Raw genomic sequence first — 65,013 nt, 5'->3', positions numbered from 1 at the left:
GTTCTTCAGCACAGTAAGAGACATCTATTGCCTGAAACCCAATGCCCCATGCCACTGAGAGCCAAGAAGAGAACTTCTCAGGGGCAGAGGCATTGTCAACACCCACTGGAAGGAAGGAACACATTGAAGACCTCCTCAGCTGTGACTTTTTCCTTGATGTGAGCACTCTGGAGTCCTTCCTGCAGTAGTCTATTGCGGCCAGCTTTGCTGCCGCTCCTAATTGGCAAGAAGTTGTGAAAATAATAACTCAAAAGTAATGTCCTTGGGAGGAGATGAAATCCAAATACTTGGAGGTAAAGTGCTTCAGTCACAAATCCACAATCTCAATGTCCACATCTAACGAGGGGGGGAATTAAGGGATACAAGAACGGTGGGATCAACAGAACACGCAGAATAAAAATAATTAAAATTTGCTTCTCATATAACTACATCAAGGCGTTAAGTCATTCACAGTTGAAATGAATTGTTTTCCCTTTTCTGGAATTAGTCATTTATTCATCTGAATCACACTTAGCAACCTGCAATTATAGGCATGTAATGCAAGGATAGCTACTGGGACCATTGCTGGATAGAATTCTGACATCTCACAATTTAACAGGTATTACAATAATAAACCATAGAAACCACTTATAAATTCTTATTAATGCCCATGTAATGCAACATTGTTTAACAATTTCATGGTACTGATAGTACATATTAAACCTATGTTGAACAAGAGTCCAATGAAAAGGAGGAATTAAAGGAAACTGGCATCAGTATAAACTAGTGCTAGAGAAATTAATGGGACTGCAAGCTGATAAATCCCCAGGGCCTGATAATTGGCATCCCAGAGAATTAAAAGGGGTAGGCATGGAAATAGTGGATGTACTGGCTGCATCTTGCAAAATTCTACAGATATTGAAACAGTTCCTGCAGATTGGAGGGTGGAAGATGTAACTGCACTATTTAAAAAAGGGAAGGAAAACAAAAACAGGAAATAGCCTAACATCAATGCTATGATAAATGCTGGAGTCTACTATAAAGAATCTGATAACTGAACAATTAGAAAATATTAACAGGATTAGACAAAATAAGCAGGAATTAGAGGCAAGAGATTTAAAAGGGACATCAAGGTCAGTTTTTTCACACGAAGGATGGTGCGTATTTGGAATGAGCTGACAGAAATAGTGGTTGAGGCGGGCACACTAGCAACATTTAAAAGACATCTTGATAAGTACATGGATAGGAGAGGTTTGGAGGGCTATAGGCCAAACTAGCTCGCTGGACAACACAGTCAGCATAGATGAGTTGGGCTGAAGGGCCTGTTTCCATGCTGTATGACCCTATGAATTCAGGGAAATCATGTTTGACAAATCTAATAGTTTTTTTTGAGGATGTAACTCGTTAAATAGATAAAGGAAAACCAGTGGTATGATGCATTTCAATTTCATAAGGCCTTTGATAAAGTCCCGCATGAGACTATAGTGAAAAATTAAAGCACCTGGGACTGGGAACAATACAATGACATGGAATGAAAATTGGTTGACAGATAGGTAACAGAGAGTAGGAATAAATGGGTCTTTTTCAGAAATGGCAGGCAGTGACTAGTAGGTACTTCAGGAATCAGTGCTTGGGGCTCAGGTATTCACAATATAGATCAATGATCTAGATGAAGTAACCAAATATAATATCTCCAAGTTTACTGTTGACTTGAAACTGGGTGGGTTTATGAGAAGGATGTAATAAGACTTCAAAGACATTCAGACAAGTTGAGTGAAAGGGCAAATGCATGGCAGATACCATGTAATGTGGAGAAATATGAAGTTACTCACTTTGGTAAGAAAAACAGACAGGTAGAGGATAAGGAAACTAGTGATAGACTGGGAAATGTTGATGGATAGGGGATTTGAGTGTCCTTGCACACCAGTCAATGAGAACAAATGTGAACATGCAGCAAGCAGTTAAGGAGGAAAAATAGTATTTCAAAGATTCCACATGACAGATGACACAAAACTTAGAAATATAGAAATGGACAGATAGGCTGGGACTGTTCTCCCTGGAGAGTAGGAGGCTGAGGGGTGACCTTAAGGAGATATATAAAATCATGATGGGCATAGATAAAGTGGCTGGTCACAGTCTTTTTCCCAGGGTAGGGAGTCTAAAGCTAGAGGACAAGATTTAAGGTGACAGGGGATTTATAAGAGACATGAGGGGAAACTTTTTTCATACAGATTGTGGTGGGTCTATGGCTGCCAGAGGAAGCTATAGAGGCAGGTACAATTACAATATTTAGAAGACATTTAGAGACATACATGGATAGAAAAGGTTTAGAGAAATATGGGCCAAATGCAGGCAAATGGGACCAGCTCAGTTAGACATCTTGCTCGGTGCAGCAGAGTTGGGCTGAAGGGCTATTTCGGTGTTGTATAAATCTATGACACATTAATTCACCATTCCGCTTGTACTCTGATATTTCCATCTATGTCTCCTGCCCTGTTAAAACAAGGCCCAATGCAAATGTACAGGAAAGATGTGGAGATTTTAGAAAGCTTTCAGATGAGGTTTACCAGAACGCTGCCTGAATTAGAGGGTATTAGCTACAAGGAGAGGATGAACAAACTAGGATTGTTTTCTCTGGAGCGTCAGAGGCTGAGGGGAGACCTGATAGAGGTTTATAAAATTATGAGAGGCATAGATAGGGTAGACAGCCAGAATCTTTCTCCCCCAGTGTTGAAATGTCAAATACTTGAGGGCATAGGTTTAAGCTGAGAGGGGGCAAGTTTAAAGGGGAAGTGCGTGGCAAGTTTTAAAAACACAGAATGTTAAGTGCCTGGAACGTGCTACCAGGGGGGAGATGGAAGCAGATACAATAGTGGTGTTCAAGATGCTTTTAGAAGGGCACATGACTATGCAGGGAGTGGAGAGATATGGATCATGTGCAGGCAGAAAGGATTAGTTTAATTTAGTTTACTTTCTTAGGAGGTTAAGAAGGTTCAGCTTGTCACCAAACACTCCAACAAACTTCTACAGATGTACTGTTAAAAGTATCCTGACTGGTTGCATCATGGTCTGGTACGGCAATTCAAATGCACAGAAATGCAAGGAGCTGCAGAAAGTAGTGGACTTTGCCCAACATGTCATGGGCACATCCCTCCCCACCATCTGTAGTATTTAAAGGAGACGCTGCCTCAAGAAGGCAACATCCATCAAAGATCCTCACCATCTGGGCCATGCCATCTTTTCACAGCTATCATCAGGCAGGAGGTACAGAAGTCTGAAGTCCCACACCACCAGGTTCAAGTACAGCTACTTTCCTTCAACTATTTGGTTTTTGAAACAACCAGCTAATCACCACTACAGTTTAGCAAAACTATGATTACTCTGATCACTTTGCACTAAAATGGACTTGGTTTTTTGTTCTAATTGTGGGTTTTTCATAAAAATTGTGTATAATTTCTGTTTAATTTATGTTTTTCTTGTGAATGCTGCTTATATGATGCTATGTGCCTTTGATGCTGCTGCAAGTAAGTTTTTCATTGCACCTGTGCATATGACAATAAACTCAACTTTTGACTATGACTAATTTGGCATCATGCTCACCACAGATACCATGGGCCAAAGAGACTGTTTCTGTGCTGTACTGGCCATCTTGCCTCTCTGTTCTCAGTCCTGATGCAGGGTTTCGAACCGAAATGTTGACAATTCCTTTTCCTGCACAGGTGCTGCTTGACCCCCTGAAGTCCTCCAGCAAATTGTGTGTTGCTCCAGATTCCAGCATCTGCATTATTTTACATCTCTTGTGCTGTATTGTTCAATGCTCTATGTAAACCTGAGGAATAACACCTCATCTTCACTGAGTAAATTGTAGCCTTCTGTATTCAATATTGAATTCTCCAACTTAAGGTAACTCATTCTTTTGTTCTCTCTGCATCAACTAGCTATTTCTGCCTGTCATTTTGGCTCAGTTTTTCTAACTTGATTCATATGGTCTGGCTTTCTGGGCATGTCCCACAGCCTTACTAATATTAACATATCACACAGATGAAGAAGCATACTGTGCTTGTAACTGTCCTTAACTCATTTGACCATAAGACCTTGGAGCAGAATTAGACCATTCAGCCCTTTCGATTATGCTCCACCATTCGATTATGACAGATTTAATTTTCCCTCTCAACCCCATTCTCCTGCCTTCTCCCCCTAACCTTTGACACCTTTACTAATCAAGAACCTCTCAGCCTCTGTTTTAACTATACACAATGACTTGGCTTCCACAGCTGTCTGTGGCAAGGAATTCCAAAGATTCACCACCGAAACAGGTGATCTCCCTGGCCCTACACTCAGCTCTGGAGCATTTGGACAGTAAAGACACATACGTTAGACTATTGTTTATTGACCATAGCTTTGGCTTCAATACAATAATCCCAAGCAAGCTTGTCATCAAACTCCAAGACCAAGGACTCGACACTTCCCTCTGTAACTGGATCCTTGACTTTCTAACAAACAGACTGCAATCAGTGAGGATAGGCAGCAATACCTCCAGCATGATTATTCTCAACACTGGTGCTCCACAAGGCTGCGTCCTCAGCCCTCTACTCTACTCCCTATACACTCATGACTGTGTGGCCAGATTCTGCTCTAACGCCATCTACAAGCTTGCAGATGATACCACTGTTGTAGGCCATATCTCAAACAGCGATGAGTCGTACAGGAAGGAGATAGAGAACTTAGTGGAATGATGTCATGACAATAACCTTTCCCTCAATGTCAACAAAACAAAAGACCTGGTCATTGACTTCAGGAAAGGGGGCAGTGTACATGCACCTGTCTACATCAATGGTGCTGAGGTCGAGAGAGTTGAGAGCTTCAAGTTACTGGGAGTGAACATCACCAACAGCCTGTCCTGGTCAAATCACGTAGAAGCCACAGCCAAGAAAGCTCACCAGTGCCTCTACTTCCTCAGGAGGCTAAAGAATTTGGTTTGTTCCCTTTGACTCTCACCAACTTTTACCGATGCACCATAGAAAGCATCCTATCTGGATGTATCACGGCTTGGTATGGCAACTGCTCTGCCCAGGACCGCAAGAAACTGCAGAGTTGTGGACACAGCCCAGCGCATCACGGACACCAGCCTCCCCTCCTTGGACTCTGTCTTTACCTCTCGTTGTTTTGAAGCAGCCAGCATAATCAAAGACCCCACCCACCCGGGACATTCTCTCTTCTCTCCTCTTCTATTGGGTAGAAGATACAGGAGCATGAGGCACCAGACTTAAGGACAGCTTCTACTCCACTGTGATAAGACTATTGAATGGTTCCCTTATACAATGAGATGGACTATGTCCTCACGATCTACCTTGTTGTGACCTTGCACCTTATTGCACTGCACTTTCTCTGTAGCTGTGACACTTTACTCTGTACTGTTATTGTTTTTACCTGTACTACGTCAATGCACTCTGTACTAACTCAATGTAACTGCAGTGTAATGAATTGACCTGTACGGTTGGTTTGTAAGACAAGCTTTTCACTGTACCTCAGTACAAGTGACAATAATAAACCAATACCAATACCTTCTGGCTAAAGAAATTCCTCCTCATCTCTGTTCTAAATGGACATCCTTCTATTCTGAGTCTGTGCCCTCTGGTCCTCGACTCTCCCACTACTGGAAACATCCTCTCCACATCCACTCTAACCAGGCCTTTCAATATTCAGTAGGTTTCAATGAGATCCCCCCTCATCCTTTAAACTCCAGTGAGTACAGGCCCAGAGCCATCAAATGCTCCTCATACGTTAACCCTTTCATTCCTGGGATCATTCCTGTAAACCTCCTCTGGACCCTCTCCAATGCCAGCACATCCTTCCTTAGATATGGGGCCCAAAACTGCTCACAATACTCCAAATGTGGTCTGACCAATGTCTTATAAAGCCCCAACATTACATTCTTGCTTTGATATTCTACTTCTCTCAAAATAAATGCTAACATTGCATTTGCCTTCCTTACTACCAACTCAACCTGCAAGTTAACCTTTAGGGAATCCTGCACTAGGACTCACAAGTCCCTTTGCACCTCCGATTTCTGAATTCGCTCCCCATTTAGGAAATAGTCTACGCCTTTATTCCTTCTACCAAAGTACATGACCGTACACTTCCCTATGCCATATTCCATCTGCCACTTCTTTGCCCATTTTCCCAACCTGTAGAAGTCCTTCTGCAGACGCCTTGCTTCCTCAACACTACCTGCCCCTCCACCTATCTTTGTATCATCCGCAAACTGGGCCACAAAGCCCTCAATTCTGTCATCCAGATCATTAACATACTGTATAACGTGAAAAGTAGCAGACCCAATGTGGAACACTACTAGTCATCGGCAGCCAGCCAGAAAAGGCTCCCTTTATTCCCACTCTTTGCCTTCTGCCAGTCAGCCAATCTTCTATCCATGCTGTACCTTTCCTGTAACACCATGGGCTCCTATCTTGTTTAGCAGCCTCATGTGCAGCACCTTGTCAAAAGCCTTCTGAAAATCCAAGTAAACAACATCCACTGACTCTCCTTTGTCTATCCTGCCTGTTACTTCCTCAAAGAATTCCAACAGATTTGTTAGGCAAGACCTCCCATTAAGGAAACCATGCTGACTTTGGCCTATTTTATCATGAGCTTCGAAATACCCCAAAACTTCACCCTTAATAATAGACTCCAACATCTTACCAACCACTGAAGTCAGGCTAACTGGCCTATAATTTCCTGTCTTTTGCCTTCCTCCCTTCTTAAAGAGTAGAGAAACATTTGTGATTTTCCAGTCCTCCGGAACCATTCCTGACTCCAGTGATTCTTGGAAGATCACTACTAATGCCTCCACACCTCTTCAGCTCCCTCTTTCAGAACCATGGGATATAGTCCATCAGGTCCAGGTGACTTAGCTACCTTCAGACCTTTCAGTTTCCCAAACACCTTCTCCTTAGTAATAGCAACTACACTCACTTCTGTCCTGACTCTCTCAAGTTTCTGGCATGTTGCCGGTGTCTTCCACAGTGAAGACTGATGCAAAATACTTATTTAGTTCATCTGCCATTTCTTTGTTCCCCATTACAATCTCTCCACTGTCATTTTCCAGTAATCTGATGTCCACTCTTGCCTCTCTTTTACTCTTTATACAACTTTAAAAAAGTTTTTTCAGATATATGATTGGCTAAGTTTGTGGCAACTCAACCAATAAAAGGAAGGTAGGGTAAAGTTATATAAACCTCTTATATTATTGGCTAGCTTACCTTCATATTTCATCTTTTCTCCCCTTATTGCTTATTTAGTTGCCTTCTGTTGGTTTTTAAAAGCTTCCCACTAATTTTTCTAATATTGTATGCCTTCTTTTGCTTTTATACTGTCTTTGACTTCCCTTGTCAGCCACGGTTGCCTCGTCCTCCCTTTAGAATGCTTCTTCTTCGGGATGAACTGACCCTACATCTTCCAAAATACTCCCAGAAACTCCTGCCATTGCTGCTCTACCACCATCTCTGCTAGTGTCCCCTTCCAATCAACTTTGGCCAGCTCCTCTCTCATGCCTCTGTAGTTACCTTTATGCAACTGTAATACCAATACATCAGATTTCAGCTTCTCCCTCTCAAACTGCAGGGTGAATTCTATCATACTATGATCACTGCCTCCTAAGGGTTCCTTTACCTTAAGCTCCTTTATCAAATCTGGTTCATTGCACAACATCAAATCCAGAATTGCCTTTTCCCTAATGGACTCGATCACAAGCTGCTCTAAAAAGCCATCTCGTAGGCATTCTACAAATTCCCTTTCTTGGAATCCAGTACCAACCTAATTTTCCCCAATCTATCTGCATATTGAAATTTCCCATGACCACCATAACATTGCCCTTTTTATATGCCTTCTCTATCTCCTGTGTAATTTGTACCCCACATCCTGGCTACACTTCAGAGGCCTGTATATAATTCCCATCAGGGTCTTTTTACCTTTGCAGTTTCTTAACTCTACCCATAAGGATTCTACATCTGATCATGTTACTTCTTTCCAAGGATTTGATTTCATTTTTTTACCAATACAGCCACCCCACCTCCTTTGCCCACCTGCCTGTCTTTTTGATAGGCTGTGTATCCTTGGATGTTTAGCTCCTAGCTGTGACCTTCTTTCAACCACCACTGTGATGCCCACAACGTCATATCTGCCAATTTCTAACTGGCTATGAGCTCATCTACCTTATTTCATATACTGCATGCATTCAAATATAACTCCTTTATTCCTGTATTTACCACCCTTCTTCTCAAATTTGTCTCCATGTTGCCTGAATAATTCTTATCCCTTTCTAAATTTTGTCTTATTCTTTATTCTGGAGACTTCAGCAACCTTTCCTGCACTTTCCTTCCCTTTTACTTTATCCATACTCTTCCAATCTGTTGAACCCACCCCCCTACTATTTAGTTTTAAGCCCTATCTACAGCCCTAGTTATGCAATTCACCAGGACCCTGTTCCTAGTGTAGTTCATGTGGAGCCTATCCCATCAGAACAACTCCCTCCTTCCCCAATACTGGTGCCAATGCCCCACAAATTCAAACCCACTTCTCCCACACCAATCTTTGAGCCATACATTTAACTCTTTGATCTTATTGTCCCTGTGCCAATTTGCACATGGCTCAGGTAGCAATCCAGACATTACTACCTTTTTGGTTCTGCATTTTAATTTAATCCTAGCTACTCAAATTCCAGAACCTCTTTCCTTGTTCCACCCATGTCATTGGTACCCACATGGACCACAGCAACTGGATCTTTCCCCTCCCATTCCAAATTCCTCTGCAGATGAGATGAGATGAGATGTCCCAAACCTGGGCACTAGGCAGGCAACACAACCTTTGAGTCTCTCAATCCTTGCAATAGATAATTGTGTCTATTCCCCTGACTATACTATCCCCAATCACAACTACATTTCTCTTCTCTGCCCCCTCTTGAATGGTTCCCTGAACCACGGTGCCACTGTTTGGTTGCTCATCCTTCCTGCAGCCCCCACTCTCATCCACACAGGAAGCAAAAATCTCAGACCTGTTGGACAAGCTCAAGGGCTGAGGCTCCTCCAGCACTACCTCTTGGATCCCCCTACCTGCCTCTCTCTCAGAGACACCCTCTTGCCCCTGACCACAGACCAAATTTGAAGTAGTTAATTTAATGCACATGACTGCCTCCTGAAACACAGTGCCTATATAACTTTCCCCCTCCCTGATGCATTGTAGTGTTTGAAGCTCAGATCCCAGGCCATCAACTTTGAGCCCGAGTTCCTCAAGCAACCAACACTTACTGCAGATGTGGTCATCAGGAACCACAAAGGGGTCCACCAGCTCCCACATCCTGCAGCTACAACACATCACCTGATCCTGTATCCCAACTTTATTTAATTAGTTATAATTTGATGTCTTTTTATTTAACTACTATAAAAAGCCTTACCTGCTACTCACCTGTGCCTCTTCACCAAAACCTCAGAATTCCTACACTGGCCCACTCTCACCATGGCCACTCCACTTTACTATCCCTTCCTTTTATAGGCTGAGTCGCCACAAACTTAGCCAATCACACAACTTTAAAAAAACTGCTAGCTCCTCCCCTCTGCTGCTCTGGTTGCTGCAACTGGAGCACCCTATCAGAGATATTCCCTTTATTCTACCCATCCATCCACCACCTTCTCTGCCACTGAAAACTAACTTGTTTTACTTTCTTTTTCAGTTCTGACGAAGGGTCCAGGACCTGAAATGTTAACTGCATCTCTTTCCACAGGTGCTGCCTGACTGTTTCTAGCACTTTGTTTTTTCATATTAAGAGCACCAGAGTGGGGCTTTTGCTATAAAAACCCAACTCCCTGGAACTGACTAGCAAAGCCTGATAAATCTCAGCCTTTTCTCTTTTACTACTGGGAATTGGGGTAGTCACTGACCTGTCCAGCTCCTGACTGATATAGTGTAATATAATTGGACCTGGTGTCGGGTAACGAGCCTGGCCAGGTGACTGATCTTTCGGTGGGAGAACAGTTCGGGAACAGTAACCACAACTCCTTAAGTTTTAAGATAGCAATAGATAAGGATAAGTATGGATCATGCAGGAGAGTATTAAATTGGAGCAGGGTAAATTACAAGAGTATTAGGCAGGAATAAGAGAGTTAATTGGGAACAGCTGTTTTTGGGCAAGTCCACATCAGACATGTGGAGGGTGTTTAAATACCAACTGTACAAAGTACAGGACAAGTATGTTCCAGTAAGAAGGAAGGACAAGGATCGCAAGTTAAGGGAACCTTGGATGATGGGAGAGGTGGTGAATTTAGTCACGAAGAAAAAGGAAGTGTATGCAGGGTTTAGGAAGCTAAACTCAAACAGAGCCCTTGAGGATTATAAAGAAGCAATAAAAGAAGGGAATTAGTAGAGCCAGAAAGGGACATGAAAAGTCTTTGGCAAGTAGGATTAAAGAGAATCCCAAGGCATTCTACACATATGTCAAGAGCAAGAGGATAATTAGGTAGGGAGTAGGACCACTTAAGGATAAAGGAAGGAACATGTGCTTGGAGGCAAAAGATGTGGGTGAGGTCCTTAATGAGTACTTTGCATCAGGGATATACCCCAGTTTATTGAGAGAGTCAAGGGTTTGCTGGGGCCTTGACCAATATCTTTGTGTCCTCTCTAGCCACAGTCGAGGTCCCGGAAGACTGGCTAGAGACTAGCTAATGTTGTCCCATTATTCAAGAAGGGAAATAGGGATAATCCTGGAAACAATAGACCGGTGAGTCTGATATCAGTGGTAGGGAAGTTACTGGAGAGGATTCTTAGGGATAGGATTTATGAACATTTGGAAAACATGGCCTAATTAGGGACAGTCCGCATGGCTTTGTGTGGGCAAATCATGTCTTACTAACTTGATTGAGTTTTTCGAGGAGGTGACGAAGGTGATTGATGAAGGTAGAGCTGTGGATGTTGCCTACACAGATTTTAGTAAGGCGTTTGACAAGGTCCCTCATGGAAGGCTCATTCAGAAGATTAAGATGCATGGGATCCATGGTGAATTAGCTGTTTGGATTCAGAATTGGCTTGTCAATAGAAGACAGAGGGTAGTAGTCAATGGGACTTATTCTGGCTGGAGGTCTGTGACTAGCAGTGTTCCGCAGGGATCCGTACTGGTACCTCTCCTGTTTCTGATATATGTAAATGACCTGGATGAAAACGTAGATGGGTGGGTTAGTAAGTTTGCAGACGATACGAAGATTGGTGATGTTGTTGATAGTGTAGAAGACTGCCAAAGGATACAGCAGGATATAGATCAGTTACAGATATGGGTGGAGAAATTGCAGATGGAGTTTAACCCAGCCAAATGTGAAGTCTTGCACTTTGGGAGATCAAATGTAAAGGGACAGTACATTGTTAATGACAAGACCCTTAATAGTGTTAATGTGCAGAAGGATCTTGGGGTCCAAGTCCATAGCTCCCTGAAAGTGGCTACACAGGTTGATAGGGTGGTAAAGAAGGCATATGGCATGCTTCCCTATATTAGTCGAGGAATTGAGTTCTAGAGTTGGGAAGTTACGTTGTAGCTTTATAAAACTCTAGTTAGGCCATGTCTGGAGTATTACATTCAATTCTGGTTGCCCCATTACAGGACGGATGTGGAAGCTTTGGAGAGGGTGTACAAGAGGTTTACCAGGATGCTGCCTGGATTAGAGGGCATGTTCCATAAGGTGAGTTCAGACAAACTTGGGTTGTTTTCTTTGGAGTGGCAGATGCTGAGGGGAGATCTGATAGAGGCATAGATAGAGTAGACAGCTGGTATCTTTTTCCCAAGGTTGAAATGTCTAATGGCAGAGGGCATGCATTTAAGGTGAGAGGGGGTAAGTTTAAAGGAGATGGATGGGGCAAGTTTTCTTTTACACAGAGAGAGGTGTCTAGAATGCACTGCCAGCGGTGGTGGTGGAGGCAAAGACGACAGGGGTGTTCAAGAGGCTCTTAGATAGGCACATGAATGTGCAGGGAATGGAAGGATATCAACATTGTGTAGGCAGAAAGGATTAGTTTAGTTGGGCATTTGATTCTAATTTAGTTAGTTCAGTACAACATCATGGGCCGAAGGCCTGTTCCTGTGCTGTATTCTATAATTAGATCTTGGGTGCCCATTAGGGCGCTTGATGCATGCCCACACGTTTGTGAACAAGTCTGCCATCGTATTGAGGGCACTATCATTCTTATGAAAATCCTGCAGAGTTCTGGTTAGACCAACCATTATGCAGCATTGTACTTCCTGCATAAAGCTTTGCATGCAACATCAGGAAATAGTGCACCCACTCTCTCCTGTGCTGTGCATTGTTCAGATCTGCTCTGTCAGAGTGAATTCCAGACTGCCTGCCAGCAACAACATGAGCCATAAATTACAGTCATCACACTTCCTCTGCTCCAACCACCTTTGCAGCTCACTCTTAGTGGGCTAGTCTCTCACAACCTTGAGCCCCCTGCTGAAATGATATGATTAGCACCATGATTAGCAGTCCACAATAATCATAAGCAGGCAGCACAAAGCTGGCATGCTGCTTGCATTGGAAGCAATAGACATTGAGATCTAACCAATTTAGCTCTGGGTCTAATGTCTAGCATCAAATATCAACAAGCCAACTTCATCATTTACTTAAACAATTCCTCCAACACACCGCCTTCTTGAATCCCAGTCTGCTTCAGAAATGAATCCAATTATATTTTGAATCTATTTGAGCTTGTATTCCAACCAGCACTTGTGGATTAATGGTTATGAATTAAAACAAACTTCTGTGAAGGTTAAAATGAAACCATTAAAGGTCAGTACATGATCATAAGGTCTGCTTTGATGCCACCTCTTATAATTCATTCCAGCATCTATATTATCCTATAGCTAAAAGGTTGTTAACAAGCTGAGTAAATGCTGATGATAAAGATGTATGGAGCAGTATGAAAACTGGTGCTTATGTGGTAATGGATAAAGGCCAGACATCAAGACATGAAAATTGCTTCACATCAATGAAAACATGAATCATGAAGCTGAGGTACTGTGGAATTTTTGACTACATGATGATAATCATTATTTATACTTATGAATAAAATAAGCTGAAGGGCAATGGTTTGATAAAAATTATAAAACCACCTATAGTAGTCTTCGTACCTACTCTCAGGTGTTCACAAAATAATTTTGGTTACCATGACAATCTCAGTTCAGTAACAGATAGCGAACTATCAGATTTTACAGTGGCCTCTTTTTCAAACACTTTAAAAATCACCCACATCATTTATTTTCAATTTACTTGCTGAACTATGGGCTTTGCAACATATTTCCAGGTTAACTCATTACTCCCTGAGCTCTTGTGGGAGTTTATACTGTGAAAGGTATCACTTTCCCCCAGCCTTCCTTGTGCTGATATTAATTAAAAAAATCTTCAAACATTGTCAGTTTTCCAGTGAACATCAAAGTAACAATTGACTATTTTAGGTTACACATGTGAAGAGAAATAATGGTAGTACTAAAAAAATTAAGACAATTATTGAAATGTAATCAGGGAATTCATAAACTTATCCTTTAAACAAAAAGTAAAGTGGCTGTGCCTTTTTAAGACATCCAACAGGGAATGCAAAGGGACAAAAAGCTTTTTTTCCCCTCTTTAACCTATATGGCCATCATTGGCAAGAGCAGCATTTACTGACCTTCCTTGGTTGCCTTTGAGTAGACGGCAATGATCCATCTTCTTGAACCACTGCAATCCTTTTAGTAAAGAGATGTTCACAGTGTTGTGGGTAGAGAGTTTGGCATTTTAGGGTACTCATGGTGTGGTGTATCCATAACTGTGACCATCTTCAGGAAATGAGTTAAATCTGACTGCAGTTTCTAGAGGTGCTTCCCTGCTGTTGCAACAAGGAAAGTCATCACCAAGTCCCTTTCAACCACCTTCTCCCAGTGGCTAAGAAACTGCTCCCGGAATCACAGTATGCATTCCATTCATCAAGACACAATAATCATCACTGCACAACAATTCCAAGAGAAATGCAGGGAGCAGCACCAATAACTATGCATGGCTTTTCTCAGCCTCATTAAAGCCATTGACTCCATCAACTGGAGGGACTCTCAGCTGCCGGCAGAAATTTGTCTCCATATTATGTTTGTTATATTATATTATATCATGATCCTAACCAACAGTTTTAGCCAATCTCAATGAACACTGGTGTTAACCAAGACTGTATCATCACCCCAACATTTTTACAATCTTTCTCATTGCGATGCTGGACCTCACCTCCAATTAGCTTCCTGTTAGACTGGAGCTATCGTTAGTACCGACAGGAAACTGTTCAATCTGTGGTGCCTGCACTCCATGACCAAGGTCACCCCAAGCTTAGTACTTGAGCTGCAGAATACAGACAACACTTGCGTTTGCACACGTTTGAAGACAAGTTTCTAGTCATCATTGAATTGTTTATTGAAGCACACAATTGTGTATGTGTCACGCCTAACATCCACAAGATAAAGGTTCTCTACCAACCTGCACTCACTGTACAACAGCACCCTTTGACAAGAAACTTTCTTGGTGATAACCTGGAAAAAGTTATCTACTTCTAGAGATGAAAGCAAGCTGGTACAGGCCAGTAGGTCGCATTGATCAGAAAGTGGCCAAAGCTGTGTTTGCAATACAACCACACAGGTCAGAAATTTAAATTACTTTCATTGCACTATTCCACATTTTGAGGACTACTTCTCAGTGAAGTAGTAATCAAGAATGAAATTTGCCTTCACCTTCAATGCACCACACACCTACAATACACCAAACAGCGTTTGAAGATCAAGACCTCTATCCTGCCATAAACCTCAGTCTACAATAGTGGTCATCACTATCTAGATCAGACACTTCAAGGCCATGGAAAGAAACCACCAGCACCATCTTTGCAAATTCTTGCAGATCCATTGCAAGGATAAGTGAATCAAGCCAATCTCCCCAACTTCAGTCTTAATAACATTCAGTATGCATTGTTGGGCAGGCCATGTCAATCACATACCTGACACAAGACATCTTAAAACAGGAGTCTGTCGCTGGAAATTACCAGGCAGAGGGAAGAAAAATTTCAACTCAAAGCCTCTTTGCAGAAGTGCAACGTCCTACTTGAGAACCCCAGCCCATGATCACTGAAAGTGGAAAAGGAGTACACCAGCGCAAATGGCGGAAGGAGAGTACCACCTCTCAAACTATTGACCTCGGCCCATCAAAAGCTTCCTGCCCCATCTGTGGATGTGCCTTTGCTTTCCACATTTACCTCATCATTTACCTCAGAACCCACAAAACTAGAGTGAAAGCAAGCCATCCTCGATGTGGAAGGACTGCTGAGACAATGAATGTTTTTCAAACTTATAAGCAATTGTCCTTGAAGCAAATGAGAAAAGCACACAATTCTTTAGTACCAGGTAAACACTTAACCCTATAAGTCTGTTTGGTTAATGACTGTATATAAAATGATAAATCAGCACAATAAATCAGCGCAGTGCTCAGGGCAGTCCTTCTCAGCTCAAAGTCAGAAAATGTTGTGGATAAAGATGCCATTCAGAGAGTGGAGATATAAATGGGCCAAGCTTCAATTTGATCAATAATAGCATGCATGGGGCTGTGTTGATGAGAATCTCCCCAAAAGTGAGGATATACAAAGGCAATGCTTAACTATTGAGAAAATATTGCAATGAAAATCAAAAATATAAACTGCAGATGCTGGAAATCTGAAACAAAAACAGAAAATGCTGGGCTCACTCAGCAGATCAGACAGCATCTGTAGAAAGAATTAATGCTTCAGGTCAAAGACCCTTCATCCTGCCTGACCTGCTGAGTGTTTCCTGAATTATCCGTTTTTGTTTTAATTACCTTATGGTTCTGCAAATGGGCCAGTGACAATTTGGCCCACCCCATTGTCCTACAAATGGGTGTGAGAGATAGGGGGCTCTCCTTGTTATTTTGCCATGGTGTTGAGCTCTTATTCCATTGCCTCTGTGCCTATTCCTCATCAGGAGTCCTGATGACCTTTTCTCCTGTCTCCGCACTCCTCTTCCACTTGGACACTCCCTCTTTTGACCTTTTCATTTCCAACAGCCGACAAAGCAGTCCAGATGAAGGGTCTCGACCCGAAACGTCAACAGTCCGTTTCCCTCTGCAGATGCTTCCTGACCCACTGAGTTCTTCCAGAAGTTTATTTTTTGCTTCAGATTCCAGCAACTGCTGTCTCAGTGGTACTGGATATCTTCATTTTCACGTGTATTGTGACTATGCTACTCAGCCTATCCATCTACTTTTAGCCTATCCAGTTACTAAACCTATCCAATTACTAGGGCAGGCACGGTAGTGTAGCAGTTAGCGTAATGCTTTACAGCACCAGCAACCCGAGTTCAAATCCAGCCACCATCTGTAAGGAGTTTGTACGTTCTCCCCGTGTCTGCGTGGGTTTCCTCTGGGTGCTCCGGTTTCCTCCCACATTCCAAAGACGTACAGGTTAGGAAGTTGTGGGCATGCTTTGTTAGCACCGGAAGCATGGCGACACTTGCGGGCTGCCCCCCAAATCACTACGCTAAAAGATGTATTTCACTGTGTGTTTCGATGTACATGTGACTAATAAAGATATCTTATCTTATAAACATAGCCCAACTCACAACCCATCTGACCACTGTTCACACCTGTACAGAACCCCTCTGCCTATTGTTCCTTATCCTTATCTTATCGCTGGTCCTAATTGTTAAGGCTTCAATGGGGATCACCATTCTAATGTTGACTGACACCTTGAATCCCATCAGGATGGAGCTGAACCCGCAGTCTTAGACTGGCCTGATAGGTTCCTTCCTATTTTCTGTTACATCCTGTCATGTTCCATGATTAGTTACATTCACATTTTATTATAGTGCAGAGAGTTGAGATATTTATTGTGAGAATTTTAACATAATTCACAGTGATCGTAGCAAAGGTTAGAGGCCAGTGTTTTATATTTTGTATGCTTCTAGTGCCTTATCCACTAAACCATCTGAATGAACTACATCTGTCCCTTACATACCAAAGTCTGTACCAGGGAGCTTAAATTAGTTACTAATTTAGGTGCCCTGGAATCCAGCTCACACACCCATCAGACACACAAATCCTACTGAGATCCAGTTGAACTGGGCTCCAATGGCCCTCTCTAAAATCTTGCCCCAACTCTGAGACTCACAAGAGAATGTCACTATAGAGACCTTGTTCTCGTTTAGCCACCTACACTTGCTATTGGTTATACTATTTCATATCATTTCAGTCTAGAAATAATCCAGATATATAATTATCATTGACTGGATTACTACGAGTACATGGGAGATGTTCTGGGTTCATAAAGGGGTTTGTACACTATGTCCTAAGACCCAACAATGTGAAACATCATGGATAGTGTGCATCTCATTCCTGACTGCTGTGTTGTCATGTCAGACTATAATAATGTTTCTGCAGCTCATTTATATGTTCCATTTGTTCTCTAAAGGCTTTTGATAGCTTGGAATGTCACATCCTAAACTATCAATAGAGTGGTGGTAGTGCTGTCCCAGAGTTCCAGCTGAGTGATCCCAGTCTAAATTGCAAGTGGGGGATGTGTGATCTGTCTTGTCATATGGGTATTAAACCTTACCTCGAGTCTAGATACATCCAATTGATTCTGGTCACGTCCAAGTTATTTGATCCAAAAGACCCATAAATTTTGGGGGTCAGGGGGTGGCATACTGCCATATCTAAGATTCTTAACTAGACAGCATTAGGGTGATGTCTGTCTATTAAAACCAGATAGTACCGAACTGAAAACAGGAAGACACTTCAGCAGAGAAAGTATGGGGAGATCGTAAAAAAGAAATTAGTAAGGAAAAGAGAAGGTATTAATTATGACTGGCAGACAAAATTATGGAAAATGCCAAAACATTTTATAAGTCTAATAAGGTGAAGAGGGTAATGCAGGAAAGATTATGACCAATTAGGGATCAAAACAGCAATCCGTGTATGGAGCCAGAGGACATAGGTAAAGTTTTAAATGAATATGGTATTCACTAAGAAGAAAGACATTGCTGCTGGAGAATTCAGAGGGGATGCGCAGTGAAATTCTAGCATATGTTTCATGACAAAAGATTAAAAAATATTAGATATCTTAGTGAGTTTAATGGTGGATAAATTATGAGGGCCTGATTGGATGTATCCAAGGCTGCTATGGGAGACAAAGGAGCAGATTGCTGGGCACTGGCAGCAATTTTTAAATCTTCATTGGCCACAGGTGAGGTACCAGATATCTAAAACTAAAGGATGTAGGTTTAAGGTAAGGGGTAAGGAGTTTAGAGGGGGTCTGTAGAAGCCCTTTTTCACCCAGAGAGTGGTTGGAATTCGGAAAGGGTGGTAGAAGCAGGTAGTCACATTATTTAAGAAATATCTAGATGAGCTCTTGAATCGCCAACACATATAAGGCTATGGACCAAGTGCTGGTAGATGGAATTAGAGTCACAGATTCATGCAACGCAGAAGCAGAACCTTTGGCCCACCAAGTCTGAGCCAACAATCAAGCACCGATTTACACTAATCCTACATTTCCTTTTTTCTTCATTCTTCCCTCATTTCCATCTCCTCACCTACATGCTCGGGGCAATTTACTGTGGCCAGTTAACCTACCAACCTGCATGTCTTTGAGGTGTGGGAGGAAATAAAAGCACAAGGGGAAACCCACACAGTCACGGGGAGAATGTGCAAATTCCACAGAGTCCCCATCCCAAGGTCAGGATTGAACCCAGGTTTCCGAAGCTGTGAGGCAGTGACTCTCCTTGCTGTGCCACTCTGCCATCCCAAAAGGTTAGAATTAGTATAGGTAAGCACTTGATGGTTGACATTGTGGCGCAACAAGCCTGTATCTATGCTCTGTAATTACAGGATCATCCCAATGACTGATCCCTTGCAGGGAACTAGCATTGGTGTAGGTTTCAATCAGGTGAACCTGCACTATTCATCATATTCGACAGCAGCTTATGTAACAAACAAAATGCCGGAGGAACTCAGCGGGTCAGGCAGTATCTGTGGAGGGAAATGACTCTGAGTTTCTGCAGCATTTTGTGTGTTGCTCCAGATTCTAGCCTCTGCAGTCTCTCTTGTGTCTCCATAGGCTGATGTTAATGTACTTGCTGGCTATTGTAGTTAAATGGCGATCATACTTATACACCACTGCATGAGTTGCAATGAGCACAGATGATACACTGTTGACAGAATTTCTCCATATTCCTACCCACTCAGACCAGCACCAGGAAGATATCGAACTGTACTTCCTTGGATGGATTATCCTGTGGTACATTTTTAACAATTTCTATCAAATGCACACTGGGGCATGGCTTCACTCACCTCCCCATATCAGCTTCCATCCACCCCGTCTTTCACTCGTTGTCTTCTCCACTCCTTTTCTGAGCATCTAGATTTATAAAGTTACTCAACTAACTTCTGTCAATCCTCTTTCCACCCTGGCAACCTTTGCTGGTTCTTACTCTCCCGCTGCCTTTTCTTTGAACAGTGATCCATCCATTTGTTCCCTCTCCATTTTATACCTTCTCCCTTCTTACGTTCCTTTACCATAAGTACTGCTACCTCTGCAACAGCTTCACCACCACCAGTAATTCTTTTTCAGATTTCCGTGCCAAATACCTATGCCTGCTGTTATGAGAAAGGTTCTTTTGGATCTTAAAGATAGAGATATCTGGACACACAGTCTTTGTACTTCAAAAAGGAGAATTTTATTTACAAAGACAGACAAGGGAACGGAATGAGAAGGAACAAATGCACACTCACACACTTGCACTTGGGTGATCGCGAAACATGGGAGGAGTCGCAACAGGGGTGAAGTACACACACACAACGAGCTAGTCCAAATGATCAGGGAATGAACAAATACATTGCCTGAGCCCCCTGAATCTGGACAGACAACAGCTCTATGCTACTGGGAATCTACTTAGGACACTCCTAGACCCCTGTGGAAGTGCACCCTCTCACCTGTGGCCTTGACCCCAGCAGCAGTTGGAAAAAAGAGAGAACTGCCTACATGTACCATCTTTTATAGGGCTGTAGATGGGTGGAGCCCGTTCAGGTAATTCAAACAAGCCAATGATTCAGGGTCAAGAACAAAGGTGAGTTACAAGCCAATCCTTAGGTACGCTCTTGATGGGTGGGGCGAAGCCAGACCCTTGATTGACAGTGGTGTAGTTTTCAACCCGATAGGCAATGCTACCATCCGACCATGGGGGTCAGTAGTGTTGTCACTGTCATCTGACCCCTGGCCTTTCATACTACACCTGTTGAGGTCCCCATTTGCCAAGGTTATAAAGTAATCATGTACGACTCCAAAAGCACTCCTGTTGTTATATATACATTTAGCTGCCAACCCTTTCTGTACCATAATGCCTCTAAAAGGGTCATCACTTCTGTCACCTAGACTGGACATCCACCCAGCTGAGTCCCATAGCTAGTTCTTCTTTATACTCATTCAAGGAATGTCGGCTTTGGAGACTAAACCAGCTTTTAATTGTCCATCCCTAATTGCACTTGAGAAGGTGGTGGTAAGCTGCCTTCTTGAACTGCTGCAGTCCAGAAAGTGTGTGTATACCCACAATGATGTTAGAAAGAGAGTTTCAGGATTTTGATCCAGTGACGGTGAAGCACGGCAATATATTTCTGAGTTAGGATGGTGTGTGGCTTGGAGGACAATTTCCAGGTGGTGTTCCCAACGTGCTGCCTAAGGAGTCTTGGTGTGTTGCTGCAGGGTCTCCATGCATCCCCAACTACAGGTTACACACTCAGTGTAACAGATAAACTCTGCTATCTGTGTCCTGTATTCACACCATCTCGAATCCTGTCTGACAACTATATACATCACAACCGGTGCCCTTTTCCTTCCCATTTTACCAAGCATCTTGATTAATCATACAGTACATTGTACATAATTACCCATAACTTTCTCTCCAATTCTCTGTTCCATTCCTATTGATTCACCTTGAACCCAATATCATCGCCCCAAACACTCCTAACTAAAGATGGTAATTAGAAGGTACTCACCCCTGTTTAGTTCACTAGCCACAGCATGGGTTCTTGCCTGGATCCTGTCAATTATGCTAATTTTTTTGAGGATTGTGTGCAACTGGATCCTTGACATCCTGACCAACAGACCGCAATCAGTCAGGATAGGCAGCAACTCCTCTGTCACAATTATTCTCAACACTGGTCGCCACAAGGCTGTGTCCTCTGCCCCCTACTGTACTCTATACATTCATGACTGCGTGGCCAGATTCTGCTCTACAAGTCTGCAGATGATGCCACTGTAGTGGGCCGTATCTCAAATAACAATGTGTCGCAGTACAGGAAGGAGATAGAGAGCCTAGTGACATGGTGTCATTTCAACAGCCTTTCCCTCAATGTCAGCAAAACAAAGGAGCTGGTCATTCACTTCAGGAAGAGCGGTGGCGTGGTGCACATGCTCCTGTCTTCATCAATAGTGCTGAGGACGAGAGGGTTTAGAGCATCAAGTTCCTAGGAATGTACATGACCAATAGCCTGTCCTGGTCCAACCACATAGACGCCATGGCCAAGAAAGCTCACCAGCGCCTCTACTTCCTCAGAAGGCTAAAGAAATTTAGCATGTCCCCTTTGACCCGCCAATGTTTATCGATGCATCATTAGAAAGCATCCGATCTGGATGCATCACAGCTTGGTATCGCAATTGCTCTGCCTGGGACTGCAAGAAACTGCAGAGAGTTGTGGACACAACTGGGCACATCACGGGAACCAGCCTCCCCTCCATAAAATCTGTCTATACTTCTCGCTGAAGGGCAGGCACGGTAGTGTCGTGGTTAGCGTATTACTATTACAGCGCCAGCGACCCAGGTTCAATTCCTGCCACTGTCTGTAAGGAGTTTGTACGTTCTCCCCATGTCTGCTTGGGTTTCCTCCAGGGGCTCCGGTTTCCTTCCACGTTCCAAAAACGTACGGGTTCGGAAGTTGTGGGCATGCTATGTTGGCGCCGGGAGCGTGGCGACACTTGTGGGCTGCCCCCAGAACACGCTATGCAAAAGGTGCATTTCACTGTGTCTAATAAAGATATATCATCATCATACCTTAGAAAAGCAGCCAACATAATCAAAGACTTCACCCACCTCAGACATTCTCTCTTCTCCCATCTCCCATCGGGCAGAAGATACAAAAGCCTGAAAGCACATACCACCAGGCTCAAGGACAGCTTCTATCCCGTTGTTATATGACTATTGAACATTTCCCTTGTACAAAAAGATGGACTCTCGACCTCACAATCTACCTTGTTATGACCTTGCACCTTATTGTCTCCCTGCACTTAGTGCAGGTAGTAGGTAAGTGCAGGGAAGTAAGTAAACCAACCCCACCCGCTCACCCCCCCCATGCCTCTTATTTTCTTCCCTTTCCTAGCCTATCTCTCTTTTCTCTCCTTGCTTTTTTCTCTCTCTCTCTCCTTTTCCTCTCCTCCCCTCCCCCCATGCCGCCTGCCTCCATACCTTTCACCCATCGCCCAGTGCATCTGCTCTCCCGCACTCCCATTCCACTCACCAGAGCCCTGGTTCCTGCGATCCCTCCCTCACACCCCGGCCTCGGTTCCCGTGGTCCCTCCCACTCTCCGGGGTCTTTAAACTTAACAGATTTTAAAGTATACCGTGTAATATCTTTAAAAAGAGGGATAAAATGTGTGTTGGGGTATTAATAGAAATAATATCCAAATAATGCCAGAGCTTGACTTAAGCAGGTGACAAAAACTTGTAAAGATATATGCTTTATGAATTATTTCAAAGGAATAAAGCAAGACAGAGAAAATTAGAAGTTTAGAAGACGATTGTATTTCTTATGGTGCAGCTGAAGACATGGGGATGAATCCTGGACAAAGAAAATCTGCAACAAACCAGGAATGAAGGAAGGCATATATTAAAAGGCTTGGAGAAGACTTCAATAATGAAAACAAGGTTGAAAACTTTCACACTGAGGCATTGTGGGACTGGGAGCCAATGTAGGTAAGTGAAGGGTGACAGGTGAATGGGACTTGGTGTGGGTTAGGAAATGAGGGTTTATGGCATTGGTAAGCCAGCCAGAACAATATTGAAACAGTTGAATCAAAATATAACATAGGAATGGACAAAGCTTTCACTGCCAGATGAAGAAGAGCAAACCAAATTTCTTCAATGCCTAGGCCAATATTTATCACTTAGACAATCATTAGAACAGGTTATCTGGCCACTACCCATCACTGTTCACAGGAGCTGGCTCTGTGAAAATCCTTTATTCTTCACTTCAAAGCTGGTTCATTGGCTGTAAAGTCAATGTCCCAAAGTCATGGAAGCCTTTTTACTCTCTGTAAAGATTAAGTATTTTTGATACATTTTATTGCATATTTTAAACAATAGGGACATTTCCTTAAATAGAGTGTTTTACTATGTTAAAGGTGCTAAGTATATGTTACTTTTATTGTTGTATTTGATACGCATCTTTGAGCATATTATTCCTAATATGAAGGAGCTGTCTTTTCAGCATTCAACATCGAGAATGTTTCAAACTGTTTTAAAAATATTTGAAGAGTGGGCTCTGGTGTCTATTATGACTTGCCACCAACCACACTCGTGCACGTTCATTTATGGTAAATTAATTAAAGTGTCATCTCTTACAAGATCCATTAACTATATCCTGTTTGCTATTGCCCTTTGTGATTTCTGTATGATAATACTTTCTGATGAATTCTGCATTTAAATTCTCTCTGCCTCAGAGACAGAAACCCACAATCAATATTAATGACTTCTCTGAGTCTATCAATTTGTTTGTGATTTTTGTACTTAAGATAAATTATTCTGCATGAGGGTTTCTTTATAATAGCCGCCATGCAATATACTCCCAAAATATAATCTAATCTATAGTTTGCAAGTATAATGTGCAATTCATCTGGAATTTAGATAAATGTTGAAGAAAAATTACAAACCTCATGTAGATAGTTATTTGCATTTTTAAAGCTTATCTTAGAGATTCTTCTCTTGCACATATCTCAAATGTCCTATCAACACAACAGCACTGGTAAAATAATGTGCTGAATCAGAAGAGTACAGAAACCAATCTCACTTGATTACCAGAAAATGTTGTAGACTGACATATATTGGGACATGTGAAAAGCTGTTCTGGTAAGTTTTAAGTTGAGAAATTGCAATGACTGGTTGTACATAAACATAAAAAACAAGTGTCAACTGTGACATAAAAGAATGTACCCATGCCTCTTCATTAAAACCTGGTGATTCAATCTCTACTTTAGGCTGACTTTCCAGTCCAGAATCAAGAGTGAGTTTTCAGATGAGATAATAAACTGAAGTGATGTAATTCGTCTCAGATAAGCATTAAAAATTCCCTAACTCTATATGTAAGATGTCCAGGGAATTTATCCTGCAACCAGTATCAGTGAAGCAGGCTCTCTAATCATTGTTTTGTGTCTGTGCCATCTTGCTGTGTATTATTTGGGTTGTACATTTCCTGCATTGCAAAAGTGCCTAATTATCTGTGTGAAAAAGCAATTTGAGACATCCTGTAGTCAAGGCACTATAGAAATCCAATTTTTCTTCAGAACAAGTGCAACATCTAAGTTAATTTGTCCAAACTTTGTCTGGTAGATTGTAGGCATTTTTGTTATCATAAATGATAGGTGTTACACTATTATTATGAACTGTTCTTCATTGTTAAACTTTCATCACTTTTGTTTCAGATTGAAATATAAAATAAATGCACAAGATTTTCTTTGCAATGGTGGCTGTTATGTTCTTCAAATAAAGCTTTATTATTCATTAAAACAAAATACTACTATTGAAATCTGAAATAGAAACAGAAAATACTAGAAACATTCAGCAAAGCAAGTAGTATTTGTGGAAAAATAAATCTTTGTTCATGTCATTCATTCTAACAAAAAGACATCAATGTGAAATGTTGGCTCTGTCCTCTCTCTACATATGGTGTTTGACCTGCTGAATGTTTGCTAGAAATTTTTGCTTTATTTTCAAAGCAATTAGCCTCACACAGTGTCTTCATGTACACACTAGCATAAACATACACATTAACACATTCACCCGCACACAAACATGCATGTGTATTCATAAGCATACAGACAAAAGCTCACAATCCTGCACAAAGGCACACTGCACATGCAAAGATATACACAAATATGCACGGGCATGGACAAACACACTCTGCTTAAACATTTCTGTACTGATGTATGCACATATACAATTGTACACAGGAACTAAATGTGTCCACACAGGTCTCCAACAGGGATTAGAACCATAAGTATATTTTCCTTCTTGCTAGTCTGAACATAGTGAGATAAGTTATAGATTCTCTGTTGCTCTTTCTGTTGAATCAGATGATTCAGCATATGCCAGATCTTGTACCTGGGACATTCCTAGCCTGCACAGCTGAGGATGGTACCAAGATAAGGTTATATCTATCAGAGATATCTATAAAACTCATGTCCCTTGTAAATAGGCTGTTTGAATCTTGGGCTGTGATCATTTCAATACTTGTCATATATCACCTCTTTTTTTAAACAGTGGTTTCCACCTGCTTAAAGTGAACAGATTAATAACTTTTTTAGAATTAGCCAAATGTATTGCTGCTTTGCCAAAATTCAAAGAGCTAATTGTCAGGACACAAGAGACAAATGTATTTGAAAGACAAAGGAAACAAAGGGAGTTAATGCAAATTTTAAAATATAAAAGCAAAATTGACTCCTGGAGAGACAATTGGGGACATCACAAAAATCTACAAATACGTTGGAACAAATTATCTTTAAAACAATGCCATGGCTCTCACAAGTCAAGGATTTTGATGAATATATTTCTAATTTTCTGTACTTGCTTCTCCTTTCTTATTTATTCATAAGATTTCCATGTTGCTGGCAATGCCAGCATTTCGTGCTCTTCTCTAATTACCTTAGAAAATGTGGTGGTGAGCAGGGTTCTTCAACCAATGCAGTTCACGTGGCAATGATGGGTCGAGAACTCTGACTCAACAGCGATGAATGAATGACAATCTATTTCCAAATCAGGATGGCGAGTACCTCCAAAGGAAATCGCAGGTGCTTATCCTGCTAAACGATATTAGCTGAATGCTTTAGAGGCCCTGTCAGAGAAACCTTGGTGAAGTACTCAAGAAGAGTTTGTAGAAAAGGTGCAGTGATGGTGGAGGGATCTAATGTTCCAGATGATGGATGTGGTATCATTCAAACATGTTGATTTGTCCTGGGTGGCCTTGATCTCAGATGTTGTTGTAGAACAAAAGCTTGAATCTGTTCACACCTTTACCAGCCTGAAATTAGTTCTCAGGTTTGGAGAGTGCTGCTGCAAATGTTAACAAAGGTGCAATTCGATTGTTATACATTATGGTTTACTTCTCTCAGCACCTGACTATGATATTCATAGTACACGATAGTCAAGGGAAATTAAGTCCATGATGAACCTATGACGAGAAGTTTCCTCCACTGTTATTAAAGAGACCATGTTACAAAGATTTTAATCTTCTTTCCTCCATCACAAAAAATATTGGACCTAGGGATCAAGGAGTGTGCAGAATAGACAATGAACCTTATAGGAATTTATTAGTTAGGGTCTTCATGGTTAGGAACAAAAGTTGTGAGCTTGGTTGTGGCTCAGTGGCAGGATTATTCTCCCTGAGTCAAGAGCTGATGGGATCAAATTGCTCTTCAGAGATGAGCGGATAGTCGAAGCCAATATTCAAGTGCAGTACTCCCAGGTTTTGCTAGTGGAGGTCCCATCTTTCAGATATGTTAAACCAAAGCCCTGATTGCCTATCAAAACAGAGTTCAGGGCAAGTTCGGATTTGGTGGCATTGTTCTTGGTATCCTGCAGAATATTTACCCTTTATTCTGAAAACTGAAAGAGATCTTCTGGTCATAATCACACTACTTTTTGTGTGACTTTTCTATGCACAATTTGGCTGTCATGTTTCCTGCATGTTAAAAGTGTTTAATTTGCTGAGAATCATGATGGGATATCCACAGATTGCTCAAGGCACTACATATATGTTTGTTCTTTTATAAGAGGATGTACTGAAGAAATAGCCCGATGTGAACGATGAACAAACCATGGTGCAGTGGAGAGTGTAGAACCAGCAAAATACCAAGAATGTCATGGGTAAGAAGAGGGCATGGCCCTGTATTTGGTTAAAAACTCAAGAATCAATGATTGAGAAAATGGTAGCCAAGGATTTTCGGGTGCGTGAACCTTGCTCCCGGAATTCCTTTGCGACAAAATAATAGCAAATGGCGTCCAGACAACAGTTGACATTGGCTATGCACATGGCACTCTGTACAAATAAACTAATGGTCTTTCGTTCTGAACAGTAACTTTGGCCAATGATGTCCTGCCTCACTAAAAACTGAAGGAAGATGCCAAGATGGACGGGCACAAATGAACAGATGAAGATTGCCAGGTTGACAGTGATGATTCTAATGCATGTCTGGTGGTTTCCGGGGATGTCACTTTGCCTCTGCAAAAGTTTCCTGATGATTCGGACTGAACAAAAGGTCATAATGGTTAGCGGGACCATAAAACCCATCAGCTCCACAAAAATAATTAGCCCTGGATTCCAGGACTTGGCAGAAAATCTATGGAAGCAGGCGATGCTAATGTTTGAAGTGTAATTAGAGCCTGGAGTATCATGAAATTGATAAATAGGGATGCTTCCCAACCAGACAAAAACCCAAATAAGGAAGCAGATTGTCAAAGTTTTCCGGGGCGATCGGAAATCTCTTGCTTTCAAAGGATGGATGATGGCGAGATAACGATCAATGCTAATGGAGGTGACGATGAAAATGCTAGCGTACATGTTGACAAAGTAGATTGACTCTACAAAGGAGCAGAAGGCCCTTCCAAAGGGCCAGCCACTATCTTGGTTGAGCATCTTGAAAGGAAGGGAGGATAACAGCAGAATGTCTGCCAAAGCAAGGTTGCTCATGTAAATGGTGGATTCAGTCCATCTCTTAATCTTGCCACAGAACATGTAAAGGGCCAGCAGGTTGAAGGGCAACCCCATGATGAAGATGGGGATGTAGACCACTAGATGGATAATCTTCTCTTCCTCAGCTGTTTTGAACTCACAGCTTAAGCTTGTGTTACTGTGACTGCCCCGATCCATGGCCTTCTTAATCCTGCAAAGAAGCATACCTTAGAGTTCAGCCACTTTCTTTAAATCAGTTAAAGGCAGAAATAATGGCTGATGATGTTACTGTGTAAAGATGGAAGCAACCCTCTCTGAGGCCTGATTGCTAGAGAAAATTTTAATTCACCAGTAGCACATGTAGCAATTCAGGCTGCACAATCTCCAAAAGTTACGCCTTCAATATATTCACGTAAGGTTCCTCTATCTGCTTTCAAAGCAAAAATGCTTAAACTAAACCTTTACTAAAATTACAGAGAAATATGCTTGGGGTAGGTTCTTTTAACACTTCTGTTTCTCTTGTATTTCATGATGTTATCATCTGGAATCCACTGCCTAAAATGTCGATGGAATTGGTTTCATTGTAACTTTCATAAGGGATATACTTGAAGAAGAAAATGGTTGCAGTCATGGGGAAAGAGTGAGTGGTAACTGGGAACCTCTTTCAAAGAAGTAGCCCAGCAACAACACAATAACTGACCTTCAAAATCTTATGATTCAGACAATCAATCTCAAAGATTGGCCTGGATTTTCCTGAATGGAATTTTCTGCCTGGATTCATTACCTGTGTTTCCCATTTCTCCTGAAATGATGTTCTCAGGACCTGGAAGACTGATCTCACGTGTCCATACAATCCTGGACACAAACAATGAGACCCTTGGCACCAGCATGGCCTCTAAAAATTTAACTGAGTCAAATGGGTGATCCAAAGCAAACACACAAAACTCTAATGGAAATCGTTGATAACCAGCAAAGTCACACCCTCAACTCTACCATCTGTTCAGGTTTTTCAGTGTCTTTGACTGTCTCTGACATTTGTAAATATATAAAAAAATATAAATATATAAAAACACATGAAAAAAATTAAGTTACTTAAAATGATAAAACACACAAAACCAAGTAAAAACTTTTGAAACAATCTTAAATTATTTTTAAGAAACCATTAAATCAAAGATGAATAATAAAAAGTAGTCGTTAAACTTTTTCTCCCCTTTCTTTCCCACTGCCCTACAATCCCATTTAAATGGATGAGCCGCTGGATCCTGGATCTAACCTGGTATAGGACTTGACAACAGATTCCACAGCATAAATGCGCTATCCCACCTATGGATTTCAGGGAAATAGACAGCACAACTTGGCCAGTATGTACAGGACTGATGCCTTTGTGTAGGAGTCCTGAAACTTACTGGCAATCGCACTGTGAAATGCTAGCATCATAGAATGGAAAAAACACAGCAGAACTCAGATCAATATTTATAAGACTTCAATTCCCTGAAAAAATTTGATTTTATTAAGTTTTTTTTTAATTTTTGTTTAATTTGAAAGTGTTTTATTGGAATACAGTAAAATTAAGGTTTTTGGTTACGAAAAAATTCAATGAGCGCATCAACTCAGTCTCAGTAATGCACACTCAAGTGAAAACCAGCAATAATAATTATAATCTGGATCTGGCTTTATCTTCAGTATTTCTGCAACAGAACTTTAATTTCCTTTCACAAAAAACACCTTTTCTTTCTCATTCAATTTCTGCCTGAGTTTTTAATCTACTGTCTTTACTTATCACCAACACAGATAAGCACTTTAAACACAATGGCATTGAAGGCTATGGATTGAGAGCTGGGAAATGAAATTAGTGTGGATAAGTACTTGACACCCTGCACTAACATGATGAACCAAAGGCCCTATTATGATTATGAGGTATGATTTCATGACTCTTTAATTCTAACGCACATCCCCAGGCAAATGGAATTGTTCAGTGGTCTAACTCGGGCATTTTGAAACCTTGTGTGGCATTCCTAAAGCAAAATGAATGAAGATATAAATTCTCTGTTTGTTGCCAGAATGGATTTTATCACCAAAAAAGTAGAAGCCAATTTCCTAAGTAAAGGATGTTTTGTTTTTTAATTTCTTAAAGCCAAAATATTCAAGCCTTAAATATTTTAAAGGCTAGGAACGTGGTGCAGTTGAATAATCTGCATGTGCATATTTTAAAATATTTAATAAGACACTGAAATAACTATTTTGATATGTTCTGGTAAGAAATCAATGTTATTTATATAAATCACATTTAAGCTGCTTATATTTTGGTTCTGTTCTTCATTTGTTTTTGTCCCCTGTAATTAGCTGTCTCAATCTTAATTGTCCCACCACATACCTTCTTTTTATTTAAATTTTTGGTAACTGGTTACTCTGAGTAATGCATTATTTAGTTACTCAATTGTTCCTTCAGTGCTTAATTAACAAGAATTAATAGTGTTTTGCACGGCAAGAAAAACAGAAAGTCTTCTCGTTGATCAACCAAGCGAATGGCTGAGGCAGAACAAAAATGTTATCAAGAGTACTGAAAATGCCAACAATCATTTGGCACTGAATTTAACATCAACTCAACTTTTGTTTGGACTAACCTGACATTCAGTTTCCCTGTAACCTTGTGGATGGAGAGTTATGTTGTTTTTGAGCACAGGTTCCTGAAGGACAATTGAGAAGAGCAATTGATTTTATCCTATATGGCTTCTATATATTGCTTCTAAATGCAGGAATATGAACGTAACAAGAGTTTCATATCGTGGGACTTCAATTATACTTTATGTATTTTTCTTGCTGCAAATTTTACAACTTACGTATCCATGCAATACATTCTTCAGATAATTTATTTAATCAAGCAATTTTAAAATTCCTTTTCGTTTGATCACAGATGATTCACTTCATCAATCCAACCTGCTTTTCCTGTAAATTGGCTATCCCAACTGGCTGGATTAGTTGCAATTTGACTGCTTTAAGTTAAATCTATTTCTCTTTAGTGCTTCTCAAAAATATATCAGTCTGCAAATTCTAAAAGTGGGGCTGCGATATATATAAAATATTTGTATGTATTATATTTCATCTGTTATGTTTTATAATTATGTATGTATTTACTCTGGAACTATCTGTTCCCAGTAGTCAAATCACTCTGAAGAATCTTCGTACATCACTGCATATGCGGATCGGATCGGATTGGAGTTTACAACTGCCAATGCGACAAGCAAATGTTCAAGTATGTAATTCCACTTTACTAAAATATTTTAAAAAACATAGTGTACTTACAATATGGTTGTCTATGATAGGTTTGCTGGAAGGTGAATGTGTGTATCTTGCCCACCCTTGTATAAATATCTGTATATCATCAAAATGGTTTGACAACGCTATATGATTTAACCACATCCTATGCCCACTGCCTATCTCCCTAGGTTATTTTGCCAGAAAAAAAGTTGTTTACAACTCTGCAAAACTTACCTTCCATGTGCAGCATTTTCATGGCTTGTTCACATTTAATGATCTCTGATTTACACTTTTTCCTCACGACAACTTCTGTTATTCTGCCTGACATGGCACATTTGGAGTAATTTTGAGCTCATGTTTAACCCTCTGCCAGACCTTGCCCTTTTTAAGCTTCCTCCATCTAGCTCAGTACCGGTTGGTCTGTAAATCTATCTGGCGTGACAGGGAAATATTTAGTGGTTAACAAATTGTCTTTATGTGGGCGCAGAAGTCATGAAAATGAAAGAACATTTTGAGACACTGAAAATATCAGCAATCTCTGACAGGCACTGTTCAGAAGGAATGTGACACACCACTTCAAATAAACCCAAGTTAAGTCTGAGTGCTGTTGAGATTGAGGACAGAAAGGAAAGCTAGGCACCAGTCCATTGATTGACATTGAAGTGAAGGGTTACACCAGAACATCTTCTTCAAGCAACAGCACATATGGGATTCACCTGGAACACATTCCTTCAGAGAAATGGTGGTGACTAAAGCACAAGTTATTGACTTATAGTTATTTAGAGAAACAAAGTGAAAATGTAGAAGTACTCTAATTTTCCCAACAGATCAATAAAATGTTGTAAAGTCAACTATCTCACAAATGCAAGTGAACTCAGAAAGATATAAACCAACAAGTTCAATTATCCTATTACAGTTAAGTTTAAAATCAGCATAATAGGCAAATAATTGAATGAACTCTTGAAATCTGTAAAGGAGAACTATCTTGAGGAAGGAAGCAGACTTGGTTCTGAGAAATTGGGGTGGGGTGGGTGGGGAGGAAACATCAGAAAGGTTACAATAGAGGAAGGCATGATGACAATGTAATTTATAATAGAGATGGACTTGTGAAAGATACTAGTGCCCTCTTGAAGTTTCAGTAAATTCAGATAAATTAAGAAAATTGGTAATTATAGCAGACAAACTGGAAAATGAGCAAAGGCAGATTCAGATATACTCACAGGAGAAGAAAATAAGTCCATGCAAAAGTTAAAGGCCTCTGGATGACTAATAACATTTGGATTAAAGTGAAATAGAATAAAGCAGCTTATGACACACCGTTGATAAAACAACAGAGAAACAAGCTGAGTACAGAAACTGCAGTGTTGTTCTGACAAATGAAGTAAGAGAGGCATAAAGAAAATTAACATGAAATAATTGTAGGCAGCTTAAAAATGAATCTTTTTTTATGAACAGATAATGAATAGCAAAAGAAATTTGGGCCTGATAGACACCATAAGAGCAAACATCTGGAAGCAGAGGACACAGATGAGGCATGTGATATGTGTTTTCATTTTGTCTTTATAAAAGAAGAGGAAGTGGCACATGTCACAGTAAAGGAGGATTACAGAAATTGAATAAGATACAAATTAGAATTAGAAAATGGGGAGGTACTCCAATAGTTGGCAGTGTTGAAAGCAGAAATATTATCCTGTTCAAATATAGTACTTGGCTAAATGTGGATGTGAAAAGTACGGGATCTGTGCTGAATATTTCAATATTCTTTAGGTGTGGAAGTGGTGTCAAAGGACTGAAGAGGTGTAAATGTTACATTCTTGGTCTATAAAGAAGACGGGAAAAAAACTTCAGCAGCATTGTTAGACAATAATTAGGACAATAATTATTACTTGGAAAAATATGAGTTCATAAATAAAAGTCATGGTGGATTTGTTAAATGCAAACATTTGATTTCAGACTCCCATATCCATATATCCATGTATGTAGTAAAATCTCTGCAACTTCTCTTCCAAGATTCCCACCGTAAAGATACTTTCTCCTTTAGCTGACTGAATTTCTATTTTACTTTGTTTATCTTGACTGTTTTATGTTTCCTTTCTCATCTATTTTTAGGCATTTGTTTTTACTGCCACACCCCTTTCGTACCCACAACTGAAATTCTACATTTAGTGTTTGTGTTCCTGAGGTGAATAGAGATATCTCTGAGATACTCAGTGTTCCCCATGACATTGCTCTCTATGCATCCTGAGATCCTCAATCAGGACTGGACACTGCCACTTAAATGCTCAAGACCTCAGTATTCAGCAGCACTAATACTTTATCAATGTTGCCCAGTTTGCAGTTTTATTTCATCCTTTGCCTCATCTGATGCTTTAACAGAAAATATTTTTCTTTCTTTTTAAGGACTAAGCTTCACAAGTTGCCCTTCCAAATATATTATCTCCTTCATCTTTCTCTGACCCTGTTCCTTTCAGTCTTATCCATTCCCAAGCTTTCACCTCTGACCTCCCCCCTCTGATTCCAACTTGACAGTCCTCTGAAAGGGACTGAGCTTCCTCCCATGTCCTTCCACCTCAACAACCTTCTAACTTAAGAATCCTGGTTCCAATTAGGCCTTTCCCTCTAGCTTCCCACAATCTGTAGATCTTTTTGATCTGATACCAACATAGCATCAACCATCTAATTTTTGTTACTTATTCATAATCTAACCAACCTTTCCTTGAACTTGCAACATCCACTGTCTCCAGTCTATCATTAAACCTACCGACAAGATTGGCATACTAATCTCTGCAGAAGTTGAATAAGTTTCTGAGGTCTTCCCCTACTTTCCCCATGACCCCACCACTGAGCATCAGGCCATCAATTCCCAGACTTCTTTCCATGATTCTTCAACCTCGTATTCTCCCAAACTCACACAACCCAGTTCTATACACTTCCCAAAATCCACAAATAAGACTGCCCTGGTAGACCCATGTCTTCTGTCTGCCCTTTGTCCTCTTTCAACACTGCTTGTTTTTCCTGTCCTTGTTCAGTCTCTACCTATCCATAACTGTGTCTCTTCTGATGCATCAATACCACTTCATCAGCTACCTGTTTTCTGAGCTAACTAACCGCTTTTCACCATAGGCATTCAGTTCCTTTGCACTTCCAACCCCCATCAGGATGATCTGAGGATCTCTGCTTCTTTCCTCAGTAGAGGCCCCTCTCCACCTCTTCTCCCTTGTGTGGCTGGATTTGTTCTTATATTGACTAAGTTCTTTTTTGTAACCAATACACAATCCCAAATAAGGAGAGTTGATATGAATCTTATTCATGCAAATCATCATGATTTGTTTGTTCCAATCCTGCCCGTCGCTCTCCTTCACCTCGTTTTCTGTATATACCGATGACTGCATTGGTTCCATCTCCCACTCATACCTTCAAATGAGAATTTTCATCAACTTGCCACCTCTTTGTGCAAAACCAAGATAAGGAACTCCTGCCCTTTTATCTCAAAGCTCCAAATAAAGAGCAAGAAGAAATCAACAGGAAGGGTAGGACCTATCAGAAAGCAAGCAAAAGCAGAAAACATTAGCATGATTCTATGCAAATACGTTGCATCTGTCTACATAGAAGAATGAGACATACAGACATTGGGGAAAAGTTTATAGGGTTAGATTTGACAAAAATATTAAGGTGCTTAACAAATCTAAAGGAAGATATATGAAAAAAAACAATGTAATTTAACCTATTAAGAGAAGCAAGGGGGGGGGGGGGGGGGGAAGGAAGAAGTCCTGACCATTTTTTTCCAGTCTTCTTTGTCTAAAGGTGTAGCGCTAGAAAGACAGAAGATTGCTAACGTGGTGTGCTGACCCACCTTCGACGCAAGCGAACTGGCTCCGAAGTTGGCACGCGCGTCAGCAGACAGGCCAGCCACAAAATGGCGCTGGGCCTTCTTCTTCAACAGCAAGGGGAGAAAGCCCGTGCGCAGGAAGAGGTTCGGTTGGCGCACCTCTTACGTCATCGCCGCGCGTTGAGCGTGGGAACTTAACTGCTTAAAAAGCCAGCGCGGCAAGATTCGAATAAACCAGTCTCGAGTTCAACTCACCGACTACATGTCGTTATTCCTAGCTCAGTGCGTAGTTCATCGCTACATTGATGACCCCGACGGTCCAAACAGGATTTGGACCGAAGATGATCGACTCTTCATCCATTCACGCAGTTTCGCTGAAACTGCCACCCTTCTGGATGCTGCGACCACGACTGTGGTTTGACCAAGCAGAGGCCCAGTTCCAGATTTGGCAGATATCTTCTGATTCCACGCATTACTATTACATGGTGAGCTACCTTGACCAGGAGACAGCCGCCCAGGTTGAGGATTTCATACAGTCGCCCCCGGAGGAAGACAAGTACGCAGCATTCAAAGCGCTGCTCACTCGGACCTTCGGCCTCTCACGACGGGAGCGCGGTGCCCGCTCGTTGCACCTGGACGGTTTGGGGGACCGGCCGCTACCAGCATTAATGAACGAGATGCTGGCCCTGGCTGACAGATACAAGCCCTGCCTCATGTTCGAGCAGGCGTTCCTAGAGCAACTCCCGAGGACATACATCTGCTACTGGCCGACGCAGATTTCAGTGACCCCTGGAAGGTAGCGGCCCAGGCAGACGTGCTGTGGAAGGCCAAGAAGGAAAGCGGGGCGTCCGTCAGCCAGATTACTAAGGCATGTGCCCAACGCCAGGACAGACAAGGCCCGGCAATGGAGCGCACACAACCCTGAGGCAGGAGTGAGGAGGCCACTGTACAGTAGAGTTTCTACCACCAGCAGTGGGCCGCAGAAGCCTGCCGGTGTCGCCTGCCTTGCGAGTTCTCGGGAAACGCCAAGGCCAGCTGCTGCTAATGGCTCCGGCAGCTGGCCACAAAGACAGCCTCTTGTACGTCTGGGACAAACAGTCGGGATGCCGCTTCTTGGTCGACACCGGAGCAGAAATCAGCATCTTACCCCCAACGGGGTACGACATCTGCAACAGGGAGGCGGGATCCACCCTGAGGGCCACAAATGGCAGCACAATACGCACCTACGGCACCCGCACAGTGCAGCTGCAGTTCGGTGCCAGCCAGTTCATGTGGTACTTCACACTGGCCGCCGTGGCCCAATCACTCCTGGGGGCGGACTTCTTGCGAGCTCACAGCCTACTGGTCGACTTGCACGGGAGAAGGCTGGTCCATGCCAGGACTTTCCAGATGTTCTCTTTGGGTGAAGCCAAGTTGCTGGCCCCACACCTGGACTCCGTCACGCTGTCGGACAACAAATTCACCAGAATCCTGGTGGACTTCCCATCGGTTCTGGCACCACAGTTCATGGCAGCCATACCTAGACACGGAGTACAGCACCACATTCTGACCAAGGGACCACCCCTTCACACTCGCGCACGACGGCTTCCCCCGGACAAGCTCCACTTGGCAAAGGAGGAGTTCAAGAGAATGGAGGAACTGGGGATCGTACGGAGGTCAGACAGTGCATGGGCTTCCCCCCTACACATGGTGCCCAAAGCAGCCGGGGGCTGGAGACCATGCGGCGACTACCGTCGACTGAACGAGGCTACAACCCCAGACCGCTACCCCGTGCCACACATACGCGACTTTGCAGCAAACCTGCATGGGGCAAGCGTCTTTTCCAAGGTGGACCTTGTCCAGGGATACCATCAAATCCCGGTACACCCTGAAGACATCCCCAAGACAGCACTCATTACCCCATTTGGCCTGTTCGAGTTCCTCCGAATGCCGTTCGGCCTGAAGAATGCCGCACAGATGTTCCAGCGGCTAATGGATGTGGTGGGACGCAACCTGGACTTCACATTCATCTAGCCATCCTCATAGCCAGCAGAAATCGTCAGGAACATCTGTCTCACCTCCGCCAGCTCTACTCCCGCCTGAGTGATTTTGGCCTCACGATCAACCCGGCCAAATGCCAGTTCGGACTCAACACCATCGACTTCCTCACAAGATCACAAGACAAGGGAGCAGAAGTAGGCCATTTGGCCCATCGAGTCTGCTCCAAAGAAAAGGGAAAAAAGAAAAAGAAATGAGAAATTGGGGGGGTGGGGGGGTGGACCAGAAAAAAACTATTCTAACCCCAATTTTCGGCCTTATCCCCATATCCCTTGATACACCAACTAATTAGATATCTATCTGTCTCTTCCTTAAACGTCTCCAATGATCTGGCCTCCACTGCTGTACGTGGCAAGGAATTCCAAAAATTCACCATCCTCTGGCTAAACCCTCCTCATCTCTGTTTTAAACCTGTACCCTCTAATTCTAAGATTGTGCCCTCTGGTCCTGGACTCACCCACCAAGGGAAACAGCTTGGCCACATCTACACTGTCCAGTCCTTTCAACATTTTAAATGTTTCTATGAGGTCCCTTCTCATTCTTCTGTACTCCAGTGAGTACAGTCCAAGAGCCAACAAATGCTCATCATATGTAAGCCCTTTCATTCTGGGAATCATCCTCGTAAATCTCCTCTGAACCCTTTCCAACATCAGCACATCCTTCCTAAGATATGGGGCCCAAAACTGTGCACAGTATTCCAAATGAGGCCTCACTAGAGCCCCGTAGAGCCTCATCAACACTTCCATACTTTTATACGCTATACCTCTTGAAATGAATGCCAACATAGCATTCACTTTCTTTACCACCAATCTGACCTGGTAGTTAACCTTTAAGGTATCCTGCACAAGTACCCCAAGTCCCTTTGTACTTCTGTACTTTGAATTTTCTATCCTTCTAGATAATAATCTGCCCATTTATTTCTGTTTCCAAAGTGTACAACGGCACATTTCTCAACATTGAATCTCATCTGCCATTTCCTTGCCCATTCTCCTAAACTATCTAGGTCTCTCTGCAACCTTCCTGTCTCCTCAATACTCTCTACTCCTCCACCTATCTTGGTGTCATCTGCAAACTTAGCCACAAAACCATTTACTCCATCATCCAAATCGTTAATGTACAAGGTAAAAAGAAGCGGCCCCAACACCGACCCCTGCGGAACACCAATAGTAACCGTTAGCCAACCAGAACAGGATCCTTTTATTCCCACCCTTTGCTTCCTGCCAATCAGCCAATGCTCCACCCATTCTGTTATCCTACCTGTAATTCCATGACCTCTCATCTTATTAATCAGTCTCTTATGCGGCACCTTGTCGGAGGCCTCTTGAAAGTCTAAATACACAAATCTACCGCCTCTCCCTTATCTACCCTACCTGTGATTTCTTCAAAAAACTCCAATAGGTTGGTCAGGCAGGATCTTCCCTTCATGAAACCATGTTGGCTTGGACCTATCTTGCCTTGCACCTCTAGGTATTCCATAACCTCATCCTTGAGGATAGATTCCAATAACTTTCCCACCACTGACGTCAGACTAATAGGTCTGTAATTTCCTTTATGCTGCCTCCCACCTTTCTTATACAGCGGAACTACATTTGCGACCTTCCAGTCCTCCGGAACCATGCAGGAGTCTATTGATTCCTGGAAAATTACCACCAATGGCTCCGCTATCTCTAAAGCCACCTCCTTCAGAACCCGGGGATGCACCTCATCCGGTCTGGGAGACTTAACAGTCTTTAGCCCACTTAGTTTTCCAGCACCTTCTCTCTAGTAATCTTAACTGAACTCAGTTCCATTCCGTGAGACCCCTGACTAACTGGTATATTGCTGATGTCCTCCACTGTGAAGACCAATGCAAAATACTCATTTAGTTCTTCTGCCATCTCTTTATCATCCATCATAATCTCTCCCGCACTGTTATTGATTGGTCCTATATCAACCCGTGTCTCTCTTTTTCTCCTTATATATTTAAAAAAACTCTTAGTATCCTTTCAAATGTTATCTGCCAACTTCCTTTCATAATCCATCTTTTCTTTCCTGATGACCTTCTCAGTTTCTTTCTATAAGTTTTAAAAGTTTCCCAGTCTTCTGTTTTCCCACTAATTTTTGCTTCCTTTTATGCCCTCCCTTTTGCTTTTATTTTAGCCTTTACCTCTCTCGTTATCCACATTTGTGCCCTTTTTCCATTCAAAACCTTCTTTTTTCTTGGAATATATCTATCCCGCATTTTCCTCATTGCTTGTAGAAATCCCTTCCATTTCTGCTCTGCCGTCCCTCCAGCTAGTTTACTCTTCCAATCAATTTGGGCCAACTCCTCTCTCATACCACTGTAATTTCCTTTGTTCCATTGAAATATCGATACACCAGTTATCAGCTTCTCCTTCTCAAACTTGAAACTGAACTCAATCATATTGTGATCACTAGTTCCCAATGGTTCCTTTACCTTTAGTTCCCTAAACACCTCCGGTTCGTTACACAGCACCCAATCCAAAACAGCCGATCCCCTGGTGGGCTCATCAACAAGTTGCTCCAAAAAACCATCCCGTGGACATTCCACAAACTCACTCCCCTGAGATCTACTGCCTTGCTGGATTTCCCAATCCACCTTCATGTTAAAATCCCCCATAATTATCTTAACGTTGTCACTCTGACACGCTTTTTCTATTTCTAACTGCAACTTATGGTCCACTTCCTGACTGCTATTAGGGGGCCTATATATAACTGCTACTATTGTCCTTTTACCCTTGCTATTTCTTAGCTCCACCCATAAGGATTCCGCCTCTTCTGACCCAATGTCCTTCCTTTCTATTGATTTTATATCATTAGTAACCATCATGGCCACACCTCCCCCTCTGCCTACCCGCCTATCCTTCCTATACACTGTGTACCCCTGGACATTCAGTTCCCAATCATATCTGTCATAAAGCTATGACTTGGTGATTGCCACAATGTCATATTTATTAACCTGTAGTTGTGCCGCTAGGTCATCTACTGGGCCACAGGATTACCAAAGATGGGGCAACGCCCCTGCCCGTCAAGGTAGACACGATCTGCCACTTCACCCGGCCCAACACAGTCAAAGGCTTGCAGGAGTTCGTGGGTATGGTCAACTTCTACCACCGTTTCCTCCCCTCAGCAGCCCATGTCATGTGCCCTTTGTTCACCTTAATGTCAGGTAAAGGCAAGGACATTACTTGGGACGAAGAGGCCGCAGCCACTTTCGTCAAAGCCAAGGAAGCCTTGGCAGATGCCGCGATGCTGGTGCACCCCAGAATGGACGTTCCAACCACCCTCACAGTGGATGCATCCAACACGGCAGTCAGTGGGGTGCTGGAGCAACTCATCGAGGGGTGCTGGCAACCCCTGGCGTTCTTCAGCAGGCACCTGCGGCAACCCGAACTCAAGTACAGTGTTTTCAACTGGGAGCTGTTAGCACTATATCTGGCCATCCGACATTTCAGGTATTTCTTAGAGGGCAGGCCGTTCACCACGTTCACGGACCACAAACCATTGACCTTCACGTTCACGAAGGTGTCCGATCCCTGGTCGGCCCACCAGCAGCAACATCTGTCCTATGTCTCCAACGGACATCCAACATGTCTTGGGAAAGGACAACGTCATGGTGGACGCACTCTCCAGACCAGCTATCCAGGCCCTGTCTCAGGGGCCAGACTATGCAGTGCTAGCGGAGGCGCAGCAGGCAGACGACGAGTTGCCCAGCTACAGGACCGCAGTCTCGTGTTTGCAGTTGCAGGACTTCCTAGCAGGCCCAGGTGGGAGGACCCTCCTGTGTGACGTGGCTACCAGCCAACCTTGCCCCATCGTCCCGGCAGCCTGGCGGCAGTGAGTTTTCAACTCCATACACAGTTTGGCACACCCATCCATCAGGACAGATGGTCTCCAGCAGGTTCGTGTGGCACGGCCTTCACAGACAGGTCAGTGAATGGGCCAAAATGGGTCAGTGTCAATCAGCCAAGGTGCAGCGGCACACCAAAGCCCCGCCACAGCAGGTCGAACCCACCCACCGGAGGTTCAACCACATTCATGTGGATATCATGGGGCCCCTGCCAGTGTCGAGAGGAGCACGGTACCGCCTAACTATGGCAGACCGGTTCACGAGATGGCCAGAGGTGGCCCCGCTCACTGATACCTCCGCCGATTCCTGCGCCCGAGCGCTGATCGCAACCTGGGTAGCACACTTCGGGGTACCGGCCCACATTACCTCCGACAGAGGCACCCAGTTCACCTACAGCCTGTAGTCAGCCGCGGCCAGCCTGTTGGGAGCACGGTTACACCACACTACTGCCTACCACCCACAGTCGAACGGACTAGTGGAACGTTTCCACCGTCACTTGAAATCAGCTCTCATGGCTCACCTGAAAGGGCCTGACTGGGTGGACGAGCTCCCCGGGTCCTGCTCGGAATCCGCACAGCACCCAAAGAGGACCTGCAGACCTTGTCGGCTGAGCTGGTGTATGGCGCACCCCTGGTTGTCCCAGGAGAGTTCCTACCAGCACCAAGGGGGCAAGAGGAAGAACCCGCGGCAGTCCTGGACAGACTACGTGAGAGGCCCGGCAACCTGGCCCCCGTACCGACTTCACGGCACGGACAGATCCCCACCTGCATACCCAAAGACCTGCAGGACTGTAAATTTGTATTTGTACGGAGGGGCGCACACCGGACACCTCAACAGCGGCTGTACGAGGGGCTGTTCAAGGTGCTCAGGAACAACAGGTCCACATACGTTCTAGACAATGGGGGGAAAGAGGAGGTTTTCACGGTGGACCGGCTCGAACCGGCCCATGTGGACGGCGCAGCTGGACAAGGTTCAGGCTCCACGGCGCAGAGGCAGACCGCCCAAACAGTGACTGATCCAGGCTGTGGACTTCGGGGGTTTATCGCCGTTTCTGGGGGGGGGGGGCAGGTTATATGACGACCCACCTTTGACGCAAGCGAACCGGCTCCAAAGTTGACGCATGCGTCGGCAGACAGGCCAGCCACAAAATGGCGCGGGGCTTTCATCTTCAACAGCGAGGGGAGAAAGCCCGCACGCGGGAAGAGGTTCAGTTGGCGCACCTCTTACGTCATCGCCACGCGTCATGCGCAGGAACTTAACTGCTTAAAAAGCCAGCGCGGCAAGATTCGAATAAACCAGTCTCGAGTTCAACCCACCGACTACGTGTGGTTATTCCTAGCTCAGTGCGTAGCCCATCGCTACAATGGCACTGTTGACTAAAAAAGGTATAAAGGGTATAAAAGGTATAAAGGTATAAAGCAATTACAGTCTTGTTAGGGTAACATGGAAAAGTTCTCAGTGACAGCTTAAATCATTATTTAGGAAGGTTAACCAAGGGCGATCAGCTTGAATTTGCAAAAGGAAGACCAAGTAACAAGGAAGATCAGTGAGGGTGACATATTTGATGTTGTCCACATGGATTTCTGTAAATTCCATACAGCAAACTGACCAGAAAACTAAAGGCTGTGAGATCCAAGGAAAGTGGCAAGTTGGATCCAAAAGTGGTTCTGTGGCTGGAAGCAAAGATGAATTAATGGTTGATGGATATCTTGGTGATTGCAATGATGTTTGCAGTAGAGTTCCATTGGGCTCCCTATTCAAATCTCATCTGTGCAGCTTATGTCCCTCACAGTGCTGAAATAATTCAGAGTAACCAATAACATTCAGAGTAACTATGAACAAATGCATTATCTCCTCCTCAATCTCTCTATGAACCTTGACATATGTGAATGCACTACCATCCTCCAAAATATGACGCTGTTTTTTTGTCTCTGTGATATATCGTGCATTCCTACACAATTCCTACTCCTACCTCTAACTCCTGCTGACTGAATCCAATGTACTTTTGTGATATATATCAAATAAGTGGGGAATGATTAAGAAACTTAACAGATTCACAGAAGTCGATCGTGAGATTAATATGGAGAAAAAAAACTGTAGACTTAAGGTGGATTTCAGTGATTAGATGTGTTGAAATGTGGCAGATGAAATTCAACCAGAGAAATGTAAGTTAATAGATATGGGAAGAATAAACATGCCAAGGGAATAAACAAAAAATTGCAGATACTGAGAACTGCAAAGGAAAGGAAGTATCAATGAGTACATATCCACAATTCTTCAGAAGGTCGAAGGCCAGGTAGAAAATTTGGTTAAAGTGCCATATCAGAAATTTATTGTCCTTAGCATAGAGTTTTTTTTTATACAAAATAAACTTCATTCATAATAAAAGACAAACTATATACAATTACAAAACAGTGCAAACCTTTACATTCTTGTACAGATCATTCATTAGTGTTACCTTTATATATAGAAAACAGCACCGATGCCACACATGTGGCTCCCTGGAAGCTACCCAGTCCCGTATTTACAATCTTTAGGGGCTTTCTTGCCTGTCCCCGCCCATCCCTCTCCAGTGGCAGAAGAATCCTAAACTGTAGTCCTTCCCCATCGAGCCTTTGTATTGGCTGCGCCCAGCTTCAGTGCGTCCCTCAGCACGTACTCCTGCAGCCTGGAATGTGCCAGCCGGCAACATTCCCCTACGGACATCTCGCTGTGCTGGAAGACCAACAAGTTTTGGGCAGACCAAAGAGCGTCTTTCACCGAGTAGATGACCTTCCAGCAGCAGCTGATGTCTGTCTCTGTGTGTGTCCCCGGGAACAGCCCGTAGATCAGAGAATCCTCTGTTACGCTACTGCTGGGGATAAACCGTGACAAGGACCCTTGCATCTTTCACCACACTCTCCTCGCAAACCTACAGCCCGCAAAGAGGTGGGCGACCGTCTCGTCGCCAGCGCAGTCCTCCCGGGGGCAGCACATGCTGGGAGTGAGTTTCCAACCATACAGGAAGGATCTGACTGGGAGGGCCCCTCTCACCGCCAGCCAAGCGAGGTCTTGGTGCTTGTTGGTGAGTTCTGGCAATGGGACATTCTGCCAGATGGTCTGGACAGTCTGCTCAGGGAACCACCCCACAGTATCCATTGAGTCCTTCTCCTGCAGTGCCTGCAGGATGTTCCGTGCTGACCACTGCCTGATGGACTTGTGGTCAAAGGTATTGGTCTGGAAGAACTTTTCCATGAAGGACAGGTAATGCGGCAGCGTCCAGCTGACTGGGACGCCGTGTGGCCATGGGGCCAGGCCCATCCTTCACAACAGCAGGGACAGGTAGAACCTTGGTACGTAGTGACACTTGGTGCCCACATACTTGGATTCCACGCACAGCCTGACGCAGCCACAGATGAAGGTGGTCATCAGGAGGAGGGCGACATTGGGGACACCTTTACCCCCATTGTCCAGGGACTTGTGCACGGTGGCCCATCAGACCTGCTCCATCTTGGATCCCCAGATGAACCGGAAGACGGCGTGGGTGATTCCCAAGCCAGGGGAGCGAGGAACAGGCCACACCTGCGCCAAGTACAACAGCCCTGAGAGCAACTCACACCTGATGACCAAGTTCTTCCCAGTTATCGATAGGGAGCACCGTTCCCACAGTCCCAGTCTCTGCTTCACCTTCCCAATCTGCTCCCACCAATTTTTGTTGCACGCCCCGGCCCCTCCGAACCAGATCCCCAGCACCTTCAGATAGTCAGGCCTGACGGTGAAGGGGACAATGGATCGGTCGGGCCAGTTGCCGAAGAGCATGGCCTTGCTCTTCGCGCGATTGACTCCAGCCCCTGATGCCAACTCAAGCTGGTTGCAGATGCTGATCAATCTGCAACTGACCTCGGGTCCGAGGAGAAGACGGCAACGTCGTCCATGTACAGGGAGGTTTTCACCTGGGTGACCTCACTGGCTGGCAACGTCACCCCTCTGATGCTCTCGTCCTTCCTGATGGACTCGGCAAAGGGTTCTATACAGCACACGAACAAGACAGGGGAGAGAGGGCAGCCCTGCCTTACTCCAGACTTGATGGGGAAGCTGTCTGTTTCCCACCCACTGATTTGGACTGCACTACAGATGTCTGTGTAGAGCAGTTGGATCCAATTCCTGATTCCCTCCCCGAAGCCCATTTTGGAGAGCACGTCCAGCATGTACGTGTGTGATACCCTGTCGAGGGCCTTCTCTTGGTCCAAGCCGACCAGGCAGGTGTTCACCCCTCTGTCCTGCACGTAGGCAATGGTGTCCCTGAGCAGCACAAGGCTGTCAAAGATCTTCCTGCCAGGTACAGCACAGGTTTGGTCCGGTGGATCACCTGTCCCAGAGCAGACCTGACCCTGTTGGCGATGGCCTTGGACAGGATCTTATAGTCCACATTCAACAGTGAGATGGGTCTCCAATTTCTGATGTCTGCCCTCTCCCCCTTCTGCTTGTAGATGAGGGTGATGGTGCCCTTCCTCATAGACTCTGACATACTGCCAGACCGAAGCATAGCATTGTACACTTCCAGCAGGCCCGGATCCATCCAGTCCCACAGAGCCGAGTACAACTCCACCGGTAAGCTGGCAGGAAAGTTATGCTACTGCTATATAAAACATAAGTTAGACAATAGTTCAAGTACTATATACAATTCTGGTCACCACATTACAGAAATATATGATATGGGAGAGGTGTCAAAGGAGATTCATGGAGCAGTTGCGAAGGGTGGGGAAACTTACTTGTGAGTAAGGATGAGCTAAATTGGGATATTTTCGGAAGCTGGGAAGTTGAGAGGAGATTTAGTGGGATGAATGTAAAATAAAATAATTAAGGACCTAGAAGAAGTGAATAGGAAAGAACAAACATTCAGCTTTGAAGGTGGCAGAGTTAATTGGTAAGGCTGCAAAAAAGGTAGTCATAATCATCGGCTTTATGAGTAATATGTTGAATTTCTAGAAATGAGAAGTTCTTATTTTAGTGTTACGACTATGAACTTATGGATAGAGCATTTAGAATAAAAATTAAAAATGGTGGAAATATTCAGCAGGTCATTGACAAGAGAAATAGTTAACATTTTGGTCAATAACCTTTCATCAGAACCAGTTTCCTGGATCCAGTTCTGCCTGAGGTTGTGTTGCTTCCATTTGAAATCTTCTATAATGTCTCTAAAAGCTTAATATCTATTCCATCCAATCTATGTAAAGCTTCATTTGAATCTTCCCTTTCTAATGTTTGCAATGTCATCTCCATCCAATTCCACGGTCACCTCCTGCTACTCCCTAATCAAGAACTATCAGTCCATCTTGTCTCCCTTATAGCGCTGAGAGCCCTCTGGCTAGTGTGACCAATGATATTCTGTGTAACTATGAATAAAGGCATAATCATCTTCCTCAGGCTCTCTTGCTGAACCTGATGTGTTTGAATGCGCTCTCTTCCTTCAAGGTATCACTTCTTTGTTTTGTCACTCTCTTCTTCTGATTCGTCTCTACTCCAGCTTTGTTGTTTCTTTCTGGCTCATCCAATATGGACAGCATATCTGCTTCTATAGCTTCTCCTCCAGCATCCTTGTCAATATTTGCTTGGCCCCTTCATATTCCTCAATTATAGGTTGCCCCTTTGACTTTATAGGAAAGCATTGCATAAACTTTCACATGTATGTTATCGATCCCCAGCTACAGTATTCCTCTCCCTCCTCTGATTAATGACGATTACTGGTTGTACTCACTGGCAGTCCTGAAAGATTGCGAAGTGAGCAACAAAGGTTACCTGGATATGTGGAAAGCAATAGAAGTGATAGTAGATGTCAATCTTCTGATCATTGGTATTGGAGCTGTCATAAAGAATTCCCTTCAGCATACAAGCTAATAATACAATATGCAAACAGAGTGTTATACCTATTGAACATCAACCACAAATAGAACAACATCTATGTCTGAAGCACCCAACGTTTCCATATCAACCCGTGTTGAGCTTAATTCACAAGTCATACCAAGCACAAAAGCTTAAACTTATTTGCTATAATCCAATGTTTGAGATACAAGGTCACCTAGAAAAAAAATCTATGAAAATGTGCCATTTCCAAAATCAACCAAGGAGATTACTAAATTTAGTCTTACATGAAATCAAAGCCTACATAGTAATGGGTTTGTGAACATCATCAAATAACGCATTTATTTTACCACTTCAAGCATTCCTAAGTTAATGTCATGGCCAGACATTCAGAAAGAGATCGGAGTACTGCGGGCCATCACAGTGGGGAATGGTGCAGTGTCAGGGTTCCAAATTATTTTTGAATGTTTGTGACATACTGACTGTTATTATGGACAATGAGATAATTCTGCCAAATATATGATTTAGGCATCACTCTATGACAAAATATGACTTACAAGCATAGAAAATCTGATTATTACTTGCTCATCCCGCCAAGGCATGTTGCTTGGCAACAAATCAACATCTGCATAGATCACATTTATTGAAACAATGGCTTGGTTTCTCTGCTCCTTTCTCCTGGTGATTATTCACGTACCCACTTGTAGACTTAATGAGCTCTGACCTCAAACTATGCTTCCCACAGCGGAGAAAACTTTGAAATGGCCACAACTTAGCAGGTAGTCACAATGCTTGATTTCCAACAAGGCAAAACAATCCTAATTATAAATAGTAACAGCAAAAGGTAATATGGCCGAAATAGCTACTCAAACCTGTTCCACTTTTCAGCAAGGTCATGGCTGATGCTGTGTCTTGTCTGCTCCCCTCCATCCCAATTCCCTCTGATTCCTTTGGTATCCAAAAATCTATCAGTCTCTACCTGGATAATGCTTAGTGACTGAAAAACCTGCCCTCTGAGGTAGAAAATACAAGAAATTTAAAACTCTCTATAAAGAATTTTCTTCCTCATCAAAACCCCTGGTTTCAGATTCCTCAGCTGGGGATTAAAGGTGTTAGGGCATCCAACAAAGAATTTATTATGTCTCAGTGGGATTGTCTCCAGTTGGTCTAAATTCCAGTAAACATAAGCCAACCTCTATCAATCCTCATAGGATAGCTCATTAACTATTAAATCAATCCGCTGAATCTACACCACACTGACTAAATATAAGCACACACCTTCCGATTAGGAAGCCATCATTGCATACATAGCTCCAAAAGAATTGTCACTGAAGCCGTGCACAATCTCAGCAAGACTTCCTTATGTTTGAACTCCAACCCTCTTGGAATAAAGGCCAATATACCATTAGCCTTTTTAATTGCTTGTTTAACTGTGTATTTACTTTCTGCATATCATGAACCAGTGCAGCAAGATTTGTCTGTATATCAAACGTCAAGTAACTTTTCTCTGTTTTAATGGCAAAGAGCAAGCTGCTCACAGAAAAGTTGTTTACTTGTTTTATTGGCACCTGTGAGGAGTAATCTATTTACATCCTGGATTATCCTCATTTATTAAAAATTAGAAGAGTTTAAAAAAATGAATGCAATGTGCACAGAATTTAACTGATGAGCCTGTGCTTTATCTCTTTTCTTGTAGCAAAAGCTTTGCGTGCTTTTTCTAACCACTTCCCTTTTTGACTGATCAACAAATCAGAGTATTTCTAAATATGTTATAGTTGCACGTCATTGAGTAATAATGAAACCCATGAAATCAATCATCAGAAAAAAGGTGGTTAAAGGCTGTTCATTAATTCATATTGATTTGCTGATACTTATGTCTCTTACCCTCAACTAACACCATCAGAAACTCCCTTTCAAAAACATGTACAGGAATTATTAACTTGGATCCCTCAGTGTTTGTCTCCGTGTGCTTGCTTTAAAACATAAAAAATGAATCGGGGTAGCTTTTACCATGGATCTGACAAAACTAGATAAACAAGATAGCTGTTGAACATAAGTAATGATATTTGATTAAACAAGAAACATGTCTAGAATAATGATATGTGAGAGATATGGACCAAACACAGGCAAGTGAGACTAGCTCAGTTATGCAACTTGCTCAGCATGGACGAATTGGGTGGAAGGGCCAATTTTCCATGCTGTACAGCTCTCTGACCCTGTGAGGCACCCAAGATTTGGCCAGTGCTGCTTGTACCTGAAATTCATGTATACATCTCATTCCATAAGTATATTGTTCAGAGAGTGTCTGTCGTGTTGCTTTTACATTGGTACTCACTGAGTAATTTCTAAACCCCTTAACATCAGCTGAATTTAAGTGATTCTCTCTGATTTAGGCTCTCAGCTCTTAAAGTGGAAATGCTTTCTCTAACTACTGCCACTGCTGAAACAAGAGAACATAACAAACAGGAGCCAGGGGCAGGATGGTCAGCCCCTCAAGCCTACTCCACAATTCAATAAAATCATTGCTGACCCAATTTTGGCCTTAACACCACTTATCTGTGCTCTTCCCATATCCCTTGACTTCCTTGTAGTTTAAATCTCCACCTTGAGACAAATGGCAGATATGAACCACCACCTCTGAAATGATCTGGGGGTGGAGGGGGGGTGTTGGTTTATGAGGTTCGGGTCACTTGGCTTCACCTCCTTCAGCAGAGCAGTCCAGATATCGCCTAGTGGATGGAGCACTGCCTGTGGTGGGTGGTGTTAGTTACCATTGCCTTTGAAAATCAGTCTCCTAGTGCACTGTTTTTTTTCAACAGATGGTGACAGGATCAATGCTCCAAAGCACCTTTAGGGGATAGTCCTTCCTTTCCTTCTTCAGTCGCTTCTCAAAAAAGGCCTTACCCTTGGATCATCTCTTTCTTAACCTGGTTGTGTTCAGGGCCCTGTGGAACCACAATTAAGTCTCCTATATTTCAGAAGTAAATACGAACCTTAGTGTTTGACAGATGTTACTCTGAGACCTCCACCAACGGCCTTCAGTTCCATTCAACACAATGCTCCTCCTACTCATTCCCCCAAAAAAATCTACAAACAATTAAGGATCTCTTGAAAAACACCTACGTTGGATGAGAGTGGAGAGTTGACTTCTTGGTGTTCAGACCTGCAATCCTATGTTTGGTTCACACTGTACGTTAGATGCAGATATGCTGCCCAACATGACAGGAGAAGGTGTCAAGTTAACATCACAAGAGCAATAACAGCAATGCTGCATATCCTTCACACTTTCAGCACGCAAGCTGTCCGAGTGACTTATCTTCTTTCAATGTTGATTTCCAATAGTGCAACCCACCATCTTATAACACTCTGCAGGAAATATAATGGGTGCTGTGATGAGAGTTCGTTATCTTTGTGATGAAAGAAAGAGATTGGGGTAAGCATTGAATCTGAACTTCCTGAAGAGAACTTCATTGATAGGTTTACGATATTTCTTCTCAATGGATTCTTATTCTTGTTGGCCTGAAGAAGTTAAAAATCTGCGGAACAGCTAGCTGGAACAAGTCAAGGACAATGGACAAGTAGACAAAACAAATATCTTAGTTCTCACCAGATGGTGGAAGAAGTTTTCTGAATTACCTCTTTCTGAATTGAAGAACTTGAAGGTGGACATAACGAGAACTTGAAGGTGGAAATAACAAAGTTATTTGTGGGATGCTCTTTGATAAAGCAGAAGGATTAACATGGGCTTATAAAAGGAGTAGTCTTTGTTCATGAACTGGAGTGGCCTGAGCCCAGTATCTGACTTGAGCTGGCTATAATAAGTGTGAAATGGCCTGATTCAGCATAAAAAGCAAAGGAATGACATTGAAGGCCTGCAGTGAGGTGGTGTCACCTATAGCCTTGGGCCAGAGCCAATGAGGGGTGGACACAGGATGACCCGATGAATCAGAGCCAACAGAACCAATGTATAATGATGCAGAACCAATAAGGGAAAAGAATAATAATGAAGGTTTTTGGAGGTATAGCAGTGAGAACTCAGGAGACTAATGAGCGAGAACTCTGGGGAGACTAACTGTCACAAGGAAGACCCCCGTGCCTGGGCAGGGAAGAGAAGAATCAATCACTTAACCAATGGGAGATCCCCTATTTTTGTGTAAGTGAGAAAAGTAGTTTGGATGAGTATTGGTCCAAAAGGAATGATAGAATTCAGGAATGACATGGATATTTGCATTTGATATAATGTTGATATAATAAGTTGTGAGTAATTTGAATTATTTAGGATTTGTGTGGTCATTCACCTAACCTAAGTTAGTTGACCAAGGTAAGGGTCAACAAATCTCTTATAAATTTTATTGCAAAGTGTACAGACTGATGCATGTAGAAATCCAGACAGCTCAAACAAGGTGTGTCTAGTTTATTTAAAGGTTCTTTACTGGCTATCTCTGGAACATCCTACACCAGGCAGCAGTTAATTATATGACACAATTTTTAAAGAAATGATGGCCTTAAAGCAAAAATTGTTGTTCATAGCTAATATAAGCTAATCATCCTCAACTCAGAGGGATGGTGTATAAAAGAGGATTGCATGTACAATGCATTTGTACATACAAAACATTGCATGCATTTCATAATAAAATCTAGTTTACCATATTTACAAATTTACAAGTTTATCCATGTCTCCAGTTTTCGTACTCTATGATTTTTGCAGCGGTGCTACTGTTAACTTGCATTGAAACTGTAGATTCACCAGGTAATCTGGAGTATCAGCCATCACTGGATTTAATGTTGCCCTTCTTGACGCTTAACAGACATATTTTGACTCCTCTTGACCAATAGTTGGATTTACTTCAGGAACATCTTCAATCTCAGTCAGGTATCTTCTATTCTGTCAGGTATCATATGCTATGATCAACTGGACAATATGGACTTCGCTGAATTTCTTTCCAGTTTCTGAAGGATATTTCTTGGACCCCTTAATGTCTACAATCCCTTAAAGCCCCATCTCCTCATCTCTGACCTGCCTGATGGTCTCAGGATACAAATTCTGTGATGCAGGCTGAACCTCTCCTCTTTGCAGCTTAAGTCATGATTTTTTTTTTAATCACTTCTCTGCTTTTCCTTCCAAATTGGGTTAGAAGGGACTCAACTGCATTACAACTCTTCTACTGATTAAAATTTCAGTGGATATCCCTGTTGTGGAATGTTGAATGTGGTTTTATCCTATTGTTTAGGACAAATACTTAGTGGATGATATTCAATCGACTTTCCATAATTAGTTTTTTTTCAATGCTTCTGTTACCATATGACTGATATTTCCATTTCTCTATTTGAAGCTGGGGGATAAGAAGATAACAATATTTTATCCCTTTATTCTTTATGAATTACTCAAAATGAAATGATCTAAACGGTAGACCATTACGTGATAAGATTTCTTCACAAAGTAGAGTCATAAAGTAATGGAATACTACAGCATGAAAGCAAGCCACTTGGCTCAACTCATCCACACCAACCAAGATGCCCTCCTACACTAGTCCCATTTGCCCACATTTGGCCCATATTCCTCTAAATCTTTCCTATCCATATACCTGTCCAAATGTCTTTTAAATGTTGTTATTGTACCTGCCTCAATCACTTCTTCTGGCAGCTCAGTCCATATATGCATCACCTTCTGCATGAAGAAGTTACCACCTCAGGTCTCTTTCAAATCTTTCCCCTCTCATCTTCAATCTATACCCCCTAGTTTTTGATTCACTTTCCCTGGGAAAAAGACTGAGTGCATTCACGCTATCTATACCCCTCATGATATTATACACCTCTATAAGGTCAACCTTCAGTCTCCTACATTCCAAAGAATAAAGTCCTAGCCTGCCAAACCTCTACCTATAACTAACGACCTTGAGTCCTGGCAATGTTCTTGTAAATCTCCTTTGCACTCTTTCCAGCTTAATTATGTCTTTCCTGTAACAGAGTAATCATAATTGTACACAATACTCCAGGCATGGCCTCACCAAAGCCCTGTACAACTGCAACATTACATCCCAACTCCTATACTCAATGACCTGACAGAATGAAGAACAGTGTACCAAATGCCTTTTTCACCACCCCGTCTCCCCATCATGGAACTTGACCTATGGCACCACTTTCAGAGTCATAACATCATAGAGCATGGATGTAGGCCCTTCAGCCCAACCAGTCCATGCCAACCATGGTGCCCACCCATCTAGTCCCAATTTCCTGTGTTCGGCCCATATCCCTCTAAGCCCCACCCCTTTGTGTACTCATCCAAGTACTTCTTAAATGATACTATTGTACCTGCCACAACCACTTCCTCTGGCAGCTCGTTCCATATACTCACCACCTTCTGCATGAAAAAGTTGCCCCTCAAGTCCCTTCTAAATCTTTCCCCTCTCACAGTAAATCTCTGCTCCCTAGTTTTGGACTCCCCTCCGCTGGGAAAAAGACTGCTACCAATCACCTTATCTGTGTCCCTCATGATTTTATAAAACTCTATAAGATCACCTTTCATTCTTCTATGCTCCAAGGAATAAAGACCTAGCCTGGCCAGCCTCTCCCTATAACTCAGGCCCTCCAGTTCTGGCAACATCCTTGTAAATCTTTTCTACACTCTTTCCAGTTTAACCACATCCTTCCTATAACAGGATGACCAAAACTGTACACAGTGCTCCAAGTGCAGCCTCACCAACGACTTATACAACTGCAACATAATGTCCCAATTCCTATATTCATTGCTCTGACTGATGAAGGCCAGCATGCTAAAGGCCTTTTTGACCACCCTTTCCATCTGTGACACTGCTTTCAAACAACTATGCACTAGTACTCCTAGGTCCCACTGTTCCATTACAATCCCTAGTGCCCTACCATTCATAGTATAAGTCCTATGCTGGTTTGACTTTGCAAAATGCATCACCTCACACTTATCTGTATTGAAATCCATTTGCCGTTCTTTGGCCCACTCCCCCATCTGATCAAGATACCCCTGTAATCTATGATAACCTTCTTCACTAATCAACAACACCTAATTTTGTGTCATCCGCAATCTTATTGATCAAGCCTTGTGCATCTGCTTCTAAATTATCTATGTAAATAACGAATAACAAGTGTCCCAACACCGACCCCTGCAGCACACCACTAGTCATCGGCCTCCATTCCGAGAAACAACCTTCAACCACCACTCTCTGCTTCATACTTGCAAGCCAATTTTGAATCTACCTAACTAGCTGTCCCTGGATTCCATGGGATCTAACCTTCCAGATCAGACTACCATGTGAGATCTTGTCAAAGGCCTTGCTAAAGCCCAAACAGACAATATTCACTGCCCTACCCTCATCTAACTTTTTGGCTACCTCTTCAAAAAACTCTTAAAAGTTCGTCAAGCACGATTTTCCACGCAATGCTGACTCCTCCTAATCAGACTCCTGTCTATCCAAATGCTGGTAGATCCTATCCCTCGGAATTCCTTCCAGTAACTTCCCCACTACTGATGTCAAGCTAACTGGCCTGTAGTTCCCTGGCTTGTCCTTGCTACCCTTCTTAAACAATGGAACATTAGCCACCATCCAGTCTTCGGGAACTTCACCCGATAAAGTGGCTAACGATGAAGCAAATATCTCCACAAGGACCTCCACAATTTCTTCTCTAGCCTCCCACAAAGTCCAAGGATGCACTTGGTCAGGCCCTGGGGATTGCTACACCTTAGTACGCCGTAAGGCTGCAAATACCTCCTCGCTGGTAATACAAACTCCTCCAAAACATTTCCACTAGTTCCCCTTATCTTTTGACCGATCATGATTTTCTCCTCAGTAAACATCAAGGAGAAATATTCATGAAAAATCCCACCCATCTCCTGCAGTTTGAGACATAGGCAGCCCTGCTGATCTCTAAGCAGACCTACTCTTTCCCTAGCCACCCTTTTACTATTTATATAACCATAGAACCTCTTGGGATTTTCCTTAACCTTACCTGCAAGATCCATCTCATACAGTCTCTTTGCCTTCCTGGTTTCCCTCTTAAGAGTATTCTTAATCTTTTTATAATCATCAGGGGATTCACTCATCTCCAACCTCCTAAACACAATGTATGCTTCCTTATTTTTCTTAGTCAGAGCCTCAATATCCCTTGTCAGCCAAGGTTCCCCAAACTTGCCATTATTACCCTTCACCCTAACAGTAACGTGCTGCTCCTGGACTCTTGATGTCTCACTCTTAAAAGCCTCCCACTTGTTATTCATTCCATTCTCTTCAAACAGGCTCACCTAATCAACCCCTGCTAGATCCTACCTAGTTCTCCCTAAATTAGCCCTGCTCCAGTTTAGGACCCTAACCCTAAACTGGACTGTCCTATCCTTTTCCATCAGTATCTTAAAACTAATAGAATTATGGTCACTAGAGCCAAAGTGCTCCCTGACTGCCACTTCAGTTACCTGCCCTACCTTGTTCCCTAAGAGGAGGTCCATTATTGCACCGTCCCAAGTAGGGACCTCTATAAATTGACTCAGGAAACTTTCCTGGACACATTTCACAAATTCCATCCCATCCAGGCCCTTAATACTTTGGGTAGTCCAGTCAATACAGGAGAAATTAAAATCTCCCACTAATACAAGCCTATTATTCTTACATCTGTGAGCATACCTTAAGTTCCCGCTGACTATTGGGGGATCTATAATACAGCCCCACTAGAGTGACCCTTTGTCCCCCAAGAATCTCATCTCTAAATACTGGTGTTACGTCCTCCCTTATCAAAAATGCAACCCCCCTCCTCACTTACCTGTACCTCTGTCACACCTGTAGCATCTGTATCCTGGAATATTGAGCTGCCAGTCCTACCCTTCTCTCAGCCATGTTTCTGTTATGACTATAACATCCCAGTCCTCAGAGCCAATACACGCTCTGAGTCTGTCTGCCTTACCCGTTAATCCTCGTGCATTGAAATAAATGCAGTTTAACTGGGTATTCCTTTCCCTGCCTTTACTGTGCCCCTGGCTATCCTGATTACTAAACTTGCTCTCGCTGTCTACTGCTTTATCCCATGACTTGCTCCTGCTCAGAGTCCCATCCCCTTGCCGATCTAGTTTAAACCCTCCCATGTAGCATTAGCAAATTTCCCTGCAAGGATATTGGTCCCTCTCTGGTTCAAGTGCAACCCATCCCTCTTGTACAGGTCGCCTCTACCCCAGAAGATATCCCAATGGTCCAAGAACCTGAATCCCTGCCCCCTGCACCAGCCATGAATTCATCTGGCCTATTCTATTTCTGACCTCATTAGCACGTGGCACCGGGAGTAATCCAGAGATCACTACTCTCAAGGTCCTGCCTCTTAACTTCTTACCCAAATCCCTATACTCATTCTGTAGGACCTCATCCCTTGTTCTACACATGTCGTTTGTATCAACATGTACAACGACCTCTGACTGTTCGCCCTCCCCCTCGAGTATTTTCTGTAGCTGCTCTGAGACATACTTGACCCTGGCACCTGGGAGGCAACACACCATCCTGGCATCTCTTCTGCAGTCACAGAATCTCCTGCCTGCCCCCCTCACTATTGAGTCTCCTATCACTATCGCCCTGTCTGACTGCACCCTTTCCCTTTGAGCCTCAGAGCCAGTCACAGTGTCAGAGACCTGACTGCTGCTGCTACCCCCTGGAAGAACATAATCCTCAAGAGTATCCAAGAGGAATACCTGTTGGTGATGGGAATGGTCACAGGGGAACCCTGCACTGACTTTTCCTGGTGGTCACCCATCTGTCTGAAGCCTGTACCCTGGGTGTGACCACCTCAATAAAAGCCTCATCTATGATGTTCTTAGATTCCCAAATGATCCTGAATACATCCAACTGCAGCTCCAGTTCCTTGACCCAATCCATCAGGAGCTGCAGCTGGATGCACTTCCTACAGGTGTAGTCATCAGGGAGACTATGAAGTTCCCTGACTTCCCACATCTTCAGGAGGAGCATTCCACTGCCTTAACTGCCATCCTGCCTACACTGAATCAAGTGCTAAGGATCAACAACAAAATAAAATCTCAGAGACACAAGAGATTCTGCAGATGCTGGAAATCTGGACCTACACACAAAATGCTGGAGGAACTCAGCAGGTCAGGCAGCATCTATGGAGGGAAATGAACAATCAACATTTTGGGCCGAGACCCTTCATCAGGACTGGAAAGAAAGAGGGCAGAAGCCAAAATAAAAGGGTGGGGGGAAGGGCAGGAGCTCGAGCTGGCAGGTGAGAGGTGAATCAGGTGAGAGGGGGAAGGTAGGTGGGTGGGAGAAGGGGGAAAAGTGGGGAATGATGTGAGAAACTGGGAGGTGATAGGTGGAAGAGGCAAAGGGCTGAACAAGGTGGGATCTGATCGGAGAGGACAGTAGACCATGGAATAAAGGGAAGCAGGCGCCCATCACCCACATCTTCCTCCGTCTGGTTCACCACCTCCTTGTTGTAAATGTGCTGGAATAGTTTAACCAGTGGAAGGCCCATCTCACAAAGACTGCCTCACCATCTGTCAGAACCCTCACTGACGGTGAAATTCATAAACATTCAGCTTCATGTGGGGCCTGTTAAACATTAAAATAATGTTACGTGAAAATTATCTTAAAAAATAAAAATTAACAGATGTAAAAATCCCACAGTCATGCTTAAAACCAATTAAAGGCATTTAAACTAACAATCAGATCAAATAAAAATCTCTAATTCGTTTTGGCATTCAATGTCTCCCATTTTTGTTGATGGGGCTGCCATAATTGGGTAAGGCCTGCTGGAGGTTTGGCAAATCTGCTGAAATTAGTATTTTCCTGTTGGGCTCAACATTCACAAACATTCAATAACATTGACATTTGTGACAGTTGCTGAGCTTGGGAACAAATACTATACATGGGAGAAAATACTGTTTTCCTAATGATATCCTTAATGCAAATGAATTATTCTGTGACACATTTTCTAGTTATCAAGACATAATGGAGGCACATTCCAAGGGAAAGAGGTTTGGGATTCAGCAAAAGGGATTTCAAATCTACCATAGAGGATTCAGGCCAAAGAAAGGCATTCTCTGTGTAGTTGCTCCAATATCCATGACTGCTCAAGTGCCTGGTACATCACTGGAAGCTGGAGAAAAGTCAGTTTTCCTCTTATCAGGCAGCTCCTGCACTGAGACCACATTCCGCATTGACATGCTGACACCTGGGATTACAGGTGGAGCAAGTATCCCGAGGCACGCGCTCTGCTGAGCAGAAGGCCTATGCTCAGGACTAGCCTGGTTATAGGCTTACCTTCTGGTAGATTTAGGTGGATCTCAGCAGAAGGTTTTCTTTTGTTTCGGAAATTATCTTTGTTCATAAAAATATACAAGAAATACACAATGCAAGACTTCCTTTACATTCATACAGTCGTCTAGTCTAAAATTCACAGTTTCATTCAGGTTAGCATATTTATGTACAAAGCACCAGTGCCACTCATGTGGTCTCTTTTTACAATGCATCTTTCAGGTGTTTGTTCTGGGGCTGTTACACAGGACCCAGCCCCTCAGTGCCCAGTGGCAGCAGGAGCTTGGGTTGCAGACCTTCCACACAAAGTCTTTGTGTGCTGCACCAAGCTTCAGTGTGTCCCTTAGCATGTATTCCTGCAGCCTGGAGTGTGCCTGGTGCCAGGAGTGTTCAACGGGAGATTTGCCCTTTTATGTAACAGCACAACAATCTGATACAATTTTAGTGGCTGTATGAACTATTTCAGAGGATAGGCAAGCATCAACAATTTTGCCATGGGTATGAATTCACACATACCCTATTCCAGGTAAAGGACATTAGAGAACCAGGAGGGTAGTTTTAAAAGACAATCCAGGAATTTTGTGATCACATCTACTAATACATATCTCCATGAGGATGAGCAGGGAAAGTTTTTTTACACAGAGAATGGTGGGTGCCTGGAATGCATAACCAGGGATGGAGCCAGAGGCAGATACGATAGAGGTGTTTACGGTGTATATGAGGCTCTTAGACACATGAATATGCAGAGAATAGAGGGATATGGAGCACGTGCAGGCAGAAGGGCTTAGTTTAATGTGGTGTCATTAGGTTAAACAGTTCAGCACAACATTGTGGGCTGAAGGGCTTGTTCCTGTGCTGTACTGTTCTGTGTTCTAATACAATTATTTAATTCCAGATTATGTAAATTATTCAATTGGCATAGCGGAATTCAGGTTTATACTTCCATATAACTAGTCCAGGACTCTGCATAACTATTATACCACTGTCCCAGTCAAAGACAGACTGAACGAAAAGAGAGTGAATTGAAAACTTGCTGCAAGAGAGGTAGAGTAACAAAATGAGTGAGATATGGATGTCGAGTAGATATGGTGAATATGTTATTGATCAGCACTGAGACAGAAGATAGTGAATAGATGGATCTACGCAGTGCAGGATATTTAACATTATGTCCATGATAAGTAGAAATGAGGGTGGAGATTAGCACAATTAGTGAATTCTTAAAAAGGAGGCTGAGGATCATCATTAACTTAACTCTTTAGATACACAGCTCTTTAGTTTACTTTCACAACTTCCAAAACTCACTACTTGTATTTAAGGTATTACCTGCTCTAGATGAACTTGGCAGGGGTTTGACTTGATGAGTCTTCTCAGATTCTTCTTCAATGGTTCATCTCCAGAGACACTGCTATCACTGCTATCAATTATCGTGTGAGGCACCATTTTATGTACCTCCTAGACATTTCTTTGACTCTTTCAAATTCTGTTTGGCACTTTAACCACCAGTTCTAGTATCATCTAGTAATTATCAGGATGTTTGTTGCACTTTTGCAATTTACCAGACTGTCTGTTAGACAGTATCCGAGGATATTTGCTCATACCGAAATATCTTCATCTGCTTGTTCTGTGCTCACAGTCACAGAGCTGTGTTGCACAGCTCTACCTTCTCACATAGATGCTAACCAGATGTCCAGCATTCAATCATTTGTCCGTGCTTCACCATGCTTCCTTTGTTCTGCTACTCACTACAAGAATGTGGGGAGAACAAAAAATGGGATTAATATAAATGGGTGGTTGATGGTCAGTGCGATCATGGTGGGCCAAAGGGCCGATTTCCATGCTGTATCTCTCTACAGCTCCATGACTATCTATCTCTAGCCTAATAAGATTACTGTATCTAGTTCCAATTCAAAAGCTGATGGCAGCAAAGAAATAATGAAACTTTATGCACTAAATTTTCTAGTCACATTAAGTTGAGTGACTTCACTGAGCAATTTAGGAGCGGTGCACAGACCATGAGTGAACAAATTGGCTAAGATAATGTGACAGAGCTTGATATTTTACTGTATGTTATGTGCTTGAGATTAGGGTGTGGCATTAATTTGCAATTTCCTGTTTTGGGGATGTAGATAAACGGGTATTTCTGAAGTTTAGGTGTGATATTACTGCTTTTCTGTGGGTTTGAGCTGCAGCATACAGCAGAAATAGTTTGTGTGATAATGCTTGCCCTTTCAGATGAAAGGTATCAACAGGAATAGCTTAGTGGTTTGTTTTCACTGCCAATACCGACGCTCACAAAAAAGATGAAAACAATTAAGGATCCAAACCAAAAGTAACCCATTCCCCAACCTTCCCCTTGGGAAGAACAGCATTACTCATATCTTGTGATCAGGTCAGGAATGGCAAGAGGGGATTTAAGTATGTTTCTGCTCCTTTTGACAATTTCCCTTGATTTACAACAAAAGATTCCTACCAGTTAATGTGCTTTTAAATGTATTCCTAATTGGATGAAAGCCAGAAAACATCTAAATAGCTGAGAAAATTAATGGAGGACTAATCAATGAGCTCTTGGTGAAGATGCCCTGATGTAGCAGCAATCATAATATGGTTGAATTTTTCATTCAGTTTGAAGGAGAGAAGAATGGATTGGAGAAACTTAAATAAGGGTAATTATGAGGGCAAGAAAGCAGTCATTACCATGACTTGGCAGTTTGAGTCCATTGCCTATGAATTCATTCTTGATTGATGGTGTTACAATGCAATATGGAGATAACTTTGTGTATTGCTCCACTTCTGAAATTCAGTTCCATTGGGTTAATGGAAAATTTGGAAGAACACCACACAATGCAGGTAGTAGTACATCGAAGAGTACAGCACAGGAACAGGCCCTTCGGCCATCATGTGCCAAACTAATTAAGGTAATGGTGCCTAATTAAACTAATCCCCACACATGGTCCATATCCCTCCATTCTCGACACATTCAAGTGCCTATCTAAGAGCCTCTTAAATACCTCTGTCGTATCTGCTTCCATGACCACCCCTAAGAGTGCATTCCAGGTACCCCCGTGAGACATTTAGAGGCAGTGACTGAAGACAAATTTTTCTATGGTTTTGACACCTCCACTTCCCTGCTGTACATCTGCAGGCTGACTTTTCAACCACAGAAAGTGATACAGGCCCCTGTGCTGTGCAACCTCATGCCTTTTGACAATTCTAACACAAGTAAGTTCTTAAAGGTGCAGTTCAATTAATTACTCTTTTCTGTTGTCTTCTTTGATCCTGACAGAAGCCCACTTTCTGTCATGTCTCTTGCAGCATTCAATCTGTTTTGTCTGTGTTGAATTTGTGGTGGTAGACTTGGAATTTCTCCAGCCAGTGAACATACTGAGTCTTTGCTTCACTCAGGGAATGTTCCAGACTGGAGAACTAGCAGTCACCATGAATAAGAGTTTTGTATGGATGATGTTAAAATGTACTGAACCCTACAATTGTCTTTGCAGAGGGACTGGAATTGATTAGCAGGAATTAGTGATACTTGGTACAAAGGTTTTCCTGATTAGCCCACTGTAGCCAGATCTTCTACTTCTCCCATACACTACCTCAAATGCCTGTTCAGGAATTCCACGTCTTTCTCCATGTAAGACAGGACAAGCTTTGTTAGTGAACTTGTCCACAGAAATACCATGCCAGCAAGATTTGGGTGTTGATGAGGGAAGATTGAGTGGGGATGGAAGGAAGCAGAGCTAGGGACACAGTACTCTACTTCCTTGTTTTCCATATAAATCTCCATCTGACAAATAAAAATCATTTAATAGTGAAATACTGAGAGTTCAGGTTTAATGTAAGGATGGTAAAGAGGGCAAGACGGGGAATACTGGTTGTCAAAGGACACTGAGGGCTGGATAAAGAAACATGTGGAAATGTATGGTAGGTATAGAGAACTGAGAAGAGTGCGGCCCTTATAGAATATGTAAAGGGATATTTTAAAAAAAGGAAAATCTCAAAGCACTTCATAAGTATATTAAGAGCAAAAAGGTAACCAGGGAAAGAGTAGGGTCTGTTGAGAACCAAAAGGGCAATCTGTGTATGGAGGTAGAGGATATGGGTGAGGTCTTAAATGAGTACTTCTCATCTGTGTTCACTGAGGTGAAAGACATTGTAGTTGCAGATTTCAGTGAGGGGGACAGGGATATTCTAGAGCATATTAACATTAAAAAGGAAGATGTATTCAATGACTTAGCGAAGATAAAGATGGATAGATCTCTAGGGCCTGATGAGATATATTATATATTTATATGTACAGTATATTCATAAGATAAGACAAGATATTTATTTATTAGTCACATGTACATCGAAACACACAGTGAAATATGTCTTTTTGCATTACTGCCAGTGTGCTGGGGGCAGCCCACAAGTGTCGCCACTCTTCCAGCGCCAACATAGCATGCCCACAGCTCCTAACCTGTACGTCTTTGGAATGTGGGAGGAGAGTGAAGCACCCGGAGGAAACCCACGTAGTCACGGGGAGAATGTACAAACTCCTTACAGACAACAGCGGGAATTGAACCCAGGTCGCTGGCGCTGTAATAGCATTACGCTAACCGCTACACTACCATGCCACCCTGTATATATGTATATGTATATATGTATATTTATGTTCTGTGTGTAGTCTGAAACTATGTGCCTGTGATGCTACTACAAGCAAGTTTTTCATTGTACGTGTACCTCTCCGTACTTGTGCACATGACAATAAACTTCAGCTTGAGATGTATTGCAGGCTGTTGTGGGTGGCAACAGAGGAGATTGCTGGGGTGTGACAGGTGAGGTGCCAGATGACTGGAGGGGACAGCAGACATGGTACCTTTTATTCATGAAGTGCACCAGGAATAAGCCTGATAATGACAGGCCAGTGAGTTTAAGATCATTGGTAGGAAAATTATTGGAAAAAGTGCTGAGGAACAGGATTAATCTACACTTGGAAAAATAGCATGGCTTTGTTAGGGGGCTGTCCTGTCTGACCAATTTGATTGAATTTCTTAAAGAGGTAACAAAATATGTTGATGAGGGCAATACAGGTGATGTAGATTACAAGGATTTTAGTTAGGCCTTTGACAAGGTCCAATCGGGGACCAAAAGTTCAAAGTCCAGGGCATCCAATGCAATTTGGCAGACTGGATTCAAGGTTGGCTTGGTAATAGGAGGCAGAGGGTGATGGTGGTGGGTTGTTTTTGTGATTGGAAGCCTGTGACCAGTGGTGTACAACAGGGATATTACTGTTTGTCATATACTGTACATTAAACAATTTGGATATGAGTGAAGGAGAAGTGACAAGGAATTTTGCAGATGACACAAAAATAGGTGGTGAAAATAGATAGTGAGGAGGATACCCTTAGATTGCAGGAAGATATTGATTAGCTGGTAAAATGGGAAAAAAACTGGTAAATGGAATTTAATCCTGATAAGTGAGAGGTGATGCACTTTGAGAGGACTAATAAGCTTGTGATATACACCAGAAATAGTAGGGACCTGGGTAGTATTAAGGAACAGTGGGGCCTCGGTGTAAAAATCCAAGAATTTCTGAAGGTGGCAGCACTGGTTGATAAGGTGATGAAGAAGGCAAATGGGAAGCCATTAGTCGGGACATAGAATATAAGAACAAAGAGGTAATGATACAACTTTATAAAGTATTAGTGAGGCCACAGCTGGAGTAATGAATGTGTGTAGTTCTGGTCAGGAAGGAATGATGAGAGTGCAGAGGAGATTCAACAGGATACTGCCTCAAATGGAGCATTTCATTTCTGAGGAGATTGGCTGACAGGTAGTAGGTGTTTATATAGGTCGGCACAACATCATGGGCAAAAGGGCCTGCACTGTGCTGTATTGTTCTATGTACTGATGTCTGTGTCAAGCAGTTGGATCCAATTCTATGTTCCCTCTCCAAAGCCCATTTTGGAGAGCACATTCATCATATGCATGTGCAATATTTTGTCAAAGGCCTTCTCCTGGTCCAAGCTGACTAGGTCCATGTCCACCCCTCTGTTCCACACATAGACGATGGTATCCCTGAACAGCAAGGCTTCCATGTTTTTCTTTTATTTCAAAAATAAACTTTATTCATAACAAAATACATATACAAAAAGAAAAATAGTGCAAAGCTCTTTACATTTTTAGTGTAATTTGGTAAATACATTCAGTGGTGTTAATACTTTCTTTTTTAACCACAGCACCTTTGTCACTCATGTGGCCCCCTGGAGCGATATGGCCTTTCATTATTTGGAGGGCTTCCCCACCAAACCCGAGCCCCTCCATGTCCAGTAGCAGAAAGACCCGAGACTGTGGTCCTTCCCCAAAGAGCCTTTCCATTGGCTGCACCAAGCTTCAGTGCAAACCTCAGCATGTACTTCTGCAGCCTGGAATGTGCCAGTCAGCAGCATTCCCCTACGGACATCTTGCTGTACTGGAAGACTAAGGAGTATCTTTCACTAAGTTGATGATCTTCCAGCAGCTACACTTGACATCTGTGTGTGAGTTTGTGTGTGTGTGTGTGTGTGTGTGTGTGTGTGTGTGTCTGTGTGTCTGTGTCTGTGTGTCTGTGTCTGTGTGTCTGTGTGTGTCTGTGTGTCTGTGTGTGTCTGTGTGTCTGTGTGTCTGTGTGTGTCTGGGAAAAACCCATAGATTGGAGTGTCCTCTATTATGCAGCTACTGGGGATGAACTGAGACAAGGACTCTTGCAACCTTCTCCACACCCTCTTAGCAAATCCAGTCTGCAAAGAGTTAGTTGACTGTCTCCTTGCCAATGCAGCGTGTGTTGGGAATGATATTTCGACTGTACAGGAAGGGTCTGACTGGGAGGGCCCCTCTCACCACCAGCCAAGCGAGGTCTTGGTGCTTGTTGGTGAGTTCTAA

The 65,013-nt window shown here is 42.8% G+C and overlaps 1 protein-coding gene across 5 annotated transcripts; it reads right to left on the bottom strand.

Moving 5' to 3' along the window:
- Positions 1-24,842: 24,842 nt before the first annotated feature.
- Positions 24,843-59,488, bottom strand: LOC127571563 (G-protein coupled receptor 55). Of its 5 annotated transcripts, XM_052018054.1 has the most exons (3): positions 31,512-31,658; positions 30,644-30,706; positions 24,843-28,230 (listed from the first exon to the last, which is right to left on the bottom strand). In XM_052018054.1, exon 3 carries the CDS (start codon positions 28,215-28,217, stop codon positions 27,252-27,254), a length of 966 nt encoding a protein of 321 aa, XP_051874014.1. In that variant the 5' UTR covers positions 28,218-28,230; positions 30,644-30,706; positions 31,512-31,658; the 3' UTR covers positions 24,843-27,251. The 5 variants fall into 5 exon arrangements, with proteins under 5 accessions (XP_051874014.1, XP_051874015.1, XP_051874016.1 ...); XM_052018055.1 differs by lacking the exons at positions 30,644-30,706; positions 31,512-31,658 and adding an exon at positions 59,434-59,488; XM_052018056.1 differs by lacking the exons at positions 30,644-30,706; positions 31,512-31,658 and adding an exon at positions 39,581-39,692.
- Between the last annotated feature and the right edge of the window lie 5,525 nt (positions 59,489-65,013).

This window comes from Pristis pectinata, chromosome 6 (genome assembly GCF_009764475.1).
Source record: "Pristis pectinata isolate sPriPec2 chromosome 6, sPriPec2.1.pri, whole genome shotgun sequence".
Classification (NCBI taxonomy): domain Eukaryota; kingdom Metazoa; phylum Chordata; class Chondrichthyes; order Rhinopristiformes; family Pristidae; genus Pristis; species Pristis pectinata.
Note: the sequence above shows the minus strand (reverse complement) of the source record. Positions and strands in the feature narration are given on the sequence as shown.

What these genes read in the sequence shown, in the direction of transcription:
- LOC127571563 (XM_052018055.1), bottom strand. Translation starts at nt 28,217, where the DNA reads ATGGATCGGGGCAGTCACAGTAACACAAGCTTAAGCTGTGAGTTCAAA.